The following is a 72,089-nucleotide window of genomic DNA, read 5'->3' as shown; positions in this document are numbered from 1 at the left end:
ATATATTATTTACTTATTAGTATATACAAAATTTATCATTTGATGTTTACGTAATTTTTTTTATTTTGAGGCTTATGCTTCAAAACGCCTTAAGGCTTACGCCTCGCCTCGCAAACGAAAAATGCCTCGATACCCGATTTCGCAATTTTAAACATTGACGGTAAGTACTTGTATTCCTTGTTTGCACAACGTCGGTAGAGGCGATACCATAGCACTAATAGTGTCCATGATATGTTGTGTTGCAATGTCAAACTTCGAAGATTGTTTGCACTTCCAAGGACTATAAATATCAAAGATGTTTTTCTCTCAGATAAAAGGTAAATAAGGAACTTTGGAACACCATGAAGTTTAGTTCGAATTTGCTTAAACATCTCTTCCATTCTGCTAGGAAGTGTGCTTCTCATGGGAGGATTCTGTCCAAGAAATCAATAGGTACTTGTATTCCTTGGTTGAACAATATCTGCAGAAGTGGTACCATAACACTATCAGTGTGCATGGTATATTGTGTTGCAATTTCAAACTTCGAATATCATTTGCACTTCCAAAGCCTATAGATGTCAGAGATGTTTTCTCTCAAACAAAAGGCAAAGAATAAACTTTAGAACACCAGAAAGTTTAGTTCGAGTTTGCTCAAACATCTTTTCCATTCTGCTAGGAAGAAGGGTGCCCTCCTCATACAAGGATTCTCATCGAAGAGTCAACTGATGCTCGTATTTGTCATATGCTCTGGTATACTTTTGAGTCCATAAGGGTCTTCCACAATGCACCCACTGTTGTTATCCACAAATGGATCTTGTTTATTTATAGGGGTCAGTCATATTTAGTACAATCTCTTTGAAATGTTTGTAGAAGAGTTATTGTTCCTGCATCATATCCACCATTCACTAATCCCAAGTGATTATTGATTGTACTTGTTTGCAATGACGGATCTTCCATTATCAATTGCCAGTGTTGTCATCTCAATCTATAGGCACTGTTGGTGGTGTTAGAGATTTCAATAATGCATATAGGAGACACCTATGCATTCTGCAACTATTTTGTTATCCTTGCAAGTACGGTGCATTTGATCTTGTAAGGACTATTGTAAGGGTACACTACATCTGCTATTTGTCAACCAGCATTATTCCATATGTGCTTATGTATTTAGGCATTGATGGTTGTGATGTAGGTAGAGCCGACCTTTTGGTGTTTGCCATGCCGATTTTAATTCTCAAAAGATGCCTTTTCGATTTTTCCTTTATGAGACACTTAATGCTTCGGTTTTCCCCCACTTTTGGGGCTATTTTGATGCTTCGGTTTCTTCCCCAGGTGACTGCCCCTTCGGTCCCTGCTTGCTGTTGTTTTCAAGGGTATTCTATTAACTGATTTTGAGGTGCATTAAATATATGTGCTAATCGTCTTTTTTATTCCTTTTCTTCCCCTATATAAGGCTATTTTGTGGCTGTTTTAGAGTGGTTTTATAAATGATAATTTGTGGAATGTAAAAACATGTGGGTTTACATAGCTTGCGAGCTATAATCTTCTTTCCTCTTCTCCTCTTAAAATTCATTCAATCTTCTAATCCCTTCTTCTCTATCCATAGTTATCCATTCCACTTGTATCTTTCTTCTCAAGTTTTTTATAAGATGTGGTGTCTTTTAAATAATATTATTATCTTGTTTATGTTTGTCTATGTTTTATAGAAGAAAGTGTCTTTATTATGCAATCTTAGTTTGTGTTTTTGTTGTATTATTTTGATTGCATTAGTTGATATTTGCTTTGTATTTTTTACTATTGTTCATTGCTTGTATGCACTAAAGTCTTGTTCGTCACTAGTCCCCTGCTTGTTTGCTTGGATTCACTTGAAAAATTAATTTATTATTTGGAATTTGAATTTTGATCTTGATTGTGCATTTTAGGGTTTAGGATTCAATTTCTTGTAGTTCAGTTCAAGTCATGTTCCATATTGTTCGTATAAATCCTCTACACATTTGGTTCATGTTCTATGCATTTATGTTCAAGTACAGGTCCTCTGCATTGCTTCTCAAGATAAATGTTCTTTATTGTTCCGGTCTTATGTACTTAAGTGTAAATTTCGATAGTATCCTGTCCCCCATTTGGGGAAATGTAGGGAGTCTGGGCCTTCTCACCACGTTAAGAAAAACATGTATGACAGGTGTTCTTAAACACCGCAGCTGTAGTCTTACCGGGTTCCCTCCTACTACGCTAAGAAAAGCGTGTATATGTGGTTGATCGGCTCGTCACACACATTGACGAAATAATTTTGAGTTCGAGAGCTGCTTACTTGCCTCATCACATTCGTTGCACCCGATTTCCACCTACCACGCTAAGTAAAGCATGTATAAGGGGTTGACCAGCTAATCACACGCATCAAGGACATGATTTTAGGTTTGAGAGCTGCTTACCTACCTCGTCGCAGGTGTCGCACTGGGTTTCCTCGTGTATAGATGGTTAATCGGCTTGTCACGCATGTCGAGGTGTAAGCATGCTTAATTTATAATTAATCATAAATTATCTATAATTAATTATACATAATGCATAATTAATTATATTTAATTCATAACTAATTATAAATTAATTGAATTGAATTTCTAATTAATCAAAAATTAATTATAATTAGTTATATTAATGTATAATTAATTATATTTAATTTAAAACTAATTATAAATTAATTGGATTTATTTATCATTAATTAAAAAACTAATTATAATTAATTATATATTTAATCTATAATTAATTATATTAATTTGAAATTAATAATAAATTAGATTAATTTAATTTCTAGTTAATTTCAAACTAATTATAATTAATCATATATAACTTATAATTAATTATATTTAATTTAAAAGCAATTATAAATTAATTATTTTAATGTATAATAAATAAAAAAATAATCATAGTTAATTATATTTAATCTATAATTAACTATATCCAATTAAAAATTAAAACAATTAACTAACTTTAATTGATTTTAATTAATCATAATTAATTACTGTTAACAGTAATTAAATAAAATTAAATAAAATCAATCATAATTACGCTAATAAAACAAAAAATTAAGAAAGATTTGAGCATTATTTAGGTTATGTTCGAAAACAGGATTTGGTCGAAGAAGCTAGCAGCAAGGAGAAAGTTACCCTCACGGCTAGTGAGCTCCTGTTGTTGCCTCCGATCAAAGTATCATAACTTCCTATCCGACAGAAAAGGGACGTCATCGAAAGAGCGAAGTCGACCAACAGGAAAGGAGCCGGAGAAGCGTGCAATAGGGAGAAAGCTCCATCACAGCAAGCGGAGCTCCCGCCCTTGCCTCCGATCAAAGTGTCGTAACTTTCTGTCCGATAGGAAAGGAACATTGTCGAGAACACGGAGTCAATCAGCGACGAAGGAGCAAGGAAGAGTGCGAGAGGGAGCGTGAAACAAGAGAGAGGCCGAAGGCCTCGCTCTCACGACCATTTAAAGACCCGAAGATGAGATTGTGTGAAGCATGATCGGAGTGGTCTTGAAATGCGAACAGCGTGCGAGCGGGATTCGGGACGTGCACTATTCGTGGTCGGACAGGTACAAAGATTTAGCTATTTTTTTGTGTCCTGGCCACAGGTCAACTTTGATTAAGATATTGATTTGAAGGGCTGCTGGAAGGACTTGTCAAATATTTCATATTGTCTGGGTGCATGAGACGGAGCCCTCAAATGAAGGTTCACTTATTTGGCTTTCCTTACGCACCGCATCATGATGAAAAAGGGGGAAAATGGCAAGGATTTTGAACGGCTATTGGATTAAACATTCATAATCCAATTAACCAGCTCTTGTAATATGGTCAAATAGATAAAAATATTAGTCAGCTTAAAGAAAGTCAACGCCTAAATTATGAGTAAATTTCCTGTCATTATGTTCCCCATGCAAGCTCATACTCTTAGCACCATTACCCATCCAGCATATCTAAGATTAGAATGAGGCATTTAAGAATATTAATAAGAAAAAAATTTGAAACTAAGATTTTAGATCTTAAAATTTTGTTTGTGCATAAGAAAGCTAATGTTATACAAAAAAAAGTAGCTAATGATATTAAGAATGTTGCAAAAAAAAGTGCTTGGAGTGTCAAAGGGAAAATTTCATTATAGTAAAAATAGATGGTAGTGGAATCAAAATGAGCAAAATAAAGATAAAAAATAAGAAGATTTATTAAAAAAATTAGTTTAAATATAAAAATTTTGATAATTGGGATAAATATAAAGAGGCCCATAAGGAGTCTAAGAAAGCAATATGCGATGCAAAAATTTTAATTTTTAATGATTTATATAATAGATTAGATATTAAGAAGGGTAAAGACTATATGTATAAGTTAGTCAAACAAAAATAGGAGTAATAAGGATTTAACTCAAGCGAAGTGCATTAAAGATGAAAATCAAAAAGTTTTTTTATTATAAGAGGATATTCAAAAAAATGAGATATTTGCTAAACTTTTCAATGAAGATTGTGCGATCGACTTTCGTGACCCCAGTACCTTAAATGAAACAAATAAAAAGACTTTTGTTTTTATCGGCATAGTAGTAAAACCAAAGTTAGAGAGACTTTGACGAAAATGAAGTGTGAACAAGCTATTAGACCTGATGATATTCCAATAGAGGTGTGAAAATGCTAAAGAGATGAAGGAATTTATTGGCTTATTAAACTTATTAATATTATTTTGAACTAAAAAAATGTCAGATGAGTAGAGAATAAGTGTGTTGATTTTTATTTTTAAGAATAAAAGTGAAGCACAAGATTGTGCGAATTAAAGAGGAATTAAGTTAATGTGCCATACTTTAAAACTATGGGAGAGAATTATAGAGCATAGGTTGCGGCGTGATACTAATGTTTCTCAAAATTAATTTGGATTCATCTTGGGTAGGTCTACTATGGAAGCAATATATTTATTAAGATGTTTGATGAAGAGGAATTAAGTTAATGTTTCATACTTTAAAACTACGGGAAAGAGTTATGGAGCATAGGTTGCGGCGCAATACTATTGTTTCTCATAATCAATTTGGATTCATGCTGGGTAGGTCTACTATGTCAACTATACATTTATTGAGAGGTTTGATAAAGAAGAATAAAGAGAATAAGGAGGATCTTCATATGATATTTATTGATTTAGAGAAAGCATATGATAAAATTCCAATATAATACCTATGATGAGTTTTAGAAAAGAAATGGGTTAATAATGTTTACATTCAAATCATTAAGGATATGTATGCAAGAATTGTGTTCAAACACAAGGTGGTTTGACCAACTATTTTCTTATTTCAGTCGGATTACATCAAGGGTTAGCCTTAAGCCCATATCTATTTTGCTTTAATCATGGTTGTTCACACTAGATATTCACAAGAGGTTGTACCATAGTGTATGCTTTTTGCAGCTGATATTCTTCTTATTCATAAGACTAAAAAGGGAGTTGGAAGTAAACTTGAATTATGGAGGTCAACCTTAGAGTCTAAAGATTTTTGTTTAAGTAGATTTAAAACTTAATATATAGAGTGTAATTTTAGTAGTAATAAATCTAGTGGAGGGATTGTGACTTTAAGTGATCAAATCATTAATAAGAGTACACATTTTAGATATCTTGGGTCTATTGTTCAGAGTGATTGTGAAATAGATGTGGATATTATTAGTAAAATTCAAGTTGGATGGTTGAAGTGAAGGAATGCAACAGGCTTGTTGTGTGATGGAAAAGTACCCCTCAAACTTATGGAAAAATTCTATAAGATAGTGGTGAAACCTACAATGCTTTATGGTATAAAATGCTGCCATTAAAAGAGAAGCATAATATTAAGTTAAGTGTTGTAGAGATGAGGATGATCAGGTGGATGAGTAGCTTTACTCTTAGAGATAGGATACGAAATGAGCATATACGTGAAAAGGTTGGAGTAGCTCCAGTGGAAGATAAGATTAGAGAGATTCGCCTTAAATGGTTTGGTCACATTAAACGGCGGCCTTCCGATGACCCGGTTAAGAAAGTAGATGTATTAAATTTGTCCAATGTTAAGAAAGATAGAGGTAGACCTAAAATGACTTGGTTAGAAAATATTAGAAATGACATGTCTCTATTTAGATTTAAATGCAAATTTAACTCCTAACAAGACACAACGAAGAAAAAGGATTCATGTAGCCGACCCCACATAGTGGGATAAAGGCTTGAAGTTGATGTTGTTGTTGTATCTATTCATTATCCGCAACTAATTGTTAAGGGTGATAAATTAATAATGACATTAGCTCACAAAAAGGTGATGTTATGTTAAGCATATCACTACAATTCATTTTTAAATGATCTCTCATTAGTAAGAACAAGGCAACTGTCATTTAACCAGTAGTTTTGTTGTCAGATGACATCACGGATAAATTGTTATGACCAAAGCTCCTTGATAAATTTAAGGATAGCCTTACCTTACAAAATGGTGATGTTTTGTCGAGCACATCACTACAATTCATTTGCAAAAGATCTCCCACCAATAAATACATGGTATGTGTCCTCTAACCGATGATCTTACTACTGAACGACATCACAAATAAATAATTTTGATTGGGCCCCTTTGACCATATGATATCGCCAAAAAATGACAACATTAAATTACAAGCATAACCATAGCTTGTCAATTCCCTAAAGGCTAAAAACTCTTGAGTAATAGATCATAAGATGCATTTAATAGAGCATAAAGCTTTTTATTAATTAACATTAATTTATATTTATCACCTTAAACAAGCATACACACCAAGTCTATAATATTCCCTAAGTTGAACAAACTCATAACTGTTGACAAGGATCATTCAAGCAGGTTTGAGTCTGTAACTCCCTGACTAAATATACTAAGATTTATAATAACCTGATATGACAAAATTATCGAATCTTAAATAGATTTATTATCATTCTCACCAACATCAACTTTAAATTTAAGGAAAATAAATTTCAGTCATAAATCAAATTGTTGTTGCAATATGCTAAGCATTTATCTTCTAACGACTAGCTTTAGTTGAGAGTTGTCTCTCATCATCGGGAGAGAAAATCAACCATAGGGCCTACGTTTATGAAAAACCTGAAACTAGATCATAAAGTCCTTACGAAATAAAGGCCAAATCTCCAAGCAATGTCTTTTCTTCAACCTAAGCTGCCTTCTAAAAAGTCAAAATGCAAACACACATAAACTCAGACATTAGAGCTGAGAAGTGAATTTTCAAAGCTCATAGCTAAAGCCTGTGGTAACTGCTTATGTAAAAAATGAAATTCACAGTTTATGAATAAGAAAAAAGAGTTGAAGGTGATGATTTCAACATGATGTTGTATGAAGATATTTCCCGTGTTAATATATTGATTCTTGTTATGAAAATTTATAATTTAGAAATTTTAATATATTTTTTCATTAAAGCTTCATAACAAAAAAAGAAGCAAGATGGATCATAGTTAACTAAAAATTTTGTTTTACTTAAAGTATAACAATGACATGCTTTGAATAAACAACTATTGAGACTTTATTGGTATCATCTCCTTAAATAATATAAATGATACTAAAGGGTGGTTAACAGAAAAAATAGATGACAAGCCAAATAAGAATATTAGCTAAATGTATAGAAGATTTGACCTTGAGTACTATTACAATAATCAATGAAATTTATGAGAGATATATAAGATTAAGGCACTCTTAAGGAAATGATAAGGAATCATCATTTAGGCTTAATACTACTGCATTTAAGCATGGAAAAGATGAACGTAATGAAGAAAATTATGATTCGAAGAAAATTATGATTTAGGAGATAATGATGATGTTGATAAAAGAAACAATATTACTTTGATGATGATTTTCAAGATGATTAGTTTAAATAAAAAATAAATACTTTTAAAATAAAATTATAATATTTTGAATTTTGAATAGTTAGGATATTAAGCACTTAAACCTACTTTTCATTAGCATAATGGTTTACATTTCAATTTAATAATATTTTTAAAATAGAAGCATTTTTTGATATTTCTTGTTACATGTGATTTTGACACTATTTTGCCTCAGCTTAGATCTAGGTCTTTCACATTTATTATACTTTATTTCAAAAACTTGGCACACTAAATAAAAGAACATCTATGTAGGTGAGTAAGAGATTGGAGAATTTTATGGTTGTAATAAGCAAAATGAGTAATTACGATTTGTTCAAGAAAAATTCAACAAAATAGGCGCATTCGGGAGGTTTGGGAACCTTAGCCTTCAATCTGAAATTTACCAGCCACAAAATAAAGAGCACAACACCTAGGTGCCCAAACCCTAATACCAGCCACAAAATTCATGTTCTGAAGACCATCTGGCATGCAAAATTGGATTTTTTAAAGCCCGAGAACATGAAAGTGTGAGATGGGGTATTGACCACATTTTTGCCTTGATTCGGAGCTGAAATTTAGTTTTTCATAAGCAGATTCTTCAAGGACATTTTTAAGTTTTGCGGGAGGATTTTTCTAGCAACATTTGGAGAGACTTTTGAAAAGGAGAGAGAACTCTTGTGAGGAGACTTCAACAATGGCATCAACAAGCAAGAAGACGTAGATTTTGATGGAATGGAGAGAGAGCTCCAACCCTCGAGCTTTTCTTTTTTCTTCCTTCTCCTATTCTATGTATGTATTTCATGTTCTTTCAAAATATCATAAGCTAAAAACTCCATCTAGGGGTTGAATGTAATCGATATTATTCCTATGAATTTGATTTATTGCAATCATATTTACTTTTGCATTTCATTCTTATTGTCGAATAATTTATCCTATACTTCATGAATTATAAATGATTGGACACCAATTAGAAGCTTAAGTGGTTCATTCAAAATTGAAAGGTGAAAAATGAACTTGCATTGGATAAAATACTATAATGGATCATAGGATAGAGATATCTACATGAACTTTTGTAACCTAATAAATCACCTATATCATATAATGGAATCTTTATTTACATTAAGTTTACCATTGAGAGATATAAAAGTTGCGTAAAGAAGCAAATAACCCTAGGATTTCAATAGGAAGGTAGATTTATCATCGATCTAAATACAATAAATTTTGTATAACTCATTTATTGTATTGCAACCGAATCAGTAGAAAGAACCTGTTAGACCGATCCATTGGACGGTCCAGCCGGTCTAATGAGATCGGCTAGACGTAAACAAAGGCGGAAATGTCTGCATCCTGTATGCGCCGAACGCACACCCGGGCGTGCGTGAGCTGTTTAGGAAGGATTTTTGAGGGAGTTAGGAGAAAAATTTGAATGTAGCGATTGTTTAGATATTTCCTTTTGATTTGTATGCATTAACTAGATTGTGTTCCTAGGGTTAGGGCATCTTGAATTTGGTTGAAATTTGAGATCTCTTATGTTTAGGTTTCCTTTGGGCTCTAGCGGCGTCAAAAGAATCGGGAGAGATCGATCTTTCTCTCGAATTGAGGATCATTTGTATCTTGTTTGTTTTTCTTTCGTTAGTTGATTTTTCTCAATAAAGTGGGCAGTCTTTCTTTGATCTTTCCTCCATGGTTTAAAATTGCGCAATATGAGGCTCGCCTTAAGGCTCGCCTTTGCGCAATTGCAGTAAAAAACGCCTCGATGCTCACGCCTTGAATTTTTTTTATGAGGCTTGCGACTCAACTTGGTTGAGGCCCGCTTCGCCTCACGCTATATATATTAAAACTTACATAAATCTTGAAGTAAATGGCCGACATTGGACTCTATAGGAGAGGAGGAAAGGGAGAGAGCAGTTCACCATAATGATGATTCAAATGAAGAACCCTTTAGTGATGACAGTGCTAATGACTTATGAGTTCTTATATGATATGTCATTGTTATTTATTTTTGGAAATTGGAATTATATGTTAATGAAAAGAATACAAGGATTTGGGAAAGATAGAATTTTGAGTTGAACTATATTTCATGTTGTCTTATTATTGAGATATTTTGATTTCACTTCATATCTTATGCTTTTTTATGTTTTATATTATTCACTTCATTAGTATATAAAAAATTTATCATTTTATATTTACACAATCTTTTGATTTTGAGGCTTACGCCTTGAGACTTACGCCTCGCCTCACGAATGAAAAACACCTCAGTACCCGAATACGCAATTTTAAACATTATTTTCCTCTACTTGTTGAGTATCCTTATTTTTTTAGTCAAGATTGCTAGGTTTCACTTGAGATCTTCAAGACTTTCCTATCAAATTGGTATTAGAGCAGATTTTGGGGCCATTTGTAGGCTGTTGTTGGATAATTCAGCGGTTGTTTTTGCGGAAGAAGGGATTTTTGTTGTTTTTGGATCAATATTCAGATTTTTTGAACCTACAAAAAATCGGGTATTGATGACAGCCAAGAAGGTAGATGCGTTGGAGGAACGCCTTGAAGGGGAGATGAGCCAAATGAAAGCAACGGTGGAAGATAGAATTTCATTCGTGGAAGACAAAGTTTTTGATCTTCATAAGATGGTGAAGAAGATATTAGAGAATTAAATTCAAACGGCAACAGCAGAGACAAAGGGACGGGCATGAAGAAAGGTAGAAGTATTAGAAGGGGAGATCGAACAAATGAAATCTGAAACTTCAGATCTTCAAACTCAAATTTCATATTTAAAGAAAAATATTTCAATCACACATGGTAAGATCAATTCGAAATTTTTCATGAGATGTTGAAGAAAGTGCTTGAGGGCCAAATCAAAAAAATATCGTCGAAAGTGAGGGAAGTCACCGACAGCGAGGGAAGTGGGGAGAACCCTAAGCCAATCAGACGAAGGGAAGCTCAAGAGATGGAGATTTTGGAAGGAACAAAAAAATGCCTCCCCTAAGGATTATTCCTAGGGAGGAGTCGGGTAGATGGTATGTGGGGAGGCGTGAGGGGGTTGGACATGAGTGGAAGGGTGCTGAATTTGAAAGAGGAAGAGGGAATTTTAACCAAAGGAGGGCTGAATTGGAAAGAGAAGTTTGTGATGATCCAAGGGATGCTGAATTTGAAAGGAGAATGTGTAAATTTGATGAAAGGCTTGGATATGAACGTAGAAGGGATGATTGAGAAATTTGGGGGAACCAAGGGAATGGGAAATTATGGAGGGAATAGAGGAAATGGAGGCGATCCGAGGGTGAAGAAATTAAAGATGTCAATCTTTGAGGGGGAGGTTACGCATGGGTGGATCTACAAGATTGAAAGATATTTCACTGCCAATGGGTTGACAGAGGAGGAGAGACTGACAACAGTAGGCCTATATTTGGAAGTGAAAGCATTGGCTTGGTACCAATGGAGGGACATGCAACAACCCATACATAGTTGGAGAGAGTTTAAGGATTGTTTTATAGAACATTTCTGAAATGGCAGGGGAGGAGACTTCTACGAGCAGTATACGCCTTGATGCAGGATGGTTCAATGATAGAGTATTGGGACAGGTTCGAATATCTTGCTAGTTGATTGGATCGTCTTTCTGAGATAGTGCTAGAGGCGAACTTCATGAAGGGATTAACACTAGAGATCCGGGCAGCGGTTAGAGTAATGAGGCCTCGTGACTTGGGAGAAGCTATGGAGCTAGCTCAATTGGTAAATGATCAAAGGCACCTGGAGAAAAATAGGAGGCAGCAACCCAGGAGGCCCGTACAGAATGACCACCACCTTATTGAAATCCAATGAGCCAACACTATACTCTTCGGGGGACTTCGAAAGAAAAGACACCAAAAAGAAGACCTGGGGACAACTTCAAGAAGCTAACAGAGACCAAATTACAGGAGAAGAGGGAGAAGGGGCATTGTTTCGGATGTAACGAGAGGTATACGTCGGGGCACAGGTGCAAGGACCGAACTCTTCAAGTTCTTACCGTTGGTGATGAATAAGGAATGGAGGAGGGTGTTGTTTTTCTACCTTGTGGACAAGGTGGAGAATTGAGAGGGGAGTATTGTTATACCGATCCATTAGACTGGTCCAGCCGGTACGACAGGTCAAGCTTACGCGAACAAAGGCAGAAATGTTCGCCTTTTGTACATGCCAAACGCATGCCCGGGCGTGCGTGAGCTGTTTAGGAAGGATTTTTGAGGGAGTTAAGAGGAAAATTTGAATGTATGGACTGTTTAGGGATTTCCTTATGATTTGTATGCATTAAATAGTGTGTTTTCCTAGGGTTAGGGCATCTTGAATTTGGTTAAAATTTGAGATCTCTTATGTTTAGGTTTCCTTTGGGCTCTAGCGGCGTTAAGAGAACCGGAAGAGATTGATCTCTCTTGAATTGAGGATCACTTGTATCTTGTTTGTTTTTCTTCCGTTAGTTGATTTTTCTCAATAAAATAAGCTATTTTTCTTTGATTTTTCCTCTACTTGTTGAGTATCCTCGCTGATTTTATCAAGATCGTTAAGTTTCACTTGAGATCTTTAAGTGTTTCCTATCAGAACCTTGATAAAATTTAATCCCTAGAACTCATCTAATTGTCAACCCTAAGTATTCTCCATTTTATTGCAATATTTTTATTTTCTTTTATGATTCGAATAGCATAAAACCAACCTAATTTCAATACTTGTATAATATTTCACAACTCAATATTTTATTACTTGTACGACTACACAATTGGCCATTAAAAGAGAAGCATAATATTAACGTAAGTGTTACAAAGATGGGGATGCTCAGGTGGATGAGTGGCTTTACTCTTAAAGACATGATACGAAATGAGCAAATACGTAAAAAGGTTGGCGTAACTCTAGTTGAAGATGAGATTAGTGAGAGTTTCCTTAGATGGTTTGGTCACATAAAATGACAGCCTTCCGATGACCCAGTTAGGAAAGTAGATGTACTAGATTTGACTTATTTTAAGAAAGGTTGAGGTAGACCTAAAAACTTGATTAGAACTTAGAAAAAAATTAAAAATAACTTTTCTTTATTAGATTTAAATGAGAATTTGACTCTTAAAAGAACACAACGGATAAAAAAGATTCATGTAGTTGACCCCAAATAGTGGGATAAAGGCTTGTTGTTGTTGTTGTACGACTACACAATCTTGGATACACGTTTGGATATGCCATATGGTATGCACTATGACTCCATGGAATACTTTACGTTATATGGCGCTAATCATTCATGACAAGTATGAGATTACTCTAAATACATAATCATTTGTATAAGTTATTCAAGAGAGAGCATACGTCGCCTCTTTGATCTACCTTAATTGTACAAAGGATAAATAATAATCTTGGATGATTGAACTAAGAGCTTTAGATTATATGACAATTGACAGGTTGTGCGCAACAATTTTCTTCATTAACTATCACATGTGGCCAACCTAAAATAAAAAATTTAATAATGGATCTTTATAAAAAATTATAGGGTAAGAGCCATTAGAATTAACTCTCTTTTCTCTTTGAATTAGTCTTACATGTTCCCAATCTATGTTATAATCTACTCTATATAAGCAAATTTCAAACAATTATAACTATAAGGTTATTTTCTCGCAAGATTGTTGTGAATTTCAGGGCAAAAGTTTAGGTAAGAAGATTGACAATGAAAGTAAGCACGGGGAATCCTTCTCTCTTACAAGAAGAGAACAAATAATATTGTCATATTTTAGATTAGAACATCCTAATTTTTCATATCTAAAAAAATTTACTCGTACCCTTGTTTAACAATAATGATATTCTCTAACAACCTACATAAAATAGCCCCAAGATGACGTCTATTAATAATTATTAACCAAAATAACTGTGAGATAAAATGAAAGATATGAAATATTTATGTATCTTACGTCTATTATACACAAGTGCAAGTACATAAATCAAAAAGTAACTTTTAAATTTAAGATTTAGTAACCAAAATGAAAATGCATCACATGCGCAGTGCTCAATAAGTGAATATCAAGGAAAATGAAGGAAAATCCTATAAAACTATAATTAGAAAAGCTACATTGCATGGAACAAAGTCTTGGGAGATAAAGAAGTCATCGATAAATAAGTTGGACATGGGAAAAAGAGAAAAGTATAAGATTGATCTAAGGTAAAACTAGGAAGACTAGATTGACAAGTAATTAACTGCATCAATGGAACGGCAAGAATGTCATCTATTGAAGATAATATAGCTGTAATTAAAGTGGTTTGGGCATGTACAATAAAGGGTAGAATATGGGCCAAAATAACGGTATATAAAATAAATATCAAGTGATTAAGAAAAAAATAGGGTTGATGAACCGTAACACTGATAAAAATGTAAAAAGAATTGCATAAAGCAATATTGAAACTTTAAGAAGAACCTAATTAAGACAAATGGAAAATCAAGTTAATAAAACTTGGCCATATAAAGTTCCAATTAGTAGTTCTAGCAAGAAAGAAAGGGAAAGAAGGGAACCCCTATCAACTTAGACTTCATTTCTCCACTTTTTACCCATCATCTTATCAATTTTCATATAATTATTCTACTCTCTAGTGATTACCCCATTCCCTTTGATCTTAGGAATCATGAGAATCCTTTGTTAGTGGTGTTAATGTTGGCACGTTATTTTTATTTTTGAGCAATGTTTATGTTTGCAATTTTGTTAGGTCATGGACAGCAGTGGAATATTGGGAGTGTGGATGATAGATGCACTCCTACAAATATGAAAACTACACTCTATAGTAAATTCAAATAAAGAAATAAGTAACGCACTCTTGAGACTATCACAGTGTCACACCAGTCACAATATCAATTAGGGGCCTGACCCTTCAAGCAGTGAATATTATATTACAATCAAATAATTTTGTTTTCATATAGTGCATTTATAAGACTCCTTGATAAACAAAGGTACCTGTGATGCCGTTGTCACTTTTTTTATCAATAGATTATTTTCTATCTCATTGAAAGATGGGTTTAGATCTACCTCCTTGCCACTATGAGCAAAAATAGATCTTAGAACTTTGTAGTGTCACATAGAAGTTAAATATACGAAATTAGTTCAATAATTTATTAATTATTGTTAATTGAAATGTTACTGAAGCTAACTATGATCCCATGCAATGAGATTAAATATTTTAATTTCATAATCAATAATTATCATTAAAATCATAACTGACTAACAAACTTAGGGGCTGTTTGGCAACAGGATTTATGCAGGATTTATGCTAAATCCTGCCAAACGGGATTTGAGCGCCCCGTAAATCTCACGGCGGAATAAATCCTCCGTTTCCCTCTTTTTGCCGTAAATCCCGGATTTACTACATCCTCTAGTTCGGCGGATTTACGGGATTTGGCCGAAGAAGCGCGTGAAAGGGAGAAAGTTACCTTAACAGCAAGCGAGCTCCCGTCGTTGCTTCCGATCAAAATGTCGTAACTTCCGATCCGACAGGAATGAAAAGTCGTCGAACGATCGAAGTCAACAGCAACGAAGGAGCCGTAGAAGCGACTCCTGCAATGTCTACACGTCCTGCGAAGCAACGAAGCCGAACAGCAACCGAAAAAGGGAAGATGAACGGCAAACCCTAGACGTTTCTAACTTAAGTTATTGTTGATTAACTTAATTAAAACAATTTAAAATATTAATAATTAATTAAATTAACTAAATAATTAATAGTATAATTAGTGCATAAATTAATTAGCTAATATAATTAAATTGAATAATTAGTAATATAATTAGTAATTAATAATTAATATAATTATCTTAATTAATATATTTTAAATATAAATTATAAATATTTACCTAATATTGTAAATAATAATTAATGAGTAGTAGAATTATGAAATGATTAATGAGATAACTAACAATATAATTAATAATTAAAAATAATTAAATGATATTTTATAATTAATTAAATTATTAGTAAGAGTATTAGTTAAATAATTAGTTATTTAAAAAATTAACTAGTTAATTAGATACTTATCAATATAATTAGAAATCAAATACTTATTATATTAATACATAAACAAGTAATTTAATAAATAATATTATTATTAGTAATTAAATAATTTAATAATCAAGTTTATTTCTAATTAAATTATTTAACATTATAATTTGTTAATTATAATTAAAACTAAAATTAATAAGTAACTTGTACTTAACATGTTATTAAATTTATAGCACATTAAATTTAATTTTTAAATGAATCAACAACAACATCAACATCAAGCCTAAAATCCCACTACCTGGGGTCGGCTACATGAATCCTTTTTCTCCATTATATCCTATTAAAAGTCAAATTCTCGTTTAAATCTAATAAAAAATATCATTTTTAATATTTTCTAACCAAGTCTTTTTATGTCTATCTTTACCTTTCTTAACATAAGTCAAATCTAATACCTCTACTTTCCTAACCGGGTCATCGGAAGGCCGCCATTTAATGTGACCAAACCATCTAAGGCGACTCTTTCTAATATTATCTTCTATTGGAGCTATTCCAACCTTTTCACGTATATGCTCATTTCGTATTCTATATCTAAGGGTAAAGTCACTCATCCACCTGAGCATCCTCATCTATGTCACACTTAACTTAGTATTTATTATGCTTCTCTTTTAATGGCCAACATTTGGCACCATAAAGCATTGCAGGCCTCACCACCATCTTATAGAATTTTCCCTTAAGTTTGAATGGTACTTTTTTATCACTCAACAAGCCTGATGCATTCCTCCACTTCAACCATCTAACTTGAATTCTGCTGATAATATCCCTATCTATTTCACCATCACTCTGAACAATATATCCAAGATATCTAAAACGTATACTCTTATTAATGACTTGATAGCCCAAAGTCACAATCCCCTCATTAGGTCTATTACGACTAAAATTATACTCCATATATTCCGTTTTAGATCTACTCATGCGAAAATCTTTAAACTCTAAGGTTGACCTTCATAATTCAAGTTTACCTTCAACTCCCTCTATAGTCTTATTAATAAGAAGAATATCATTAGCAAAAAGCATACACCAAGGTACATCCTCTTGAAAATGTCTAATGAATCCTAGATTACGTTGGCAAATAGTTTCATGGATTTAAAAAGATTTAACAACTATTTTACCAAAGAGTTTTCATGATTTAACATGCCCAGGATTTATTAAATTCTCGATTTACATGATTTGCGAGATCATACAAAAATTAAATCCTACTTTTGTCAAACAGCCCCTATCTTTGATTCGAAAAGCAAGAAACGCGAATGGGTCCAGAATATCAAACCCTAGAACGCCAAGATATAGGTAAAATGAAATGAATAGATGAAATCAACGAATGGCAGATGAATGCCAAAATATTTATTTGTTTGGACCTAAAGTTTTAATACAAGCTTTTTTCCATAATCATATAACATTATTTGTAAGGAGTATGTTGCCTATAAGTATTGAAGCAATATTTTATATATTCTAATGTTTAGTATTATTTTAATTAAATAAAAGTATTGACAATAATATTTTTTGAATGTCAAAATATTTCGAGCTCTAGAGAAATAAAGGTTTAATGATTAACTTTGCACAATGTAAGAAGTGTAACAAACACCATATTAACTTTACACTGTAAATAATTTTTTTATACAATGCATATTAAGCTTTAAAAACACCTCTACACTCTTCATCTATGTATGAGGGAGCTCTGTTTCAAAGTTTTGCCCATTTGATTGAGTCACTTGGGTTTCCCTGCCCTAATGCCTGGGAAAGAAATGATTCAAACCATTGATATCCCATGTTTTATAAACAAGGGCTTAGATCTTGTGATTTTGTCCATCATTTGATATCATCCGGGCTGTTGATACAAACGACATGGATCCAATGGCTTAAATGTGATTTGATGTTGTTAAATCAGTTTCACCATTGCTCTCGAGTTAATGTTAGTAAAAGTTTATACAAACTTCTTAAAAAAGTAGTCATTAGATTAGTTTAATTGAATAATTAGTAGTATAATTATTATTAAATTAGTTTAGTTAATATTTGTAATGTATTAGTTATTATAGCTATTAATAGTATAATAGTCATTATATTAGTTTGATCTTTAACTAATTAATTAAATCATTAGTATGAGTATTAGTGAAATAATTTATATTTTAAAAAAATAATTACCTAATAAATATTAGTTTGTCATGTGCTCTTTTTTATTTTCTTAGTTATATTATAAAAATTCAAGTTGTATTTTTATATTGTATGCAATTATCTTGAATTTATCATTATATTCTTCATATTTAAATCCCTAACTGTCATAAATCATGAAATATGTTACCAATCAGTTTTTTAGGATTTAATAGGATTCAACATTTGTTATATCAAACAATTTTCAAGATTTAACACTCCTAGGATTTACTAAATCTGAATTTACTGAATTAATTAAATTCCACTTGTTGCTAAACAGCCCTTAGGGGTGTTTGGAAAAAGGATTTATGCAAGATTTATCATAAATCCTATCAATAGATATTTGAGAATCCCATAAATCTCACTGCGAGATAAATCTGTCATTGTCTTATTTTGGCGTAAATCCCAAATTTACTGGGGTTTGGAAGATTTACTGGACTTAGACAAAGAAGTGCATAAAAAGGGAGAAAGATGATTACCTTTACAACGAGCTCCCGTCCTCACTTCCCATAGTAGCAACATCATCGAAGGGGCCAGGAAGCAACAATCCCATTGGAAGGGAACATCGTCGAAGAAGGTAAAGCAGACGACACGTTCACAACTCTATCTCACGCGGAGCAAACGATATCGAACAGCATGAAGAAGTGGAGAGAGGAAAAACAAATAAGTAAATAACATTTAACTATATCACAATATATTTAGTAGTATAATTACTTATTAATAATTCATTGAAATAAAATCTAAATAATTAAATAAACTTTTAATTAATAATTTAATTAGTTTTGTATGTAATATTTAATAATTAATTAGATAATTATTATTTTAATTAATTAAAATATTTGTTGAAATAACACCTAAATAAATAATTAAAGAATTAGTATTATAATTTACAAATAAATCATTAATTATATGATTTGGTGACTAAGTTAATTTCAAATTATATTATTTATCATTTTAATTTATTGATGGTAGTTAAAAATTTATCATTATAATATTATTTACTATTATAATTTATTGATGGTAATTAAAATTAAAAAAAATAAATAACTCGTATTTAAAATACAAATTAAATTAACTTTTAATAAGCTAACCACTTTAAATCCTAAGTAATTTTGTAAAAACGTCAACTAGATAATAATTAAATAATTACCAATTTAATTAGCTAGTAATAAAATTTTTAAATAATTAATTATATACGTAGTAATTAAAAATTATTTAAATAGCACTTAAATAATTTGCAGTATAAAAATTTCAAATAATAAATATATAATTAATTATTTCAAATAATAATTAAATAATTAATTATTCAATAATCAATGTATCTCTTAATTTAATACTTATTAAAATAACATCTACACAAGTAATTAGGTAATTAGTATTGTAATAAGTAATTATTTTTTAAAATGCAAATTAAATTTAAATCGTAAATTAAGTTTGATTTTTTAATAAACTAATTATTTTAAATTCTGGATTATGTTACCAAATAGTTTTATAGGATTCAATAGTTATCTTGCCAAATAGTTTTCAGGATTTAACACACGTAGGGGTTGTTTGGATATAATATTGATGCAGGACTTGAGCAGGATTTATGTTAAATCCTATAAAACGGGATTTAGGAAAATGTTAAATCTTATATTTCCCTCTCTTTTTTTCACAAATCCTGAATTTACTAAAAACGGGAGTTCCACAAGTTTATGGGATTTGGCCAAAGAAGCATGCAAAAGAGGCAAAGGACGGTTACCTTCATAGCGAGCGACTCCCCTCCCATAACTTTCAATCGGGTGTCTTCGAAGGAGACTCTTTCAAAAAATGCTATCTCAACTAACATGCCAAACATTTTTCAGAATTTAATGAGCTAACTATCTTAAATCCTTAATTTCTTTGTCAAACAATATCATAGAATTTAATATAATCTAACAACTAACAAGCCAAACAATTTTCAGAATTTAATTTTAGAAAGATTTATCAAATTTGAATTTACAAAATTTACTAAACACTACTAAATTTAAATCTTACTTGTATCCAAAACGAACCCTTGGAATTGATATCGTTAAATCCTACTTGAGAATCCTATAAATCTCATGATAAGATACATCTGTCGTTACCCTAATATCTTTGATGTAAATCTCAAATTTACTAAATCCTAAGGTTCAACGGATTTATGGGACACAAATAAAGAAGCTCTCACGAAAGGGGAGAAAAGTGGTTACCTTCATCGTGAGGGAGACTGTCGTTACTTTCGATCCAACAAAAAGAATTCCGTCAAAGGAGGCAAAGAGGCCGTTCAAAACTCTCTTTAGCAAAGCAAGTAAAGCCAAACAGTAACATATAGTTGAAGGTCAAACATCAACAAAGAAACTGAGAAGATGAAAAGAAAATCCTAGACAATGTTTTTTATGTCGAGCTCGGTTGCGCGAGCATGTCATCCAAGTGGAGGCATCAGGTGCTTTGAATGATTGTATTTGTTACATAGGTTGGGTCGCATTTGGTCTGTTATACTGGCCCGCCCGATCCAAGATGGGCAGTGATGTTTTTTATCTGCGTGAAAGCTTGGGTTAGAAGCCTCCTAAATTGAAGGGGAAAGCACGAGGTTGGTTTAACAGAGCAGTGATTACCTCTAGCTCTTGTCAGTGGATGGATAATGGGCCAATGGGCCAAGTAACTCATTTAAGCTCTTAGGTTGGCTTTACGATCAGACAAAGCATTTTAAATATAGGCTTTTAACCCTTAGCAACATTTCTTCTCACTTTTAGAGAGAGAAGTTCCCATATTTTAGAGAGAGAAATTCCCAAATTTTTAAATTTTGTCTTGTTCTGCACTTTTGGCAAATTTTTCACTCATGGCTTTTGTGCCGACTGCAGCCTCTTCTGGTCGTCAGATTCCTCTTGGATTGTCATTGTCTTCTTTCTAAAACATAGATGTCTCTAAATTTAGGCAAGGTGGTGGTATCTTTCAGTAGAAATATTAAAGAACCTTTGTCAAACATTTTGAAATCGTCGTCCCCGATTGCTAGTAAAGGCAAGAGTATTGAAATTGATAAGGGTTTGTCATCTTATTCTACTCCTACTTCTTGAGGTAAGATGCCTTTAGACAGACCTAATGATTTTGAAGCTTCTTCTTCTTCGGGCATGAAGCTCTTTGGGAATATATTTGGTAATAAAAGTTATTTTCAAATCTGATATGGTGTCTGATGAGGTTTCGCCTATGAAAGTTGATTGTGATGAGGTTTCAACCAATTGTCTTAATGCTTAGGAGAGCAATATTGATTCTGTTACTGCTATTAAATTGGTGGATAATGGTATAGCTGTGAAAGGAAATGAAGATATGTTTGATATGGTTCCTTTGAAGGCTTGGTCTAAACACCCACATATAAAGATTCATTGTTCTAATATTGAATCTTTTCTTTCAGATGATGGAATATCAGTCAAGTTGCATGAGCCTAGTGTAGCAGCTAATTCTAAAAAAATCAAAATTTTCAGTTGTTGTTAAAGTTTTTGGGAAATTTATCCCAGTTCAGGTGATTGTTGCGGAACTATGTCGACAAAGGTCCCAGTTTGGGATGTTCCACCTTACTATTCTTGGAGGAGGTTGGGTATTATGCTCATTTTTTTCAGTGGAAACTATGGAGAATGCTTTATTAGGTGGTCCTTAATATGCAAATGGCCACATTGTTGGTATTGATAAGTGGACACTAAATTTCTCACCTACATCTTTGAAGGGGTGTTATCTCCAATTTGGGTTAGAATGCCTCATCTCCCTTTGCATTATTGGGATGAGATTAATGTAGCTAGAATTGCTTCTTTGGTAGGAACTCCCCTTTTAATTTATGATAATATGTTTCAATGGGGAAGAAGAGAGTTTGCTAAACTATGTGTTTGGGTCTTATTAGATAAACAACTTAGAAGTTGGGTGGAATGTTCATCGGGACTTTTTTTTTTCAAATATTTGAATATGAGAAGACTTCTAGATTTTGTTTAAAATGTGGAAAAATTGCTCATTTTGATTAATGAATGTAATTTGAAGGACAAAGTTCCGAGTCATAGTGACACAACTAAGTCTAATAAGCTTTGCCAGATGTAATGGAGATTATTTCTACTTATGAACCTTGGATACATGTGAATAATGGGAAAAAAAGAAGACCTTTTGCTGCTATTAACAGAGGAAATCATAGCAAAGTTTGGTGGAGCAAGAGAGAAAATGTTACTAAAGGGATTGCTGATGTATATAGAAATTCACATCATGAATCTGATGTGATCAACAATCAACCATCTTTGGTTGCTAATGTAATGAAGCTTGATAAGCTTGTAATAATGGAAAGTGTTGATTTACATGGAGCTATTCTTAAAGAAGATGTAGCAGATCAAGAAGACCTAGCATACAAGTTCAAGAGTTGCTAGAAATCTGGTGCATCCAATAAATTCTGTGGAATTGAATGATGTTGATCACTATAAAGATGTTGCTGATAAAGTCAACCTGGATCTGAAGAATCCTGTTTCGGTGAGTTTTGGAAGATTAGTTGCTGAGTTGCATCCTGAATATGGATTGAATCATATTCCTTGTTCAAAAAATTTGTTTAATACGCTGAGTGGAAATTCGTGTGATACATTTGAGGAGGGGAAAATTGTAGTTCATAATCTAAAATTGGTGTCTAATTTGGACACTAAGTAGGAGTTACTGACCAATAATTATTCTGCTACTGATGGTTCTCCAATTGGTGGCAAAGTTAAACTTCAGAAGGAGCTGAAATCACTTTGAACTATCAATAATCTTCCTCGTGTTAGGAGGAATAAGTCAATTAAGAAAGTAAGGGGTAGGGGCCCTTCCCCTAACATTTCTTAATGACATCCATTACTTTTTGGAATTGTAGAGGGGCAAATAAGAAGGAAGCCTCTCTATATTTAAAAGAGTTTGTGAAGGATTATGATGTGTTCTTTCTTGGGCCAGTGGAAACAAAAAATGCTTCTATTGATAGGATGGAAATCAATAGGTTCATGGATATGGATTGGGATTATTTTTTATTTCCTTCATATGGCTTGTCTGGTGAAATTATGGTGCTTTGGAGATCTAATTTGGCTTTGTTTCAAGTTAAGATGACTAATACTCAAGTTCTTAGTGGAGAGTTAAATGTAATTAATAAAGGTTCTTGGGTAATTTCTACCATTTATGATAGTAGAGATGTGTATAAGAGGAGAGATTTATGTAATTATTTGGAATCTGCTTGTTCTATTGATCTTCTTTCGGTGATTGGAGCGCACTTCAATTGTTTATTTTCTCAAGCAGATAAAAGGGGTGGTAAGAAGTTTGTTTTTTTCTTAAGGTCCTACGGAGATGAATATGTTTATGAATGACAGTGATTTTCATGAGATTGGCTTTGTGGGTCCTAAATTTATTTACTTGATGTAACAATAAGATTGGATGTGCTCATAGTTTGGAGAGGCTAGACTGGTGTTTGTTCAACTCAAAAGCCTTGGAGGTCTTACAGTTTGTTATTGTTAGGCATCTTCCGAGAGAGGCATCTGACCACTATCCAATTGTGTTGGAGGTGTTCAAATCTTTTTGCTGCTAGAAAAGAAGGCTGCGGTTTGAAGATGTTTAGATTTCCTACCATGCCTCTACTGATATTGTTGCTAAAATATGGAAGAGTTCAATTAAAGGTGATTTTTTCCAGATTCTTAATAAAAAAATTTAGTAGAACTTTAAGAGAGTAATTCATTTGGAGTAATGCTCAGTTACAAAATCTATCTGGTTTGAAAAATGATTTGAAAAGAGAGATTTTGGAACTATAGTTGGAGGAATATGAAGGTTGGTTATTAAAAGAAAGGTTGTGGTTATTAAGGGCAAAGGTTCATGAGTTGAATGTCTCTCTTAGTTGTTTGAATACTTGGAGGAGATAAAGAGCTAAAGCTAAATGGATGAGAGAAGGTGATTCCAACTGAAAGTTTTTTCACTATTATGCTACGACTAGAAGGAATGCTAACAGGATCAAGCAAATTAAAGATGGAAATGAAGTTGTTGTTGAAGATAAGAAGTTAATAAGAGTTTTCTTTGATTTCTTCAAGGACAAGTGGAAGGAGAGGAGGTGTGTGCTTTCAAGGATTGCCGAATGCTATGTATTCTCTTAGAGATATTGATAGATCGGTTTTGGACAGGGACTTATCTCAGGATGAGCTTCAATTGGTAGTGGATCATCTTGGGAGTAGCATTGCTCCTGGGATTGATGGAATAGTTTTCTCATTTATCAAATCCTATTGGATTATCATCAGTATGGATGTTTGGAGAGCTATTAATCATTTTATTCATCCAGCAAAATGTCTCCTACTTGGAAAGAAATTCTTATAGCGCTCATTCCTAAAGTTTCTAATCCAATTTTTCCTTGTAATTATAGACCAATTAGTCTTTGTTTGTCCATTTATAAATTGGTGGCAAAAATATTGCTTAATAGAATAGATTTGGTTATTCATAAAATTGTATCAGAGGAATAAACAGCTTTCATCAAAGGTCGTTCTTTATCCGACCATGTTCTTTTGGCTCAAGAAATGTTCAACAAATTTTGATTTTCTAAAGAGAAGAAGGGTTTTGTGGCTTTCAAGGTAGATATGGAGCAATCTTATGATAGCATGAGGTAGTCTTCTTTAAGACAAGTTCTAGAGTATTTTAATTTTCCTTATAAATTTTCTCAACTTCTTTTAGAATGTGTGGTGGAACTTAGATTCTCTATTTTGGTTAATGTTTAATTCTAATTGGATTGGAGCAAGGAGTGGCTTTAGACAAGGGTGTCCCTTGTCAACTTATTTGTTCATTATTTGCTCTCACATTTTGACAAATGCATTTATCCAAGAAGGAAGTAATATTGGGATTAAAATTTCTCCAAATTTCCCAATACTTTCACACTTATTATATGCAGATGATATTCTGATTTTTTCTTAAGCTAAGTTTTAGAGTGTGAAAAAAATAAAACAAAATATTGCAAATGGTCAGGTCAAACCATTGATATGCAGAAATCTGTCATGTTATTTGACAAATTTGTTGGTAGGAAGAAGAAGAAGGCTATTTCTCTTGCGTGGAGGTTCAAAGTTGTCAATGAATTTAATTACTTAGGAGTGAAGATTGATTTAAGGAGACTTTGGGCTTCAGATTATTAGATTCTCATGGAAAAGGCGTTGAGTAAATTGAATGCTTGGTCGAACAAATTTATTTCTTTACAAGGAAGGTTGGTGCTTATTAAATTAGTGTTTCTTTCTCTTCCCATATTTTCATCTACGCACACTCTAGTTCCTTTGGGAATATTGTATGAATTTGATAAATTATGTAGAAGGTTTTTTTGGCATAAGGATGGAAAATTTGGAATTTATTATATTCCTTTGAATGTTTTATGCAAACTAATAATGTATGGAATACGTGGGATTCACTTTGCAATTTCAAAAGTAGGGCCTATTGAAGCTAAGCTTGCCTAAAATTTTATTGATAAACCCAACTCTCTTCTTAATCGTAATTTTGTTGCTAAGTATGGTAATGACATTTGGAATGCTGAAGCCAAAAGAGTAAGTTCTTCCACGTGGAAAATTATTATGAATGGTGCTCTATTTCTCCGTCTTATTATAAGATGGGAAGTTGCAAATATAAAGTTGATTAATACTCTTAATGACACATTGATCGTTGATAAAAGTTTGTTGAAATGGCCAATGTTCTTTGTTGTTGATTTGGAAGATGGGTATGGTCTTAATAATTTCATTGCCGATGGTTCGTGGAATGCTGCTTTTGGCGAGGAGCTACTCAACATAATTATTCATGTTCCTATTTACACTGCTCTGTCAAGAGATCATATATAACTAAAAATGACAATGTCTGGGAAGACTATTGCCGATTTAATTACTGTAAATCTAGTAATGGATTCAGATGACGAAAATTATTGGAGCTGGATTAAAATACTAAAGCTTATAACTCAAGTGGAGCTCTTTTGGTGGCTTATTTTTTATAATGCAATTCCTTCTATTGTTTTTTTAAAGTATAGAAGGCTTGGAATAGAGCTATTGTCCAAGAGGATGTGAGGCAGAGGAAAATATGGACCATATAGTGGCTGGATGTTCAGTACTTATTCTTGTTATAAATCTTTTGAATAAATGGGGTTTTGACGTTCCAATTTGCTCTTCCTTTTTGAATTGGATTAATAAGTTGAGGATCCTTTAGCATAATAAATTTGTACATGGTGAAAAAGAAGATGGTATGGTTTCTATTGTGGCAAATGCTTTATCTTTTGCTTCAGCTTCGTCAGCTCCTTATATTCATTCAGGATTCTAGGATGTTAATCAGCTATATATGATGTCTTCTTCTTGGCATCCTCCTCCACTTGAATGGTTAAAGGTGAATATCGATGCTTCTCTTTTAAATACTAGTAGAGCTCGTATTGGTGGTGTATTCAGAGATCATGAAGGGAGGTTCTTACTAGCATTTGGGTTCAAGGATTTACATTGGGATTTAACTTAATCGAAATTTATGGTTGTTCATTCGTTGGAGAAGGTTAATCAAGATTGGAAGTTGGAAGCATAAGGCATAATTATTTAAGGTGAAAACCTTTGTATTATGAAATTTCTTCAACGTTCTTATGGAGGCAACAATTTCATCCTTTTCTCTTTCCTTAGAAAGTTTAATCAAGTTATCTTTAATTTTACCAAAACAAATTGTAATAAGTTAGTAGATTTATGTGCTAACTTTACTTTGTTTAGTGATTCTATTTGGGATGATATTAGTAGTGTAGACATTCCTCCTTGATTTTTTTCTTTGTTAAAGGAGGAATGTGATGGAGTAGAGTCTCCTCATTAGGTTATATTTTATTTTGTTTCTTCTTTAATGTAATTTGCATTTTCTTCAAAAAAATGTAACATAGAAGAATAATTATTCTTGATAAAAAGTTAATCTAATTTACTTAATTGATATTATTTGACATATAAATAAAATTAATAAGTAACTCATATTTAAAAATTTATTAAATAATTTTTAATTAAAATCTATTAAAATAAAAATAATTAGTAATTAAAATTTGTAAACCTTAAGAGAAATAAAATACTTAAATTGTATTAAAATAGTTCTAAAAATTTCATTAAATACTTATGAATAAAAGTAGTAATTAAATATTTAATATTACTATATTATGAAATAGATAGTGAAATATTTCGAACAGCTGGAGCAATACAGAGCCAAGGAGCAAAGAAAAGCTAAACCTAGTAACCAAAAGCTCGATCATCTTGTTCTTTATCATACATCTACTTTGAGCAATAGAAAACTTTGTGATTTTTTTTTTTGTTTGCAAAAGCAAAGGCATGTAACGTCTTTCTAAGTAGGAATCTTTTGACAGGATGATTGTTCGGTAAGGAAAGCCATAACTTTGACCGCTGATTGCTATATTGCCTTCTTTTCACATCTTACACGTAACTCTCTTATCACGCAAGACGGGTGGAAGTGCCACCCAATGGACTTAGACTTGGCTAATATGGGAAAGGAACAATGCAAAGTGAGATGTCAATAAAGGCAATAATAAGAACATGAATTGAATGGGATTAATATAATTAAATAATTAATTAGATAATTTCTAGTGTAATTAGTACTGAATACATTTTAAAATGACAACTATATAAGTAATTAAATAAATAGTACTATAATTAGTTATTTAATCATTAGTTTTGTTATTGGATAATTAATCAAAAATCTAATTATATTATTTATAATTTAAACTTATTGATATTAATTAAAATTGGAATTAATAAATAACTCATATTTAAAACACAAATGAAATTTGAGTTTTAAATGAACTATTGCCTTAAATTCTGAGTTGCATGTCAAATAGTTTCACAGGATTTATTAGAAAATAACAATTTGTTTTATCAAAGAACTTTCTTAATTTAACTCCCTCAGGATTTGATAAATTCAAATTTGTAGAATTTACTAAATCTTACTTGAGTTAAATCCTACTTGTTGCTAAAATACCCCTAAATCCTAAAAGAAGTAGCAAAACAATTCATCAAAATTAAACTAAATCTAACATCTATCATGCCAATTTTTTTATGGATTTAAATGCATCAGGAGTTATTAAATCCCCCTTGAATTAAACAATATTTGTTCATGGGGGTTATAGAGTGAACTTTTGAATTGTATAAAAATCCAGGACTTTATCACCCCTAAAGAATACTTAAGTTTTCTTTGACTTAAAATAACAAAATCCCACTTAGTATATGTAAGTATAAGTGTTGAATATACAAATAAAGATATACAATAAAATGTCACCTACAAGAAAGTATGCTTATTTGCAAAAAAACTACTACCGTTTACTCTAATTACATTAGTTATCCTACTGAAATAAAAAGATATTTGTGGAGTTTCTATCATTGAATAAAATAGTAAAAATATTACATATGATATTTAATAAAAACATTTTGGGTTGCTGATTATAAATTTCATATCTTTCTTAATGCCCCTTAATTGTAAATGTTATTCAGGTATATGTATCCCTAGATCTTTGTTGAGCTTGTAGGGGTGAAAATGATATCTACTGACCTTTTACAATTATAGTATCTCCTTAAAAACCAATAATATCTTATATCTTATATCTACGCATGCTAACATTCTATCTCAATATTCATGATTGTTCTTGTATTCCTCCATCAAAGCTATACTTCACATTATATTTTAACTACACATATGACAATTACAGGCATTAAATTAAGAATGAGATAATATAAAAAATATTATTTAATATTTATAGAATAAAAATCTTCATTAGTACTTAACATGCAATTTATATCATTAATGCAAAATAAAAGAATTAGCTAGAAAGAAAATAAATGACAAGCAAACTCATTTTCATTAAACTCATGAAAGAAAACACAAAAGAGTGATATCATTAGAAAAGATCAAAGTATCACATATACCCTCCTTCTCCCTTAACTTATAAAGTTGCTTCAAGAAACACATGCTAAACACTCTAAATGATTATATATTATACATTCTTAGTCACCCTTAGATTTTATTCTAAGAGGGAGCTAGAAAATATTCTAAAAAGAAGTACTGAATTTTACACTAGTGACTGAACTCCCTCATAAATATAATATCACATTTATTTATAAGATAACATAAAAAGCATCTAAGGCTGCGATGCTTAAAGGAGTGGAACTACGGTGCCATTGAAGTGAACTAACACCTCAGCACTAAAACTTTATAGTTAAGAGAATCAATCAATACTTATTACCTATTAAAAAAGCAAATAAACTTATCCAACATTTCAATGATGATGATAGAATTCTAATTGACACTAAATAAACTAGCTATCACAGATTTCCACCAAGTAGGTAACACATAAAAGTAATTACAAAAAATAGAAAATCAAAACAAATACATTAGAATTTTATAGTGGTTCGATCAAACAATGAGCTACGTCTACTTCTTGAAGTCCTCCACTCCGAGTATTGCACTATCACTATACTGTCTCTCTTTTTTGTCCGCATAATAAGGTAGAGAAACCCTTACAAAAATTACTCCCACTAACCCATTGCGGTGGAGAATCGAAAGCTTTATCACCCTCCTAGTGATGTCATTGAACTTTCAATCCTTTTTCTCTCTCTTGGAGAAGGCAAAGAATCTCAATCCTTTTTCTCCCTCCTAAAGAAGATAGAGAACTTGGAATCCTTCTTCACCATCCTGGTAATGTTAGAGAACCACAATCCTTTTTCTCCCTTTTAGAGAAGGCAGAGAACCCTGATGATTCTTGAATAAGTTGTTAAACCTAATATATTATCACAAGGCTAACCAAGAGGGGGGGGGGGGGGAATTGGTAATTAAAAAAACTTTACTCTTGGTTTTTAAATGTGAAAATCATTTAGTCTTATAGCAAGTTAATTAAAGTTTCAAAATAATTTTTTAACCACAGAAAAATAACTTGCAGAAAATAATTGTGAAATTTAAAAATAAAGATTTATAATGGTTCGATCAAACACGACCTACAACCACTCCATGAAGACTCCCTCTTCAGGTATTGCACTATTACCAAAAGGGTCTCTCCTTTTACTCCCACAGTAAGGAAGAGAAGCCTTTACAAAACCTCTCTTCAACCAATCACCGGTGCGGCAGAGAATCGTCTTCCTTTCACACCATCCAAGTGCCGGTAAAGAACCGTCGTCCTTGCACACTCTCCAAGTGTCGGCAGAGAACTGTCGTCTATTCATACTCTCCAAGTGTCGACAAAGAATCGGATTTTCTTCAGAGATCTTCTCACGAACAATCTAAAAATACAATAGGAAGAGTGAAAACAAAAATCACATAGAGATCCTTACCTTTGAGTGACCTTGTGAACCCTTCACACTCCACTTATAAGAAATCTCTCTCAAACACTCTCTCACACTCTCTCTTTCAATTTCCCTTGAAAAATCATGAAGATTATACCTTCTCACGTTAGTTTTAGTGGACATTTTATACTAAAGACACGAAAAACCATCCAGAAAATTGAAATGTTTAATTTTGAGCGTATACGATCATATTGTACGATCGTATTTCATACGTACGAACAGTTCAAAAATTGCTGCATATAAATCTACCGTGAATCGATATTAAACCATTTTATACACGATCATCATTCGGTACGAACCATGTTTGTCTGATACGAATAGTTTGAAAAATTTTCATCTTTGTCGGGAGGAAGATGGACCCCATAATTTTGTACTCTAGTCTGCGTACGTATGATGATGACATCGTACGGTATGATCAATTATGAAATTTTTCAAGTTTGTTTTCGATAAAAAGGGACCCATCCATTTTGTACATTGATGGTGTATGTACGATGACAACATAGTACATTATGAATAGTTCAGAAAATTTTCAAATTTGCATAAACAAAATGTTGGGACAAAATGGGACTTCACAATTTTGTACTCTAGAAGGCATATACAAACTGTGATCGTACATTACGATCCATACTTAGAAAAAATCTTTTTCTATGATCAGTAACTCATCCATTTCTTATTATGGAAGGTATGTACGAAATGTGATCGTACAGTACGATTAATACTTAGAAAAATTTTTATTTATGTTCGTTTGCCTGCTCGAAAGGGAAAAGAACTAAACAAATCTTCCTGTATGAAGTGAATTTGTACAATACGATTAGTTAAAAAAATCAAATTTTAATCTATCCCCCTGTCTGTGTGAGCACAGTTACTCAATTACAATCACACTCTCTCAGACTCAAGAAAATAAAAAATACAGTCTTCAAATATAATAAACTCTAATCTGATCTGATTTGAAGTCTTCAACAATATGGAGTATGATTTATTTGAAATGTTAGTACACACGAACAACAAAAATAATTCATCCAAAATATGTTAGGAGAAATAATAATAAAAATATAAGAATATTTGAAATCATAAAAAACAAACTTGTTGCAAGAATATCAACAATCAAGAACTAAGCTGCAACAATCACAATAAACCCTAGACTCTTAACTTTTAAAGTTTCTCTCCCAAGAGAATCTTCAAGAAATCTTCAAGCCCGTAGGAGGAAGCTGGTTGCAAGCTTGCTTGGAGCAACCGTATGAAACCTTAACACTCCTTTTTCCTTCAGGCACAACTTCACATTCTTCTATCTTCAAACCTAAAGCTCTCAAGAGCTATCTCCCTCAGAGTTTCTTCATTATCCAAAGTCTCTCTTTCAAAAAGATTCTAAGAGATTGCTTAAATATTGGCCTTCAAAAAATCCTAAATTTTTGATTTAGCCATCTCTATTCATACAATACTATCAGTTTAAAATCTAGACTAATCTGATATGATATAGATATTCCTTTAGATGAATTGTTCATATTTTGCAAATATATCATATATTACGATTTTTAGGTCGTACAGTACTATTAATTTAATTTCTCTATATTCTACAGGATAATTTCTGGGATGATTTAAAATCATCTATGTCAATCATCCCATAATGTTCTCATTATACAATACAGTCGGTCTAAATTTAATAATTCGTATTGTATGATATAGGTATCGTACTTTAGATTAGTTCAAAAATTAAGGTTTTTTGTTGTACAATCTCTTGAATGATAAGATTTTACCTCTCTCAATTATATGATACGATCTTCATCATACAGTATGATCTGGATCGTATAATACGATAAACTATATTTATTAAACCATGATTTAATTTTTTAATCATGAGGATAATTTAAGTAAGATTTTAAAATATTGTATAATATGATAAGGATTATCTAATATGATTAGTTCAAAATTCATTTTTTAAAAAAATGTTAATTAATTTATCTGGAAGCTAGGGTTTATAGATCAAACAAATTATTTCATACGATGTAAATCATACAGTATGATTAATTCATTAAAATTAAAGATTCAATTAGCTATTAGATTGATTTTTTAGATAACAGATTGTATAGTACAATCATATTGATTGGTACAATTTGTTAAAAAAAATTATTTCTAATTTTTTTCACTCCCCCAGTATATGCGTGCATGGTTGTCAATTTAGTATATAAACTTAGATGGCCATACTCAAAAGTATGAAATATAAGAAGGTTAAAATTACACACTTTTAATTGACATCCTATTCTACCCAAACTTGAGTCTAGTAGTCTTGAGTAGTGTATATTTTTCCTGAAATATTAGTGTGCACAGACAAAACAAATATCTAATATATATGCTCAAAGAAATAAAAAATTTAAACAATAATATTTTTTATCATCAAAATCACAAGCTAGAGATCCTAGTGTACAACAAATATGCAAATCCTTCAAATGATTGAAATCACCCAAAAATAAAGAAATGTAATAAAATAGGAGTAGTATTCATACACACACACTCTCTCTCTCTATCTCTCTCTCTCAAACTAAAATACATAGAAAATGAAAAACTTTTCATATACATATTTATGATATTTCTTATTCCTTATACTTCTCATCCACAAGGTTTCAATCTGTAACCATTAACCTTGAAGATGTGAAAAGTCTGTTTATTTTTATTTGGGAGAAAACCCACAGAGGCACCAACACGTTAATACATGAAAAAATTTCATGGACCTTAAAATGTGAAAAGTTGGTTTATTTTAAATCTTTATGGAACCATTAGGATATACTCTAATAATAGTAAAAGGGCTAGTCCATCCAAATTTAAACTTTCCATGGTAAGATTTTTTCCTAAGTAAGACATCTTGACTAGGAGAAAATTTGTGATCTTGAACTTTACACCCATGCATCTTCTTCATTTCTGCAGTATTAATTTTTGTATCTTCATAAATTTTATTTTTGAATTCATGAAGTTTATCAACTATTATAAAACTTTGGAAATTTAGAATATAGAAAGAATCTTTATTTTTTAAGTGCTTTTCACCTTTTTTTTTATTTAAAGAAGAATGCGTTCGTTTCTTTCCACTCATTACTTTAAGATTCAAGAAAAAAAAAAAGGATGACACCTAATAACACTTCATTTAAGAAGAACTATCATAGATAGAAAACCAAACTTTCAACTTACCCTTTTTTATAATTTTCATGGGCATGATGGTGCTTAAATTTGAATTTTAAATCACTACAACCCGGCTAAGCGCAACGACGCTAAAAGCAGCACTATGGTTCTCCTTATAGATGGGTTGCCTCTTATATAATGCTAAAATAAAAAGATGGGTTACCTCCCAAACACTATTGACAAGCAAACTCACTAATGATCGCTATTGCTAAATCTAATCTACCAAGCACATAAAAATTAAAAGATGGGTTCCCTTCCATACAACATTAAGTTTATAGTTTTTATCAAGACTTTCTTAGATTTATCAATTTGGCTGGGTACATTGCTACCATTCTTCAAATGATTTTAATTAGGATCTTTATCTTTTTCCTTTGGGTTAACATCAATATTGCTAGGCAATAATCCAAAAGATTTACTACTGATTGAAATTAAAAGCCAAGTTAATTGAGTATCTAAATTTTTAATTTAAGCTACTCGATTTTATAATTGAGTCCCTAACTACATCACTACATTTTCTAATGGTTATTATCTACTTTCAAATTGATTGTTTTGATTATATACAAGTCTAGGATTAACAGTAGGTTATTAAGGATTGTTCAAATTTACTTCTTAATTTTTTGCATTTGAATTCCATTGATTATTACCAGTAATATTATTTGACCAATTAATATTAGGATAGTTCCTCTAACTTGGACTATATGTATTCGAGTTGGGACTATATGTATTCGAGTTGGGATTATTTTATCTTCTAATTAAATAAATATTTTCAATCCCTTGCTTAATACTATTTTCAATGAAATTTTGATTCTCTAATTATATAGATGATTCATTTCCTAATCTAGAATTCACTCCTATTATGCTCAACTTCTTAGAAATTATTATAACTTTTATAGTCAATATTCATAAAGCATCAAATTCATCAATTCCTATTACTCTATAAGAATTTATCCTATCAACAGGTCACTGGAAATTATTATTAGCTATTTCCTCCATTAATTCATATGCTATTAAAAAAGGGGTTTGGGACTGATTTGAATAAAAATCTAAACATCCCCTTAATTAGATAATTTTAAAAATTTTAAAAATACCCTAACTTTGAAAAATCTCTAATAAATCAATTCAACCTAATCAAAATCTAGTTTTCACTTAAAATATCAACATTCCAAAATTAAGTCAAAGTCAAAAAGTTAACTATCCAGTCAATCGTAGTCTAAGACTAGGTTAAAACTTTAAATAATCATAACTTAACATATAAAATTTCAAATGAGGCAAACTTAGAGTTTAATTAGTCATCTTATGGTATAATATTTAAGAAAAATATTAAAAGTTCAAAAATCACTTTTATTTTAAAGTCAAGTTTCAACCCTTTATTGTTGTAACTAGACGGGTTTGTCAGTTAATCTGAAAAAAAAATTTCTATTATTTATGGGAAGTCTGTTAGTAGAGCCAAAAAGAAGATTTATTCTAAATTTCTCAAGTATAAGGAAGTGCAGGAATTGAAATATTTGGGAATAAATCTATGCTTGGGAAGAATGGTTTCATCAGACTATCTATTTATCCTTGAGAAAGCAGCGACCAAAATAAATTCTTGGGGAAAAAAGTTCTTTTCACTATTAGGAAGACTTGTTTTGGTTGAAATATTAATGCTTTCTATTCCTGTTTTTTATGTATCTCATTCAATGGTTCCCCTTAACATTTTGAAGAAATTGGAGATGATGTGTAGAGATTTCATTTGGAAAAAAATCTGATAATGCTAGAGGTATGCATTATATTTCTTGGGGGGAGCTGGAATTCACTCTTCTGCATCTATGGTTGGTCCTCTTAGATCTAAGTTTGCTTGGGAATTCATTAAAGGATCTAATTCCTTATTGTACAAGACTTTAAAAGTAAAATATGGGAATAGCATTTTAATTGAAAACTGGAAAGGAAATCCCTCGTCCACATGGAAAATTTTAATGAAAGGAATGCAATTCCTGCGTCGTTTGGTTAAATGGAAAATCGCTACAGGATCCTCCATTGATACTCTATAAGATGTGTGGCTTCTTAACATGAGTCTATCCAAGTGGCCGACATTTGTTAATGTTATGGTGGAGGAATTTCCAAAACTAGAGTTCTTTATTAAAGGAAGAGAATGGGATTAGATTGAACTTGAAAAGTTCTTTGGAATTGAATTGATGGAAATGATTTTACAAGTACAAATTGAAAAAGAAGATAAAGAGGACTCCAAGGAACTGTTGTAAAAATTTTATGGTAAATCTCTGGCTTCTATGGCAAGGACGGTGAATGTTCCTATTTGTGCTGAAAAAGGTTATTGGAAATGGCTAAAGTTAATCAAACTATCACCAAGAGTTCTTTGTTTCTGGTGGAGGTTATTAAACAATGGCATTCCTGCATTAGATTCTCTAATTTATAGAAGAATTATTCAAAACAATTGCTGACTGAGGGGATGCACAGTAGCTGAAACAAAGGAGCACATTGCGGTAAGCTAGGGAAAGTTAATTCAATTGATTGAATTATTAAGCAGTTGGGGATTCAAGTTACAAATCTATAATTCTTTGACGGATTGTATAAATAATCTAAAGGTTTTGGCAAACTCAAATCCTTTTATGGCTAATCTATATTGTACAATGGTTTGTTTCTCTTGGAAAAGTAGAAATAATGTTACACATGAAGGCCAAGAGCTAGGGACGGGATTCCTATCTGCTAGAGCTATTGATACAGCTACATCTTCATCAAATTGTAATATCTTCTCAGACCACTAGGGTGCTAATCAGCTATCTAAGCTATCTAATTTTTCGTGGCACCCTCCACCCGAGTGGATTAAAGGCAACTTTGATGTAGCTCTCTTAAATTCAAATGAAGTCAGAATTGCTGGAGTTTTTAGAGATCATAAAGGAAGGTTTCTTTTTTCCTTTGGTATTAAATGTGTTCATTGGGACATTGGTTTTTTGGAACTTATGGCTATCCGGGCTTTGAAAAATTTTCATCACAATTGGAATTTTGAAGCTAAAGGGATTATTATTGAAGGAGATAATTAATATGTCATCAAGTATCTTTAAAATTCATTGAATAAAATTCCTAATAATGAGGAAGCGGTCGAAGACTTGTCTTTCTTAGAGGATTTAGGGAATTTTCTTTTTCATTATGTTTATAGGGAATGTAATAAATTGGCCGATTTGTGTGTTAATTTTGCTTTATTATAAGATTTTATTTGGGATGATCTCTATTGCAATAAGATTCCTCCAAGCTTTTTTGTTTTGCTTAAAGAAGAATGTTGATAGTCTTAATATCAGCAGCTAGTTTTTAATAGTTTTCTCTATTCTAATGCTATTGGCAATTAAAAAAAAACTTTCAACCCTTTAATTAATATAATTAAAAACTCTAATAATTCCAAGATTTAATAATTGACCTAAAATTAAAAAAATATCTAATTTAATCATTCAAATCAACAATCAATTAATTGGATTAAAATTCATTAACCATTTATTCTCAACCAATTAAATTAACTTGATCAACCCTTGTTACTGCTAGGTAACTCAAGTCTATGAGACTATTAACTTAGTGCCAAGAAAGGTGAAATAAATTTCACGGCCTCGATGAGCAACAAAGGTAGTAATAATTTAATCATTAAAAATATACCTAAGTTAAGCTTTAATGTATTAATATTAAAATTTAAATATAAAATTTCCCCTTTAACCTTTAACAAACCCGAACATTAGATAACTTCAAAAAATTACCCAGTTTAGGATATACCCAAGCCACTTGGTCAACATCACACACTTTAAATGGTTTATAAGGACAACCAACTGTAGTTTGGGCTAGACTGGTGTTTACTTTTTACAGCTGTGTGCCGAGTTTTCTAAATTTTCATTACATGATATGATTGAAAATTAATTGATGTAAGTGTTTACTTATTTTAGCTGCAGTCTATGAATTGATGAGATGGTCAGTAGTCTACCTTTAGTTTAGGACTTACCTGGTTGCTCACAAGGTTTTCTATAGGTGGCCACACTTGTGTAAGGCAATAAAAGGGGGCTAAATTAATAATAATTTAAACTAATGAATTTTTTTCCAGGTGCTTCTAATGCTTAGCCTTCAAATAAATAAGAGCATGGCCAAGTGTGGCTGATTTTTTAATTTAATACACATATATAATCTACTTAGGATAAATTTTATTTTTAAATGCTTAGAATAACACCGCAGAAGAGTCTATTTTTCATTTTATCATCGATGTAATTTATTTAAAGTTAAGAGTTATGAAAGTTAGACATTTGAGTTGAGATACATAAATCCAAATTTTGATTCTAAAAGAGAAATGACATCCCTCAAGGGAGGGTCCTTTTCCATTTAGAAGCCCAAATTTGGATAATTTAACAATCCAATGTGAAAAGAATAACATACCATTTATGGGAAGAGTTTTCTTTTTCATTTGTATATTCATATACGATGAATCTAAGGAGCTTGAAGAAAAGAAGGATGATGAGTTGAAGATAAAGAGTATCCCACTCAAAGTAAACTTGCATTGATCATAGGATAGTATATGAGTTTGTGGTTAGTGGTGCCTGACCACTTTAATTTATATAAATTATTTGTTCTAATAAAGGGGCATTTTTCCTATGAACATTATTTTATAGAAATAATTTGATTATTTAATATGCTTGGTTTTATTTGATTGTGATTAGTGTTGCCTAATTTTTTTTTAGTTTTTTTTGGTGATTGCACATCATTTTTTTTAGCCTGTATATACGGAGGCTCATGAGGGTACTTTAAAACTATTTATACTCAAATATATATTTTTTAAAAAAAAATTAAAGCTAACATAGAAACTCTAATGATCTAATAAGCAAGCTCGGGACTTTTGTGAGTCAACATAACCATATTATTTACTTTCTCTTCTTTGAGCTCCTCCCCGCCTGTAGGTTCTAGCAGACCACCTAGCCTTTGATGTTGTAGATTTATTAAGAAAATGTTGTGCAATCTCTAGGAAAAAATGATTTCCAAGATTTTTAAAAATGTTATATGTTATTTTATGCATTTAATCGTGTCAATCATTATGTACTGCATTAGACACAAACTTAAAAGTGTATAAAATTTTAATTGTATTTGATTCAAGCATTATCACTCAACATAAGTCAAGGGACAAATTAGGATCTACTCCAAATGTTAGTCCCAATTCTCTAAAACTTTAACAACAACATCCTTACCATTCTTTCATAAAAATGACTGGACTCATGGATTTTAATTGACTAGGGGGTTAACTCACTCCCCAATCCAGGCTAGGGTATATTGAGATTTTGTATTACATTAGCTAGGTTTGAGTCACTATTGTCTAGTGCCTAATTTAGATTTAGGATCCATAGCAAATTTTGAATCATAAGACCCCTACCTATTGGAATATAATCCCAAATTTCTAATGAATTATTCAACTCAAATTAAGATTTTCTCAATCCAAAACTTAAATCCCAATACTTTGCTTATGCTGGGGCACTTCTGTATTATTTTATAATCCCCAAGTGTCTCCTATCCATCCTTAGTTGACTCAAAAATTAAGTGTTCAAAATTTGATCCAATCCCCTATGAAACTAAAAAATTCTCCTACATTAATATCACTCTTTAAAAATCCTTTATATGAAATTTCTGCCATTATTTTAATTAAGAGTTTTTGTATGAAATTTAACTGCCCTATAATGTAATCAACTATGACGGCTTATGCTTGTAGGATATTTAGGACCCCTATAAAGTTTTCAAAAAATAATTTTCAAAACTCAATTAGTCACCTTTGGGAAAATCAAAATCAATGATAATCATTATCATTATATTCGGATGATCGATGATAACTGATATCTTCTTTCATCGGGGAGATATATCATTTATCATAGTACTTTTTAATATGAAAATAATGATGTTTTTCATCCAGGTTATGATAAACAAATATAATTAGAACCTCATCTTGACCATTCGAAGCCATATGTAGTTGTCCCCTGGATTTTACTTTTGTAATTAGGATGAAATTTTCAGTTTCATTATTTAAAACCATTATTGAATGATATGTTTACCTCCCATGGTGATATATTATTTGTGGTGATGTGTTTGATTTTAAGCCTGAAATTGTGACTTAAAATTCATAGAGAAAACTAATCTTTTTTAAAAACCACTTTTCAACCCCAACAAATAATAGCCATTCATATTTCTATCTCATATAAAAATATGGCATTGAAATATAAACCATATGGACTTGTATATTTAACAAAGCTATGCATTAAGGTTCTAACTTTCTCCAACCATCCATATAATCCATATGAATTGAGTTTAGTGATTTCTTTAAACATAACCACTACTTATATGAATAAACATACTATTTACTTTCCCCAAACTTCTAGATGCTTTAGAAATTAGAATAAATGACATACAACTGTGCCAACTCCTCATTTTTTATTTAGTTTAGATATCTAAGCATCACACCAAAGAATGAAGCTTCAACAAAGTGATTTTTTGACAACAGTTAAGCATATACATAAAGAATCTTCATGGAATATCTCAAATTTCAGCATCGTAGTACAAATAACCAAAAAATCATGACTTCAATATTTAAGCATTAAAAATAAAAATAATTTAATCTTCACCAAACAATATAAGTATGTTTTCCTATTCATTTTGCTATAAAAAATTTTAAGAAAGGGAAATGAAGAGGAAGAAATTGTAGAAAAATAAGAAGAAAAAGAAATAAGAAGAAGAAGAAGGGGAAGAAGAAGAAAAGAAGAGGGAGATGATGGAAAGAAGAAGTAGAAAATAAGAGGAAGGAAAATAAAGAATAATATGATGATAAAGAAGAAGAAGAATAAGGAGGAGGAGGAGGAGGAGGAGGAGGAGGAGGGGAAGTGATCACCTGTGGGAGAGAGGTCGGGGGCAAGGGATGGTTGATGGGCTTCGAATCACGGGAGGGAGGAGACAAAGGTGCTTTGGCTCTATCCATCATAAATAGGGAGGTAAGAGAAGAGGAAGTTGGAGGGGATGCTTCGGTCATGCGGCATGCAAATTAGAGGAGCAAAAAAGGGAGTTCATCCATCTTTTCTTCTTATATGAGTCAGAGTTGAAGGGAAAGAGGAGTTTCATCCTATTTTCTTACATGAGAGAGAGAGAGAGAGAGAGAGAGAGAGAGAGAGCAAACCCCAAGAAGTGAGTGAGAGCATTGAATCAAACTAAATGGTTGAATCAATTGCTTGAGTGACTATGTAAAGTACATAAGAATTACATAGGAGAACTGAATTGATGACTTGATGCCATCCCCTATCATGATGATAAGATTGTGTGGGTACATCTGCCAAAATTAGTGTGAAAATTTTGTGATAATGATTAAAAATGAAGGTAGTAATAATGGCAGTTGATCTAAGCCCAAATTGGGCTCAATTTGTCTTGATTTGGGATAGTTTGAGTTTAATTTATTTCAATTAAATTTATTTGGCAAAATCAGACAAAATTTGATGCTATTTTGAGCCAAATTAAGCTTGATGAGGCTCACGAGCATCAATCAAGCTTAATCAAACTTCATCGAGTGTAATTTGACTCAACTAGAGTAACCTCGAACTCAAATTGGGCTTGGTGAAGACCAGTTACTTCAATTGAACATGCTCAAGGGAGAAAGATGTGCACAAAGAAGGTCATCCGCTCTTAGTTGCCTGAGTCACCTCCCGCCAAACATCTCCTCCATTGTATTTATACACTGCTCCGTTGCCACCATTCATCACCTCGGTCACCAAAACCACCATAAGTTTTTCTGCCATCAGCCCATTTCTTTTTTTTCTTTATTCATGGATGTTCTTGGTTGAGATTTTAAAGAGATTATACCTTTTTTTAGCAATAAAATTAAAAAACAAGCACCTAATAGCCTAGATACAAGTTAATGAGGGGCCAACCAACTTTCACTTTCTTCCTTTATAATTTTGACAAAGGAAGAAGGAAGGTTGTTAGGAAGAAAAAAATTCCAATCAAAATCCAAAGATAAAGCTAAGTTAGCACAATAATCCGCTAACTTATTACAATTGCGCCTAACACAATTAAAGATAACATTATTGAAGTTACTAAAGAATAAGAAATCTTCATCTTCCATGTTCTCACTATACATTTGTTGAAGAAATTGGAGAACATTCTTATTATCTCCTTCCACAATGATGCCTTTAACTTCTTGTATCCATCTTTGCCAATTTTCCTTCAATTCTTTGAATGCTAATAGTTCCAATCTTGCATTGTCCAAATGCATTTTCTTTCTTCCAAAAGCAAAGACTAACCTACCTTTATCATCTCTTACTACCCCACCAACACGAGCCATATAATTCTCTTTAAGAGCTGCATCAAGGTTAATCTTTAACCACTCAGGTGGAGGAGAATGCCAATAATCTAAGAGCAGTCCTTTGGACCGATAAGCATTCCAGTGATCTAAGCGATAAATTTCTTATTTTGCTGAGCTAAAGTAGCTTAAAATAGATACAACAATCATAACAATACTATTTCTGGTTTTACCATTTTTAACTTTGCACCTATTATTACAAACCATCCATACTAGTACTGCATATAACCTTGCTGTCATTATGTCTTGCTCGATTAATCTACTGATTTCTAGTAGAAAATCTCTCCAATTAAAGAATTCTGGAACTTTGAATCCCCATCCACTTAATACTTTGCAAACTTTCACAAGTATTAGACAAGTAGCAGTGACATGTACCCGATTTTCAATCTCACTACATCCCATAGGACAAAGATGATTATCGAAAATCTTTCTTCTAAAAAGAAAATCTTCAGTAGGAATAGCATCCCTGTAAAGCCTCCATAAAAAAAGCTCCACCCGAGCATTTATCTTGAGCTTTGAATCCATGTATACAAATCCTCTATCACATTAAATTTTAGACTATCTTCAATAACCAAAGCTGATAAAGTCTTACGAGAAAACTACAGTTTTAATTCCATTTGATCATGAATAGCATTTTTGCTGATCTGCACTCCTGTAATAATCTTTACCAGTTCTTCCCCGAAGCAGATTTCAAGTTTCCTTAAATCCCAATTTCCATCCTCTATGAAATAATCAAGAGTGGTATTCTCATCTTCACAACACCTCACAAAAGTTGGCCAATTAAGTAGATTCTTATCCATAATCCAAACATCATTTAAAACATTAATGTTGGAGCCATCTACTACTTTCCATCTAACAAACTTTTTAAGTACTTTCCATCCACTGGTAATGATTTTCCATGTGTTCGAACCTCCTTTAAACTCTTCTTTACTCCACCATTTTTCTCCATATTTAGCTATCAGATTTCTATTTAACAATGTATTTGGTTTCTCAATGAGATTCCATGCAAACTTTGCTCTAAGTGGACCAATTCTTGTAATTGTTGATTGAAGACCCCATCTGCCATTTTTCTTTGGTGTGCATAGCATATCCCAAGCTACATAATGCAAACCGTGGCTCTTATCCATTTTATTCCAGATGAATTCTCTACAACATTTCTCCAACTCACTTAAAGTTTTCATTGGGACAAGGGAGTGGGAAATTAAGAAAACAGGTAAAGTGAGAATGACAGATTTTACCAAACACAATTTTCCAGCTAATGATATAAATCTATTCCCCTATTCATTAATCTTCTTAATAGATTTATCCAATAACATTTGGAAATCCTCCTTTTTTTAATCTTCTTAAAGCCATTTTGATTCCAAGGTATTCTATTTCTTCCACCACTTTAAAAGCAAACAACTTTGATATTATTCTCTTCCGCCTCCTTAAAATAGATTTACCAAAGATCAAAGATGATTTTTGTTGATTAATACTCTGTCCAGTCCATAGGCAGTAATTATCCACTATGCTTCTCATCTTCTTCAAATTTTTTAGTTTTGTATCTGAAAACAACAACACATCATCTGCATACATAAGATGTGTAATCCTTGGAGCTTTAGAGCAATTTCTGATTCCCAAATCATTTCCTTTGCTATAAAAAACTTGTTAAAAGCTGGGAGCATATAATAAACATAAAAGGAGAGAGTGGGCATCCTTGCCGAAATCCACATCTTCCTTCAATCCAATTTGATCTTGTCCCATTGATCAATATAGAGAATTTGGGTCTGGAAATATAGTCCAAAATAAGTCCAAGAAATCTATTTGGTAATCCCAACTCCATCATCATCTTCTTTAAATTTGTCCAACACATACTATCGTATGCTTGCTCCATATCCAACTTGATGGCTAAATACCCATTGCTAGCCTTTGAATGTCTTAGTTTAGTGAAAATCTCTTGAGCTAATAAAAGATGATCAGAAATAGATCTTCCCTTCACAAAAGCCACTTATTCTTTAGATATGATTCTTGGAATAACCAATAACATTCTATTAGAATAACTTTGGCCACAATTTTATAAATTGAATTACATAAACTTATTGGCCTAAAGTTGGAAGGAGTTAAAGGATTAGTAGACTTTGGTATAAGTACAACCAAATTGTCTTTCCAATCTTTACTCATATTCCCTGTATAGAAGAAATGATTTACTTCTTTATAAACATCTTCACCAATGGTATCCCAAAAGCTTTTGAAGAAAGAATGCGACAAACCATCACATCCTAGAGCTTTGTTGTTCCCTAACCTCATAACAGCCTCCTTAACTTCACCCATTGAAAGCTCCCTTCTCAAAAGAGTCTTATCATCTTCTTCCAAGACCTCCAAGGTTTCGGCCAGTTTTCCAAGCTGCAATCTCTATCTTTCCATTTATCTTCAAAGAATCTGAAAAAAAACATCTTCCACTTCTCTTGGATCTTCGGTGAGCATGCCATCATTCTTCTTCACTTGAGAAATCCAATTAGCATTTCTCCTTGCATTTCCAAAGGCATGAAAGAATTTTGTGTTTGAATCCCCTTCAACCACCCACTTCACTTTTGCTCTTTGCTTCCACCAAGTGTTCAAGCAATTGAGAATAAAATACAACTCTTTTACTTTAGATCTAAGCTGCTATAAGTTTCCTTCATCCAACCATCCATTTCTAGCTTCTTCATCTTGTAGTAATAAAATCTCAGCCTTCAACCTCTCTTTTCACTAGAAAAATCTTTAATTTATTCTTACTCCAATAAAATAGATCATTTAAAGTTCTTTTGCACTTTTTGTTCAGAATTTCCATGTCATCTCCTACATAATTCTTCTTCCACCCTTTGGAAACAATGTGTGCTGTAGTTTTAAAAGATAACCAAACCTCTTCAAACTTGATATACCTTTTCATCTTTATTGAAATTTCAAAAAGTTTCAGCACTATAGGGCAAGGATCTGAAGCCACTATGGCTAAATGTCTAATTATCGCAATTTGAATGTTTTGAAGAGCCAACGAGTTCAACAAACACTTATCCAAGCGTTCCAGAATTCTTCCACTTCCCTCTTTATTATTGCACCAAGTAAATTTTGGGCCAACCACTCCAACCTCATGATAGTCATTATCATTCATGAATTTGAGCATTTCTAGAGGACCTTGAAAAAATACAAACTTCCTACCTCCTTTTTTCCCCTTGAGAGAAAATGCAGTTGAAATCTCCACCAATAACAACTGGAATCTTCCTGTGTGATTGCTCATGAATACAATCCCATACCAATGTCCTCTTCTGAACCTCCTTGCTCCCATAAACAGTAGCTATCATCCATATTCCTTTGTTAAGGACATTAAGCTCTCCTATCACACATTGATCAGAAGTCTTGATTACTGAAAAGGAAGCTATATCAGTTCTCCATAAAGTCATAATGCCACCAGACAATCCTTCTGACGGAAGAATAAAGAAATCCCAATTAGGACCCATGATCCTTTCAAAGTCAACTCTATCGAAAGAGTTGATTTTAGTTTCTACCAACCCCACAGAATATTTTGTAATCCTTGATAAATTCCTTCATATATAGAGAGGCTTCCTTCTTCTTTTCCCCTCTACAATTCCAAAAGGCTATGGATTCCATTAAGCTCTTCTTGGGGAGTAGCCCCCATCTTTCCTCGTACTACCTCCATCTCCCACTCTTCCACGAGCTTTAGATTTGATGGGCCCTAAAGATCTGAGTTCTTTAAACAATTTACACTTTGGCATGTCATTAGAACACATGTCATTCTCACATTTATTCACCAATTCATTTTGAACATTCAATTTTTTCCCTGTTTTCCATCCACTTCCAGCTCTCCTTCTTTTCTATCAACCAAGGTATTCTCTTCATAAGATTTTGCATAACCTTTTTCATTAACATTTTAAAGTACAGTGAACATATTATTCATCTTGTGCACAAGAGGAACTTCCACCAAAGATTTTTTATCTGCTGCCAGATCAGCAGATTTGCTGACAACAAGCACATGTTCCTGCTGTTCCAATTCTTGTGTATTTATTTTTTTCTGAAGCTTGAAGTCAGTATCATGATAGGGAATACTTGAGTTCGCAGGTAATCCCTTAGGACTTACCTGAGTTCGCAAGCAACCCTTCCCATTTATGTTGTTTGATACAACCTGAGAAAGATCTATATCATATATGATATTATTTTTGTTGCACATCAATTCCTGTTCCATAACAGCACTATTTTGTTCCAACTGTTCCCCTTTATCTCCTTCCAAATTAATCTCCCCATCTTCTAGATGATCAGGTTCATTACAAAATCTTCCTGGGATCTCCTGAATAGAAGCTTTACTGTTGCCTTCTACCATTTCATTCCGAGCTTCATGTATAACTGCCATTGGGACTACATATTTTTTTATAAATCTGGCAGTGGTTGGATTAATAGACTTGTTGTTCTGTTTAGAATTCTTCCTTCTTTTGTTGTTGACCAATATCCATGGCCCATAAGAAGGTTCTAAATTTCCCTCTTGTCTCCTTTCCACACCATTTCCACCATTACTCTTATCATCAACCTCAATGTCCTTATGATTTTTTTCATTAAGAACACAATTTTTATCCACATGCCCAATCTTCCCACAAACAAAGCAAAAGTTTGATACCTTCTCATACTCAACATTTTGGAAGAATCTACCAGCCATGCTATCTACCCATACACCTAATGGAAGAGGTTGATCAAGTCTAACTCTTACACAAACTCTAGCAAATTCTCTTCTTCCCCAATGAAACATATTGCCATCCAACATAAGTGGTTTTCCAATTCTTGAAGCAATGCAAGCTACATTCTTCTCATCCCAACATTGCAAAGGTAGTTGGGGCATTCTAATCCAAATTGGAGAATAAAGTCCATTTATAGAAGAAGTAGTAAATTCTGGCGTCCACTTCTCCATACCAACTATATGTCCGTTAACAAACCAAGGACCTCCTGAAAGAGCTGCTTCTAACATTTCTATCGATGAGAATGAGCATAATAACCATCCTCTTCCCAACATAGTAAAATGAAATTGTCCGAATTGACTCCATTGTTTCCTTAACTCCCAAGCCACCATATGGGACGGTAAATCTTTTCCAAATACTTTAATTACCAATGACTTGGACAATTTTTTTGAGTTCATCTCCTCCATTTCTCCAATAAGCCTTACTGCTTTTCCATCTTCAGATAAAACCACATCATTATCATTAAAATCCAATTTTATATATGGTTTGTTACTCCAAGGATTCACTTGTCCTGCCTACATGGTTTTTAGGCATTCCATCATTCATCTTAGCTCCATCCGATTCATTCCTCTTTTCCAGAGCAGAATGAAAATTGTTGTTTACCAAATTCTGAGAATTTTCATTTATCACACTGCGACATAGGCCAGGTATTGCATTTGAATTCCCAAACCGGTTAACAAATATTTTCATTCCTGAAGTCGATGCATTAATTTCAGAAGGAATTCCAGATGATTTTGAACTATTTGGAGTAAACAAATCTACTGTTTCAACTACAGCCTTGCCTTTACCTTCCACATGTCTGATCACCTTAGGTGATCATTATGATACCTCCTTTATCACCAAAGGTCCTTGTCATTTTATTAAAGGAATTTGAATTTCCTGCTTAGAATTCAAAAACGTCAAGTCATTACCATGTACATTTAGAATTAAATTACCTGCAACCTAAGGAGATGTCGAAGACGATGATTGCTGTTGTTCTTCACCTCCCTTAATCACTGTCTGACCATGCCGGCGTTTGTCCACCTCCATCATCACCTTAAGCTCCTCAGATGAATATCTGCTATCATCCTTAGAATAATCGCTGGCCGAATGCCGGCGATCATCCGCCGCCATCAGTGGCTGCGACCGTTACTGCCAAACAAAATTTTAAAAATTTATTTCTCTCTCTAAAAACCCGGACCTTCTCGCTCTTACTATGTTGACAAGTCACCCCCCCAAATTTTAATTAATAATAATATATATTTTATTATAAACATTTATCTCCAAACCATCATGAAGCATTTCACATGGAGTGGTGGTACCATGTGAGCTCTTAAGAGATTATACCTTAGTGTATACATATTGTTGATGATAATCTTATTATTTATAAGGCTATTATTGGAACTCAAGTTGGATGGTTAAAGTGGAGGAATGCGTTGGGCTTATTATGTGATGAAAAATTCCCCTTAAACTTAGGAGAAAATTATGTAAGATGGTGGTGAAACCTTCAATGCTTTATGGTGTAAAATGTTGGTCTTTAAAAGAGAAGCATAACATTAATTAGTTAAGTGTTTGTAGAGATGAGAATGCTCATGAGTGGCTTTACTCTTAGAGACAATATATAAAATTAGCATATACATGAAAAGGTTAGAGAAGCCCCTATCTAAGGTTAGATTAGAGTGAGTGCTAGAGTCACCTTAGATGGTTTGGCTACATAGAACAGCAGCCTTCCGATGACACATTTAGGAATGTAGAGGTATTTTATTTGGCTTATGTGCCTTCAACTGGTAATTTTTTGATGGTTTATTTTTCAGAAACCCCACCAGTTACACCATCGCTATTATCGATAAACATAATACCACTAGAAAGTTCATCGGTAATGTTATTTTTTCCTATAGTGCATATAGTTGACCTTACGTACTAGGATAAAGGCTTTAGTTTTATTATTAATTTATCGACCTTCCAATTAGATTTGAATGAGAATTAACACCATCTAATTTATAAATAAATTTTCTTTTAATAGATGTTACTCTAATCTCTAATATCTTTATATTATGTATAAGATAAATTCTTCATATTATGGATATTAGAAATCAAAGAACTTGGATGTATTATCGATTAGCGTAAGGGTGAAAGACATTAGCATATGAGTTTATTAATGGGGTTAATTTTTTCATCCTGATAGCCTGTCAACTACCTAGCTTCATCTGATATGGAAAGTTTTGATGTATATATTGTAAACATAAAAATCAAGTACACAACCCCCCGAGATAATGTAATTGTTAAACTATATCTTAGAGGGTTTATGATAGAATATTGGTATTGGTCCTCTCATGTTGAGTATGACTCGTATTTAAATTCTTGATGCAGACTGTCTATATGTTCTAATATAGTTGAAGAAGAAAATATACAACCTTTTATGGGCTTTGTTTATTATGCAACTATGACACAATTTGAATAATATATAGAAGACTCACTAATTAAGATGGCACATAATTTTTATGATTTATTAAATGTTGTCCAATAATTAATTTAGAAGGGGTGCACCACTCTCTTAGAGTTATCTATTGCTATGAAGATGTTAAGTATCAAAATAGAATATAATGGCCCCCGTGAATGCTTTAATCAATTTTTTGGACAGCTTAAGAAAACTAATATGACAAATAATATAATTCCTACAAATTTATATCAAACAAAGAAGTTTGTTTCCAAACATGATTTGACATATACAATAAATAGACTCCTGTGTCAATAAATGCATATTATACTATAAAAATGACTTATCAATAATTATATACCGTCATTGCAACGCACCAAGATTTAAACCAAAGTTTATGATGAAATGAAAGTTGAAGGATGTACTAATTAGTATGATATTTTAATTACACATAATTTTTAGACTACAACGGTTATATGCTTCCATGAGTTCTGCTGCACATATGAAATGACAAAATGAATATATCTGACAAGAAGGCGTTATTACACATCCATCAAAAGCAAAAGCCTGGAAACAGATTGATCATACATATACTATCTTCACCATAGAATTAAGAAATGTAAGATTAGGTTTATGTGCAAATTGTTTTACTCCATTTAGCTAATTTGCTTCACAATACTCATGCTGGACCATAATACTCACCCCTTACAATCTTCCTCTATAGTTGTGTATGCCTATACCTTACATGTTTTTGATACTGATCATTTTAGGGTAACATAATCCAAAAGTAAAGATCGATATATTCTTGCAACCTTTAATCAATGATTTAAATTTATCATGGGAAGGAGTATGTACATATGATATCTCCACCAAACAAAACTTTATAATGAGAGTAGGATTACATTGGATAAATGATTATTTTCTTTTGTACAATATGCTTTTAGGTTGGAACACTTCCTGCAAGTTATCTTGTCCATATTGTATGGAATTTATAAAGTTATTTACTTTAAAGTGTTGAGGGAAGAATACTTTGTTCGACTATGACCACATTAATACCAATAGCATAATTAAGAAGAGCTTATGTCAATTAAAAGATCTTACTAAAGATGGGGATGATCAAATTGCAACTAATAAGAGTGATTTGTAGCTAGAGGAAGTAGATTTAAATATAGAGGAAAGACATGAGGAATCTGATTGTGGTAAAGATGTATATCTTATGGAAGTGAATCAGCAAATGATTAATAAATAGAATTTAAATGTATTTAATGATTTTTTAAAATTAATTAAGAATCAACAATTTATATTAATAATATGATTTATTTTTTAACATCATAGCAATAGTTACCTAGTTATTTTGTTATTGTTCTACTATGTTTTAATAATATAGTAGTACTTATAATTTATATTAAATATTAATTATAATTTATGTTGCTAATATTTTTTTAATATTCTTTCATAAATGGCTTCTGGTGATGAGTCTCATTAAGGATTAATCAAGTAGATTTTTGGTAGGCGTAAGAAGATGACTAGTGGCTCAACCAGTAAACTCATACGTATTGAGGGGAGCTCTTCTTCTATGCCTACTATTTAGAGTCAATCTAGCCCACCTTTACCTTCTCCTCTAACTAGTAGTAAGTAATTTTACTCACTCGACCCCTACTTTCCTTTGCTAGACACCACGCATAATACTCCCTTCTACCCTCAATACCCCCACCTTCTCATGGAGGCCCTCCCACTTATCCATATCCACCAAATATCCCATCATTATATCCTGCACCACCCCCTCATCCCTCTACAAGTGGACCTTCCACCCCAGTTGCAACAAAGCAGTTATCAGACTGGCGCATGTTAATTACACATGAGGGTGACATGTACTAATTTATAATATTCTTAACATGATTTTAAAATTTGATAAATATTTTTTCAACTAACATATTTTATGCAGGTTTCATCAGTTAAAGAAATAAACCCATAAAATATAAGATATCATGTTGAGCAAGTATGATGCTCCTTATATTTCATGGAAGAAAATATCAAAAGAAGTGTACAACATGTGGTTCAGAGAGTTTGACGTTAGTTATTATAAAAATATTCTATATTATATAATTTTTAATTAAGCTAAAAATATTCTATATTGCATGTTTTTTTATGTAGAAAGGTTTTTATTGGTTGCCCAAGCATAATGATGAAATTAGAAAAAATTTTGAGAAGCGTTAGTCATCTCGCATACGAGACATACTTACAAACATTAGGAAGTCACAAAATATTCTTACAAACATTGTATTAGTAAGAGTGCATGGGCTGAGCTAACTAGTGCTTAGGTAAGCTTATATTATACTAGGAGGGATAAGAATAGACATAATCAAGCTTCTAAAGTTGAGGGAATGGGTAGTTCTCTCCATACTAGGGGTTCAATTCCACATGCTAAGCATAAGCAATGTTTGATAAGAAATTTTAAATGATTTTAACAATTTACTATATTATGAATACTAATGTAAGTGTATTATAAAGAGAGTTATTGGGTAGAGAGCCGACCGCTATTGAGTTACATTATCATACCCAAAAGTGACAGAAGGACTAGCAATGGGTTGATGAGTGAGCAAGGAAAGCCTACGTGAGTATATAAGTTTAAAATTTTAAGTTTGAGTGTAAATTGATTAATAGTATGTTAGCTTTTATAGGAAGAGTATACACGACTTTGAGATAGCTAGGCTAGAGTAGGTGAGGAATTATCTAGAGGATCAACTAATTATTTTGACTATTGCATCTGGTCGAAAGCGATAGGTAGAATATAGAAAGGATAGGTATATGTTTTAGGCTTGCAAGCTTATGCATATGAGCTACAAACATCTGGTGGCTCTAGCTTTTAACAAGCATCCATGAGTCATTGTATGACCAACAGGTAGTTTCCCTTACAACAGAGCTAGACCATGTAAAAAATAATAAGCTAAAATGCAGATGTAGATGCACATGCAACAAAGTCAAATGTTGGATGAATTGCAGAAATTAAGGGAGTAGTTCAGTGGAAAGTAGCCAACATCAACAAGGGGAGGAGGATGATGAGATAGATTTTGATTAGATTTTTTTGTTACTAATGAACATTTCCTTTCTATGTTAGACATTTACTTTCTATGCTTCTATATTTTATTGTCTATTTTTTATTGTGCAATGAATTATGATTATTTATAAACTATTTGTTGAAACTATTTGTTGAGTGTTCAAAAATAGTTTGTAATCAAATATGTTTTTACATGCATATAACATTGGTTTATGTTCAATGTTTGAATGTGAATATGATATGTGTATAGTTTTTATGCAGGATTATTGTGTTATAGAAAACATGTGAGTGTTATTTTTTATTTATTATTCAGGTTTTTGGTGGATTTATGGCAGATTATCTGCAAAAAAATGGAGATATGATGAAATGGTATTGTATTTCTAAAAGAACAATTCTATTAGAAGTACTAACATATAAAATGCAAGAAAAAAATATAGGTTAGTTCTCGGTTAAACTTTTTGATGGTATATTTCATCCAAATATTTTGGCGAATAAATCATCGGGAATGCTAATTCGTAAATGATGAATATTTGTGCAAATATTTTTTTTACAATTTGATCAATAAATCAGCCGAAATATCTCTGGCAAAAAATTTCTGCCAAAAAAAGTTTCTTACACTCATTTTATCGTCTACTAGATTTTAGTCAATAATCTGCCAGAAATGCAAAATTTCGACAGAATTCCTCATTTTTTTACTGATTTAAGCAATTGGTGATAATAGGTTTTCTTGGAGTGCACAATGTCTAACACTCTTAGCTTAGTTTTGAGCAAACTAAACCTTAAATAATTAAGTTCCATAAATAATATTTACCTATAATTTTTTTTAGTATCAATTTATTTAATGCCTATAACATATTTTAACATATGGTCTCTAACAAAATGATGCGTAATATAATGTAGTTTTTTTAAAAAATTCTAAGTTAGATTTTTAGGAACATAAATGGCATTGAAATTATAACAAATAATAGATATGACATCCATTTGAAGACCAAAATATAGAAATTTTTGCTTCAACCCTAAGACTTAGGAAACATAGCTTTATAAGGTAATGTATTTTGCTTATATCGTGGATGGGCAATAGAATTTATTTTTTACTTGAATAAGAAATTATTGAATGTCCCAATGAATTAAAAGGGTCTTAATGTGCATTTTTTTATTAACTTTACATCTTACAAAATGTTGTTCTTAATATCCTACTAGATTAAATTTTATAATGATCCTAGTTTACCAAAACCCAAGTTTAATTACTTGTATGAGATGCTAGAAAAATATTTTTAATTGCAACTAAATGTGATTTTATGGTCTCCTTGAAAATATGCTCATAGGTATACACTTAAAGTTGACTAGTAGTAACATATAATTAGGATCCTATCATACCTTTTATACCTTTTTGCATGTATGTAGTTTCCACTGAGGTCTTTATCAAACCATGTAGAAGGTTTTGTTGGGTGTTTGATCTTTCGTATCCATCCATGTTAACAATTTGAATTATTTATTTAGCATGCTTTGTTTGACTCTAAAAGTTGGACACATAGACCACACACTATTATTATTTTAGTATTTGCTTGTTATGTTGTGATGTAAATCTTTTTCTATGAAAGTATATGTGTTGTATCATTTAATAAAGTGATGACAAAAGTATCATTTCCATGTTGATTGGAATTACCCTAAGGGTACTCAAGTACTTCCTATATGAACTGCTTAATTTTTCTTATCAATAGAATAAAACAGTTATTCAATTGAAAGTTAAAATCTATAGATTCAAGAAAAAAATTAATATTTAAAATACTTTGGACCTATGATATTTAAAAACGATTATTGATAATATTTAGAATTTTCATAATATTAGTGTGACTCAAAGTATAATTAATTCTCATCTCAGTCATGTTTATTGGAGCATTAGCTAAGATTTCTCAAAAGTTTAGTTTTAATATTCTTTAAGAACCCATAAGCCTAACCATAATATGCATGTGCATGGAAAAACTACATTTTAAATCCCCTAATTTCTCTTCTACACATCTGTGTAGGTTTTAGATTACACTATATTTTAAGTTTATGTAAGGCCTCTACACAAACTAAATTAAGTTGGTTGAACTATCATTAATTGATGCATGATATTATTATTATTATTTCTAGGGGAAACCAACAAAGGGGCCTATGCGTTGATTAAAAACAAGATTACAGGGTCCTTAAAGGGACCTCGAGCTTACTACTGCTTGCAAGAGCTACAAAGCAAAAAACCAAAAACCTATGAGCTCAAGATCCCTACTACACAGGAGTACAAAATAACCTAAGTACAATCTATGGTGCCCAAGAAAGGGCACCCAAAAAAGGAGACCAGCAAAGAAATGTCGATCAACATGAGCTCCTTGTCCAAAAAAGTATGAAATACATGGACCTGCACAAAAAAGAAATATGCAAAATAGAAAGCAGAGCACCAAATATATCCAAACAAATAATAAGCCCAAAAGGAGGTAGGAGAGCCACCTGTAAATCATATACCAACCAAAGGACTGCCAATAAATAGGAACCACCAAAGCCCACCACCCATAAGTACTGGCCATAGAACAAAAAACCAAATGGAAATAGACAATACCAACACAATAGGAAATAGAATAGCCCAACAATCTAAAAATAACCCAATAGAAAGTATCCAGGTAGAAGCAACTTCTGAGAAGAACAACAACAATAATACAAAGCCAAGAACCTAGCACATTAATAATAAAGGAGGTGGAGGACCAAACATTAATCCACAAGCTAAAGGATAGGCAGCTCAAGCAATGAGGGGACGGGCATATAGAGCTCAGGTTATAAGGAATATCACAAGAATCACAAGGCAGAACCTTATGCCGCTCCATCACACCAAAGAGCCCCAGCCAGCACCACCTCCCCTCCAAACTCCAGCGCAAACTAAACCGAAAGCTGCCAGGAAAAAAACACCCAAAAGCCAACACCAAATCCAACCCATCCAGAAGAACAACAAATCTAGTAGAGATAATCTAATACAATAAGCTTAGCTGGCTAGCAACAAGCCCGAACAGGAACAAACTCCTCATCTAGAACCCCACCAACCTAACCATCCAGCAACCAGAAGACCTCAACACCCCAACAACCAAAAGGCCAAACAACTATCCCCTCCAGAAAACCAACAACCCGAAGGCCCCACAAGTAACCAAAACTAGCACTGTCCGATTCAGAGGAAAGAGAGAAACAAAAAGGTTAAGCTTCAAAAGAAAATTATAATCAATGCTCAACCTAGTACACCCAGTAAGGCTCCAGCACGAGCACTCCCCACCAAAGTGAACTAGGATGAAAACATAACAAAAATTAAGGAAACCACAGCCAAGATAGTAGCCAGAAAATGCAAAAAAAAAACACCCCAACAAACGGCCAGGGAGTAACCCACAAGGAGAAAGAGCACCCATGCCACAGCAAGGTAGGGAAAAATAAGCCCCCATAAATCTGAATAGGAGACAACCGAAAAGAACACCCTCAACACCATAAGAACCAATAAAAAAATAAAGCCAGTGAAGGACCGAGAAGGATACAAAAGTCCCATGGCACCGAACCAAAAAACATGATAGCAACAAAATAGAAGTAAGAAAAGCAATAAGGTTAAAAATAAAAGGCAGCACCAAAAACACCACCACTAGAACACGAAGCAGCTATTTCTTAACATAAGATAATCCAATTTGGTCTAGATTAAATAGGTCTTTTGACACAAATAGGCAACTGAGAAAAAGCCAGCACAGTCATACCATTTAAATCATAACTTAAAGTGGCAATAGACTGAGAACACACATTCCCATCCTCCACAATGATAGAAAAAGAGCAGTTTAGGGTATTCAAGATATCCTTAATGTCCCTCCGAATGTAAAACAAAGAAGAAGGGAAAATCCTATCCTCCTTATGATTAATAAAATTGTAATCAAAGTAAGAGCCCACCTCTAACACCACATTACTGATATGAAGATTAGCATAGAGGATTAAGCCATGAAGTATGGCATAATAAAAAGCATAATTAACATCACCATTAGCAATCAGCCCTATAAAACCCAACAAGTAGATGCCATTATGATCTCTAAAGACACCACCACAACCAACAGTAGTGCCCAAACCACCACAAGCCACATTTAACTTAAAAGAATTAGTGTTAGGCTTCACCCAAGTAATACTCCTAGAAACCCTTTGACAGTAATTCACCTCCAAGTTAATGCCAAAACTGGAGGAAGCAAAAAAGAAATTCTTAAAATTATAAAAAAAATAATAAATTAGCAAAGAAAAGGGTAACCACCTCATCCTTAACTTTCTGGATAATTCTTTCATAATTCATATTAACCAAAAGATAAGTGCAGGAATAACATTTCTGACATGGCCTTTAGACTTGATAAACTAACAATCAAGCAAATTATAAATAGAAATCCTAGCAGAAAAGAAATTGAAATGAAAGATATCTTCAAAATAAGACCACACTTTAACAACAACGGGACCATAGATGAAAACATGATGCATATTGTCACAATGGTAACAACATTGGCAGTTAGAGGGTAAGATAAAACATCTACGCCTCAAGTTCTCATCCATGGTAATAAATTTATGTTATATTCTCTAAATAAACACAGAAACCGTAGAGGGGACGCTTTTATGCTAAATCATTTTAAAAAGCTTAGAAGACTCATTTTTAGCTCTAAAGGAATGCCAAGCATCTTTAACACTAAATAAACCATCTTTAGTGAAAGAAAAAAAAATAAAACATCCATGGAAGTAATGTTTAGAAGAATCTTTAAAATGAGCTGAATAATAAAGTCAGGGAGAACAACAGAAAGTTTTTATAGATTCCACCAATAATTAGAGAAGAAATTATTAACCTTCACATTATCAATGTAAAAAGAATTTAATAAAGAATCAATCAATTGGCCATTCAACCAACGATCTTGCCAAAAGAAAATATTTCCATTACCCAGGCCCCACATAAGAGCCTGCTCAACCTTCCATTTAACAGAATAGAGCCTTTGCCAAACTTTAGAGTGGCCAGTACTAGAACTACACAAGGTGGGGTGTTTACCACCACAATACTTGGCCATCATATAATTAGGCCAAATACTCACATTGGCCCTAAAGTTGTACCAAAGCTTGAAAGAAAAAGTGGAAGCCAAATCAAACATAGTTTTGCACCCTAAAGCCCCTTCTTGCAAAGTCCCAAACCATTTACCCCAAGACGACTAATGAATCTTAGCATTATTCCTAGAACATTTCCAAAAGAATTTATTAACAATTCTATCAATTCTATAACACACAATATTAGTAGGGAGGAGAGTTTGAAAACTATAAATCGAAATAGAGAAAAGAACACTTTTAATAAGAGTAAGATGACCACCTAAGCTAAGGAAATTAGAATCCTAAGAAGATAATTTGTTCTGAATCACAACAATTAAGTCATCAAAGAAAAAAGACTTCTTTCTCTCCTTATAAAGAGGAATACCCAGGTATTTTAAAGGAAAAAACTTTGATTAAAGCTAGTAACATTCTTAATAGCCACAATATGATCAGAAGGAATATTTTTAGATGATATAAAACTGCACTTCTGCTTATTAAAAGCCAGATCACTAACCGAATCAAAATGGTCAAAGAAACTAATAATCTTATTAATCATGTTCAATGAAGCATATGAAAACACAATGAAATTATCAGTAAAACATAAATGAGTGATTTTAATACGGCCAACAGTTTTGAAATAGAGACTAGGACTTTTATCAAAAAGATCCACAAGACCCCTAGAAAGGTAATCAACAACAATAATAAAAAGTGCAAGTGAAATGGGATCCCCTTGTCTAAGCCCATGAGAAGCCTTAAAGAAACCATGGCTCTTGCCATTCATAATAATGGAATAAAAAGGGCTTTCAGCACAAGTATTAATGAGGGAGATGAAATTATAATCAAAATCAAATAAGCTCATGATGTTATAAATAAAAGTCCGATTAACATTGTCATAAGCCTTAGCAATATCCAATTTCATGATCATATTACCACCTCTAACATTGACATCCAAGTCCTGACAAAATTCTTATGCCAAAAGAAAACTGTCAGTAATGGCACGACCTTTGACAAAACCCATTTGAAAAGGAGAAATAAGCTTAGGAAAAAACACATTTAACCTATGCATCAAAATTTTAGAAAGCAATTTATAAAAAATAGTACACAAACTAATAGGTCTAAAATCATTCCAAGAATTCATAGTATTATTCTTAGGAATAAGCACAATAGTAGTAGAAGAAAAAAACTTCAGAAAAGGATCACCTTTAAAAAAATTAGTGACAATAGAGAAAATTGATGCATGAAATTATAAATCTACTATAAAGCTAAAAAATGATTTGTAAATTTCATTAGTTTAGAGTAACAATTTTAGTTATATATGGATTTAAGGTTAAACAAAATAAGCCTCATTGAAATATACAAAATAAAAGTATTAGAGACAAGTAAGGATAAAAATTACCCAGAAATTTGATAATGTATTTATAAAATCTTAACTCTCCTTCTCCTCTGTGTAGGCTCATATTGGAATAACACAACATGAACATATAATTAGTCCCCCCCCCCCCCCCTTCCCCCCCCCCGGGCACCAAAAATAGCCTCACATACACACACACACACACACACACACACTATCCCATACTCCACTCCAACTAGCCAACCCCTGAAAGTTCATTAGGGATGTTAAGCCTTATAGAATTGGCCCAAGGCTAAATAAAAAGAGTAGTGAATTAGTAAAAAAGAACTTTAATAAAGTTACAAACCAAAAATCACACAAATAAAACAATGCGGAAGCAAATAATAAGAAAGAACACACCAGATTATATAGTGGTTCGGTCAACCTTGACCTACGGTCCACTCCTCGGAGGGACCCTCCAAGTATTGCACTAAAACAAGTGTCTCTCCTTTAGCCCCCATAGCTAGGCGGAGAAGCCCTTACAAAATCACTTCCACCTTCCCCGGTGCGGCGGAGTCGTTGGGTCCTTTGACAACAAAGAGATCTTCTTCTTTGGTGAACTTCCCTCGAGACAAGCCTTGAATCCGACGGTATTAAGGTGCAAGCCTGCCGGAGCAACCATGTGGAATCCCCCTCTACACCCCTTGAGTCCCCTCACAGGATCTTCTCCCTCTCTCAGACTTCCCCCGTTCTCACTCCCTTTTAAGCTTTCTTCTTTCAGAGTTTTCCCCCACAAAACGAAGCTACAATGGCTGTTAAAGACACTTACAAAGTGCCTTGTCATAGCTTAAATAGAAGAGCTAAAAACGAGCTCATTAATACAAGTTGCCAACTTTATCATCCAGGATGATAGACATATCGTCCTGGCCGATTAGTTCAAATATAAGGAAAATCGTCCTAAATATTACCCTGAAATGAAGCTGGCCGATGTCTAATCGGCCCGGACGATCTTGCAATTGGCCCGGACGAAATCACCATTAATTGCTTTCCTTAATTGCCAGAGAAATTTTAGAAAAATTGTCCTGGATCGTCCTGACCGATATTTTATAGTCTAGGCCGATCCACCAGGCTGATGTCCAAAAATAAGTAATTCCTAAATAAATCTGGCAGCAGTAACTTTTTGAATTTAGCCTATTGTGGCCGATACAATATCGTCCAAGACGATGTGTTTTGCATAATGACGGCTGCTTTAATGAGGATGCCCTAATTAGGATTTCTGCTTTTGAACAGATCGTCCCGGCCGATATAAATATCGTCCAGGACGATGTTATCAAAAAACAGTAAATTCTAGGGAACAGTCAGAAACTCTTATACATTACAAAGCATCAGGAGCCACAACAAATACAATAGACTCAAGAAAGGAAAAAGTGTACAAACTAACTCAGACCTAGTCTACCCAATCTTGAGCTGGTTCCAAATAGCAGTCCGATCGTGTGAACCTGAAATGTCAGTACATAAGGCAGTCGTAGAGAAATAAGAATGTTTGCAATCATCAAAATCATAAACCATAGATCCACAACAACCCCTTTGATGAGATAGAAGCTCACTTTTTATACATTTTTCAGATAGTTGAACTAATACCCTGAAGCTAATCTAGAAGTGCTACTATGCTGCAAAATCAACATGTCAATTCACCATTCATCACATCAATTCATTGATTCAACCATTTATAACTTACTTTCATGACTTTGTTGATTTTGCTCTACAATGCTTGATCTGGGGTTGAAGTGCTCCATATATACCAACTTGCTATTAAGATCTCCAATGAAATTTACTCCTTATACCACTGCAGTATTGATCACTTAGCATAATGATATTATGGGAAATATAGCAATGTGGCACTCTATTTATATTGGTGTGATGCTCCTTCAATTTGAGAATTTTTATCTTATTTCCTACATTAAAAAGATAAAATTAAAGAACCTTTTTTTAAATAGATGCAATTTATAAAATGCAAATTTCATTTAAAAAATCCCCCGATCAAGAAGTAGGAAATATGGAAAAAAGAAGAAAAAACAAACAAAATTTTAGTTTTAGTTTGGTCAACTTGACCTATGAGCACTCTCAAAGTCCTCTTCTTTGGGTATTGCACTAAAAAGTTAGTTTGGTCAATTTACTTACTATACCTATGTTCATTCCATACATAAATTTTTTAATTACAACCTCGCCATGTGAAACAGACCATATCTTTGCATCCAAATCTTTGCATCCATCTCATAAAGACAAATCAAATGTGTCCATTCAAGCTTGAATCAAATATCTTTTGATGCTTGTGGAGTAGAGAGAATATTAGGTCCTTTTCCTTATTAAATATAATAAGAATAATAAATTTAAAAGTCAAATAAAAAATCTAAAAATAATTGCATTTAACAAATCAAAAAATAAAATTTTAATAATTATAACTAATAAATTAAAATAATATATTTACATATTAGTATAAATATATTAAAAAGTTCATGCAAATCTAAATTCAAGCACAAATAATTTTAGTTCTTAATATAATAAAATATTGGCCATCCATTTCAAATTAATAAGGGCTTGATGGGTATTCTTTCCCATATAAACTTTACGGTTAATTTGGTGTCAACATGATGAAAAAAGTTGTATCTTTTCCTCCTTACAATAGCTTTCGTCATGGCCATCTAAATTTAAATCCATTGATAGAAATTTGTCTAGGAAATTAGTTAGGATATATTTTTAAGAGCTTCCAAGAGATGTGATATCAGCTCTTGAGTTATGGGCATCAAGGATCATATTTTCATTTCTTATTTTTTTTCTAAATCAAGTTTTACTCAAAGGGGAAGTGAGTACTGGTTCAAGAGGGCGGCTTAGTCAAGATTCACTCCCTCGTATTCTTTTTTTTATAAAGCAATAATTGCATTAAAGATAAAAAAGAGCAAGAAAACCAACTACAAACCGTCACCTACCGATTCCTCCTTCAATAGTTTAATAAATGAAGGAGGAACCTTATTGAGTACTAGATCATCCCAACAAAAAGAACCAAAGATGGCATAGTTAGCACATAAGTCTGCTAACTTATTCCCACTCCTATCTATACAATCAAAGATTACATAACTAAAATCTTTAATAAAAAAAAAATCTTCAATCTTATTCCCATCTTTTTTGTAAGAATTTTGAATGAACTTGATAACATTTGTATTATCTCCTTCTATTATCTCCTTCTATCATGATGCCTTTATATTCCATCATCCAATCTTTTATCATCTCTTTAATAGTCTTCATAGCAAGAAGCTCCAAATAAGCACTATCCCAATGCTCAAATGTTTTACCAAAAGCAAAAAGGAACCTCCCTTTGTAATATCTGAATACACCACCAACCCCACCTTTGTAGGAAGATAACAATGCTGCATCAACATTCACATTAATCCAATCGGGTGGAGGAGGATGCTAAGCTTTATCTAACAGCAAATGTGATTGGCATTCAACCGTCCCCAAGTGTTCCATTCGAAAGCTTTGTGAATAGCTGCATAATTGATAGATTCGAAAGCTATGAAAACTGCAGATCTATCAGTTTTCACATGGATAAGCTCATTCCTCCCTTTCCATGTAAAATAAACAATGTTGCATAAGATGTTTAACATAAAAGGATTTATACTCCTCATCCAGGTCCAGCGATCTTCAAAGCAGGAAGCAATTGGTATTATAAACCCCCATTGATTTAGAAGCAGAATAACCTCATTCAGTTTCTTACAGCTCACCGTCAAATGCTTTGTATCTTCTACTTTATTGCATCCCCTTGGACACCACTTGTTTGGTTGCAATCTTCTGTATGATAAGAAACTAAAAGTAGGTAAAGAGTTATTTAATAACCTCCACCATAATGTTTCCACCCTTGCATTCAGTTTTGCTTTCTTCAAACACCTCCAATACTTGTATTCTTCAAAATTCTATTTTGTTGTCAAACTAGCCATTACTGAAATACCCTTTCCCGAACCTCCTTGAATGAGCTCCAGCTCGTCTTCCTGACGATGTGAAAAAATTTGAACTTTACAAACCCTCTCTATTAGCTCATCTCCAAAATATTTCTTCATCTCAGCAACATTCCATCTTGCTTCCATAATAAAATCATTTACAGTTTCCACATGTTAAGGCTCTTGTCCATGATCCATATATCATTAAAGATATCAATTGACTCCCCATTTGCTATCTCCCATCTTACTATCTTCTTAAGACACCTACCTCAATCCTTGATTAATTTCCAAGTTGGTGAATAAGATTTCCTTCCAGCAGTTTGATCGCAGATTTTGCCATATTTTGGATAAAGACATTTATGCAACATAGAGTCTTTATCTTGAACTCCCTCATATTCATGTACACTAACTCCTCATACCTTTTTCCCATAGAATTATGCAAGCAGCCATGCCTCTCTCTCTATTTTTCATGTAAAGAGGTTGAATCCCTCAGCCTTCTCTCGACTCCAAAGGCCACATAAAGTTCCCATCAAGATCAAACTCCAAGCCTTACTTTCCCTAGTTCTCTCTCAATCTCATGAGAAGCCATCTAATTCCCTATTATTTGTAGATCTGAATGATCATACCATCTACTCCAGCCCTCTTGCTCGACAACCTAACAGGCTAAGCTGGAGATCTCATCAAGTTGATCAGCTCAGTTCTAATTATCATACCACCATCCTAAGCCATCTCTAACTAACTAGATCAACCAATGTGCATCCTTAATGCCGTTGATTATTATTACCAGTATCTCAATTATATCTCTCCCTCGTAATCATGATAGTTCAAGCAAGAAGGGGATGGTTACTGGTTTCTCTTGGCTAGCCTTCCATATCTCTCACCTACAACACTCTAAGAATGGTTGCTTATGAATGCAACCAATATATGATGATATCTATATATGAAAAATTATTCTTAGAAGATAGTAATGAATACTAATGTCATGAAATGTGATTTATTCAAAGTGATGCATGATTCTACTTTCGTATCCTAATATTCAAGCATTGCAGCTATTGTGGTTAATATGTTTTAGCTCTTCCTATGTTCATTTCAGTACTTTGTTCTTATTAGTTTGTACAAATATAAAAATATATGTTTGAGATTAATTGCCCGTAAAATGAAAGCTCTTCTTTAGAAAATAAATGCCATTTTTTATTTTAATTTGTGTGAAAATCTATAAATCATCTTTATTTAATCTTTATAATTTAATAAAAAAATCAAATCTAGATTGCCTTGTGTATATAAAAAGGCCTTAGAAATGGAACCACTTAAAGTTGTTTATTTTTTATGTGATTGAATTTTGATAGAAATTTGAAGATAATAGAAAAAGGAATGAAATATTCAGTTCTATTTTATGTTTCTTGTTAATTACATATAAGAGATTAAGTTATAACTTTAAAAACATTAAAAGCTTTAAAATTTGTATTTATATTTCCTTCACATTAAATTGATTCAATGAAATAGAAGTAACACCTTATATCTTCTAATTTTGACATACATAATAATATACCTTGATTGATGGAATGATGATTTAAAACTATCAAATTAACTAGTTGAATCAATGATTAGATTGAAGTAGATATATCTTCTCTCATAATAATTATACTTTATAGCTAGTTAACTCAATGAAATAGAAATAACTTCTCTTACAATGACTTATGCTATTAGAAATGAGAAAACAAACAGTAATCCTGACACATATCAACATCTATAAAATACCTTTTTAGGGAATACAACTCCTGACGATGGTCCAGGAATGTGTTTTTGAGCATTTGGAAGTTTGTATATTGCACAACTGAGCAAAACCAAAATCATAAATATACTTCTCATTGCAGCGAGATGTTGGATAAGTGTTTGTAAGCTACTTACATGACTTGTTTGTCCAATATATCTTCCAAACCTTTAAGGGAGACCTGAAGACTGGTGGACATAGATCCCCATTATAAAGAGATAGATATCCATTCACCCACCACTGCTAATGAAAATGAAGAAAATTGAATACAAATTTGAATACAGAAACTGCCACACAAAAGTAGCCCAATAGTTATATTTAGGGAGCTATCTTGAATCTGATTTTGTTTATCCATTTCCATCCCAACATCAATATTAGGTTCATCATTTTGAGGAAATAAAATTTTGGCTCCATCTTTGGTAATTTTAATAATTTTATGTTGCGGATGAGCCACAAAACATTCATTGATTAAATGTCCATGAACCTTATAATGAGAGAAAAATTTCAAAACATTTTCAAAAACAACCTTTGCAAGTACCATGATTTTTGGGATCCAAGCCAAATTTCTTTAGGATGTTTCTTAGAAATATTTAATTCAACCATATATGGGCTACACATGGATGTGATTGAGAGGCAGTGGCTTGGTTTGATTGTAAAGGCCTCCTAAAAAATGGAACCCAAAGTATGTAAATTATGAGAATTAAAAAAAATGTAAATGAAGATTTGGGAACAAAATCCAAATCAAAACTATCGGTGATTCCTCTTGAATGTTGAAGTAAAGAGTCTTTTTCAAAACACGCATCTAACAATTGTTAATATAATAAGATCTTCTAGAAAACACATGTCTTTAATCAAGATCAATAGATAACTATATAGAAATATTTCTAAGATCAAGCAAGCCGATAGAAAAAAAACACTAAAAAGTTTTCAGTTCCCAATGAAAATATGAATCATGTTAAGATTATGTCGTCATATGGAAAACTTCCCAACTAAAGTAAATTGATAAGGAGAAGCTAGTTTCATAATATCATGCTAGAAAACCTTTAACATAACCTTTCGTAAAGGAGAAAGTCTGATTTGTAGAGGAAGACGAGCTAGAAAGAACATTGCAAAAGGACCATTTTTTAGGTTTAGCAAATTTACCATCCTCATCTAATAAACCTGATTTGGATACAACTGGAGATGTAGGAGGATTACACCATGGATTTGGTGGAGAAGACGATGTTCAGGAGCCAGTTGTCCTAGCAAATAAATATAACTGTGTGCAGCTAGTTGTATTGTTTGAATATATCTTAGGTTTATTATTAGTGTAAGTTATCTACATTATTGGATTTAATTTATTGAAATGTCAAGAGAATTTTATGTTCAAATTAAAGTTTTAGTACCTTTAATTTTTGGAAGTTCATTTTAAGTTGAATTTTAATTATTAAGGTTGATTGTTAAGAATATTTATTTAGGATATTTTAATTAATCATTTTTAGTCCTCAGATTTTTTTAATTTAATGATTTATTAAATTTTTGATGATTTATTAATTTTAAATTATTTATTGAATGTTTAATTAAATTATTTATTTTAATTGATATATCATTTGACCTTTTTCAATTTCATTTGGGATTTATACATTTAGATTTTTATGAATTTTTATCAATCTTTCCAATATTTTGCTTAGTCGTCTACATTTATTATTATGTATTTATAGCTTTAATATTTATGTTAATTTTTGTTGTATGTTATTATTTTTTATGTAATAAGAAAACTATGATTTCTATAGAGCCCTATGGTTGAGAGGTTGCAAAAGATAATAAGTGTTTTGGACCTTAAGGCTATCTATGTTTTAAGAATACTCACATATACTGGAGTCAATGTCTGGTGATACCCGACCATAGCACCTCTACCTGGTTTGATAGAGGCGACTGACTTATTTCATTTCATTTTGTTCACTTGATCGGAACCATTCCTCGCAGTTCATGCAAACAAAGAAAATAAAGCAGAGATTAGAAGCACATTTAACAATTAGAATTAAAATAATTGAAAAATATTATTTAAAACCAAACATACCTTTTTTTGAACTTACACACAGATTCAGTTGATTGCCTTTTGACTTTTTCACTTTTGAAAGAATATTGTATATCTTTTCAAAATTCACCCCAAGACACAAGAAAGAGGAAGAAGGAGAAGGAGAAAGAGAAAGAGAGAGATTAAGAGAAATAGAGCTTTCGCTTCTAAATAATCACCAAAATCCATCACTCTTTAGCACAAACATTTTTACTTTTCAACATACACATTCACTTCTGCTCATTTATACATTACGCTTTCACAATTCATACACTTACAAAAAAATATACTTTTCACAAACGCTTCAATTTTCAACAATCATATATTTTAAAATATCATTCAACCTACACACCTCACTTTCAACACAAGCACTTTAACTTTCAACAATTTTATACTTTAGAACATTATTTAACATACCCACACTTCATTTCTCACAATCCAAACTTTCTTTTCATTCTTCTCACATTTTACTTTTCAACACATACATTTTATTTTTCTCAAATACACATGTTTCTCTACCAAAATCCACACATTTCAACATTCGAAAGTTCACACACTTTACCCCACAAAACATTTCACATTTCATCTTTCTCACACAATACCTTTTCAAAATCCACATAATTTACTTTTACCACATTTACATATTTCACTTTTACAATTCATACATTTGCCAACACACACTTACACGCTTCACCTTTCCAAAATTACTATATTCAAAGTTCATACATTTCACACACATGTCACTTCCATAATCAAGATTGACTAAATGTACACATACACTTTTTACCTTCCATATCAACACTTATATCAAAATGTAATCATGAAAAATAGTATTTGATGACGTTTCATTCTTCCCAAAGAATCATGCATCTCTTTAATATAAAGCGTACAACCTTCACATAGAATTGCATGTCCATGATTGTGACCTATTGAACTTGCATTTGCATCTAACATTAAAGCTCAACAAAAAATAAGAATTTATCCAATCATCAAGATACCTTTAATACCATCAAAAATGCATGAAATCAAGCCGATTATTAGTGAATGAAAATATTTCATAGGATGAAACATACAACAATAACGCTTACTTTTAACAAACAAAATTCTCCATAAGCAAAACTATTGACTTGAATTTTTTAGAATACCTTGTAGCATCTTTCAAAATCTCTCATAAATATAATTCTTTCAAAGACAAATAAACTTTTGAACGTCACATATTACTTTAAAATATTCAATACATGAATGCATACAATGAATTTTAAAACTCTATTTGCAGTAACTTGAAACCTATATTGATTTCAATTTGTAGCCACCAAAAATAAACTATAAAGCTTTTATCAATAACAAGAATGCTTATCTAATGATAATTTCCACTCAATGCATATGTGTCGAATGCTAAATAAGCAATGAAAATAGACACAAATATTACTTCTTTCAAGCATCCATATCCTTTCAACGTGACTATAAACTCTAGCATGGCATGTAGTGATTTTATAATTCAATTACGTATATAATCCCTCGAATAATTTCTCAAACCCTTGACCATCGCAAATATGCAAACTATTGAATCATGTTTGTGCATACAACCACTTCGATATAACCATTGCTATCATTAAAAAAATAAAAAGAAATATGGTTTTCTTACATCATAAATTTTCATTTAAATATCTAGATTTTAAAATATGCATCCCATCACATCTCCTATTTTCAATTAAAACACAAGATGGATTTCATTCCTTCTTTCTCTTTCAATTCCAAACAGAACTCTACAATAGAGTTATATCAAAATAAAAAATTAGATGCAACCATTGGCGAGAAGAATAAAAAAGAAAATATCTCCTCGATCACAAGAATAAAACTACAACTCCTCATTTATCATTTTTTTATAACATAAACCAATCGAAGATTTATTCATTCAAATAAAATGCCAACACCAATGTGCTTCTAGATATTATTTTCATATGCAGATTATAAAAACTTATCAAGAAACCTCTCAGATTTTTTTTTTTTTCTTCTATTTGTTTTTTAATCTGAAACCTAGATCCTCAAGCATTAAATATTTAAGGAAAGAGGCAACGAAGACTAACCTTGCCATTTTAAGCATAGGAAATCATTGCAATAACCCACTTATTGTTGTCTTTGGCCAACCAAATCGCAGCAGAGAGGGAGACGGCTTCGCCTAAGGGTTCCGCCTCGGGCTTCTTCGGGCAAGAGAGACGAGAGAAGAGGAGGGGGATTTCGCCTCTGGGGTGTCATGCGAAGCAGAGAGGACGGGAGAGGGGGCGAGGGGGTGATAGGGCAAGGGATTGCGAATAGAGAGCCGAGAGTCTTTCGCGAATGGGGGAGGAGACGGGTGGGTTTTCGCAAATTAGAGAGGAGATCGGGGGGGCAGGGGGGGGTTGAACCGGCCTGAACCGAATCCTATCCCTCTCTCAATTCAAATCGACGGCTAAGATTGATTCATGCCTTAAAAGAGGGATTTAAGGGCTAATTTCTTTTGAAAGGGAATCTTAATTGAGAAATAATTTGGAATAAACTTAATTATTTAAATAATTATTGTGTTGAAGTTTAAAATTAAGATGGCTTTAAATGAGTAATTTTATCTTTTTTTGCTGATTTTATTTTAATTGAGTCAAGAATAACTGATTTAGTCTGAATTGTGTTAAAATTAGGTAACTTTTAATTTATGTGATGTCGATCAGACCGAAACGAGTTCAAATGGTGTCTGATTTTATTCTGATTAAATATAAATTCGGTGTAAATTATCTCGTGACAATTTAGGTTGAATTAGAAGGTTGAATTAACACTACGTCAATGATATCCGCCTAAGAAAAATTCTGAAGATGACGTCTACATTAGATTACAAAGACCTAGTCACTAAGAATGAGCACATGAAACATTGACCTCGAATAATGAGGTCAACATCAAACTTTATTCTTTTCCTAATTGGTAGTTGAAATTTCAAATCCTTGATCATAGATTTTTAAATCAAAAGAGGTCTTGCTACATGTGATAACCCCCAAGGATCTAACTTGGAAGAATTATTCAGTCAATCCTTTAAATCAATCTTCTATCAGAGCTATCTATATTCATCAATCAGTATTAAACAGTCTAACAAAAATTCTATAATTTAAATCATCATGTAAACATTTCTATTCATTCCCAAAAGTCATTTACAATACTCAGGAACTTCAACAAAATCATAATCCATCCAGTCCTGAGTACAAAAGAATAACTATAACAAAAGGACATAAATCTGAACAATCTTGATCAGCCTCACACTTCTGCTCCCTTGCCTTGACCTGAAATCATTAACCACATATAATGAGATTAAAAAGCTCAGCAGGTCACTAAATACCTACAATTGAAATCAAAACACGGTACGAAAGCAATATGCATGTCAATCAATCAAATCAATATCAGTCACTTACACATGATCATTAAGTCAATGTAAAAATAGGAATAGTACAGAAATAGTAATCAATACAGAAACATATGAATCCATAATCATCAGTAAAAGAATCAATAAACAGTATAAAAGTTTGTAAAGCTAAATAAATCACTACGTGTGTCAAATATCTACAGTAGTCGTCGTATCTATAACACCAATCATTTTAGTAGACTAATCATCGTATATAAAATCTCAGTCAAATCATTAAAGAAATCTTCGTATCGATAATATCAATCAAATCAGTCAATAAATCATCGTGTCAATAATATTAATCGTATAAAGAGAATTTATCGGTTCAATAATATCAGTCGGTATAAAACGTCAAATTAATACTATCATTCGTGACTGTTGAAATCAAACAAATGCAGTAAAACTGTATCAAAACGTACACTTATAATTCAAGTTATTCAATATCACGTGCTCAGTAAATCACATACAATCCAGTAATTATATCAAGTGTTTAGTGAATCACATGTCACTTGCTCAGTATATCACATGCATAATGTCAGCACAGTGAATCAATAGTATCAATGCTTGTATCAGTATCAATAACAATCCAGTGACATGAACAGTAATGCTATAATCATGAAATCGTGTAGTAACAGTAAATCCGTACAATATCAATAAAACCGTACAGTAACGTTAAATCCATTTAGTATTAATAAATGCGTCAGTATAAGTAAACTCATACAGTAGTAGTAACAATACTGCCAAACATGCAATTAAGTATAGTAGTCATACAGTGCAAGTAGAAGCACTAGCTATTAAGGTGTTTTTTAGTCTTGTATCAGTATCAATATCTTGTATCTGTTGGCTTAGTAAAAAGAGTCATCACTCTTTACCCGTCTGCACAGTAATCATCTCCTTATAACTCTCATTAGTAATCACGCGATCAGTAGAGAATAACACCAAATCGTATTTAAAGGAAAGGTCGTCGGCCCACCATCCTTTATAGGTCAATCAGTCTCCAACCAACGGTTCAACCAGTCTTTACTTATCTTTACATACACAGTCGTATCATAGTAATATAACAGTAACTTCAATCATATAGTCACAATCATTATCATATCATCAATGTCTTGCAACCGTAAAACATAGTTTAGCTCAATTTAGAAAACCCTTAAAATATCGTATAGTAGATAGAAGTCGTTATAAAATGCACAGTTTCAGAAAATTACCAAATTACTAGAAATCGTATAAAACATCATTTCAAAATTTTACTTGTACTGAAGTAATATTTTTCAACATCCGGATAATTTTCTATTCGATAAAAATCCCACAGAACTCAAAATACCCGGTGAAAACTTTCCAGAAAGTACTTAAATCATACAAAATCATCATCTCTAAAATATATCAAATGTTACGCAGTAAAATTTTTGTCAATACAGAGATATGCATGTTTTTTTGGTAAAAGAAACACAAATCTGAGCAGCAAAATATCAAAACACGAAATCTTCGAAATCAGAAATAGGATTTGGATTCCTTACTGTGAGTCGAACAATTCTTCCAACTGCGACGACGGACGAAAATCACTCCGCGACCTCCGAAACCAAGCTTTTCCTTTCTCTTTCCTTCTCTTTCTCTCTCCTTCTCTTTCTCTCTCCATCTTTCTCTCTCTTCAAAATATCTCAAAAATATCTCAAATCATCTATTTAATGAACTCGATCGTCCCGACGATATTTTCCACTCATCCTGGGACGAAGCTCTCTGGACACGATCATACAAACGATAATTATTTTCATCCCTAGACGATGTTCTCGGGCAAAAATTTTGTTCTGTTTGTCCCGGACGAACACAGGTTCGTAGGGACGAACCTGCACATTACTCAGTTCGTACAGGCAGTTTGTACAGGCAGTTCGTACAGACTAACTAAAGAAATTTTCACTGTTCGTCCATACTAAAGTCAGTTCGTACAGACTAACTACGCCAAAAAAAATGAAATTCTGAGGGGTTTTACAATCTACCAACCTTAAGAAAAATATCATCCCCGACATTTCCCTTAAGGGTTCAAATGAGAAATCGATATAAAACAAATCCGTCAAATCAAAACTTAAATCAAGTCAAATCAAAATTAAAACTCGTCGAAAATCATACAGTCATACAGTTCATTTAATCACATGTCATTCAACTATACATGAAAAATGATGCACTTGAAACTACCAAATCTTTCCAACTCTCAATCAAATCCTACAGCTCTGGTAACAATTAATTCTTCCAATAACACTGCTCTGATACCAATTTGTGATAACCCCAAAGGATCTAACTTGGAAGAATTATTCAGTCAATCCTTTAAATCAATCT

The 72,089-nt window shown here is 32.4% G+C and overlaps 2 protein-coding genes across 13 annotated transcripts in view; both read right to left on the bottom strand.

The window, feature by feature from the left end:
- LOC110096853 (vacuolar protein sorting-associated protein 25) overlaps nucleotides 1–15,455 on the bottom strand; it is a 90,088-nt gene extending 74,633 nt beyond the window's left edge. Inside the window, exons 1-2 of one of the 2 annotated variants that reach the window (XM_020822981.2) lie at nucleotides 15,255–15,455; nucleotides 14,782–14,863 (exon numbers count right to left, since the gene is read on the bottom strand). The gene's annotated coding sequence lies outside the window, so the exon portion shown is untranslated. The remainder of the gene's footprint in view (nucleotides 1–14,781; nucleotides 14,864–15,254) is intronic. The other variant, XM_020822980.2, reaches the window with a different exon arrangement.
- Nucleotides 15,456–27,184: 11,729 nt separating this feature from the next.
- On the bottom strand, nucleotides 27,185–68,717 carry LOC114580818. 11 transcript variants are annotated; one of them, XR_003702400.1, is made up of 4 exons: nucleotides 66,131–68,717; nucleotides 64,419–64,521; nucleotides 64,269–64,344; nucleotides 27,185–27,498 (listed from the first exon to the last, which is right to left on the bottom strand). XR_003702400.1 is itself a non-coding variant. In XM_028699498.1 (4 exons), exons 1-4 carry the CDS (start codon nucleotides 66,164–66,166, stop codon nucleotides 55,794–55,796), a joined length of 738 nt encoding a protein of 245 aa, XP_028555331.1. In that variant the 5' UTR covers nucleotides 66,167–68,717; the 3' UTR covers nucleotides 54,227–55,793. The 11 variants fall into 11 exon arrangements, 2 of the variants coding, with proteins under 2 accessions (XP_028555331.1, XP_028555334.1); XM_028699498.1 differs by lacking the exon at nucleotides 27,185–27,498 and adding an exon at nucleotides 54,227–56,313 and having other exon boundaries at nucleotides 64,419–64,524; XM_028699501.1 differs by lacking the exon at nucleotides 27,185–27,498 and adding an exon at nucleotides 54,227–56,313.
- Nucleotides 68,718–72,089: the final 3,372 nt, after the last annotated feature.

Source organism: Dendrobium catenatum, unplaced genomic scaffold (genome assembly GCF_001605985.2).
Source record: "Dendrobium catenatum unplaced genomic scaffold, ASM160598v2 fragScaff_scaffold_133, whole genome shotgun sequence".
Classification (NCBI taxonomy): Eukaryota; Viridiplantae; Streptophyta; class Magnoliopsida; order Asparagales; family Orchidaceae; genus Dendrobium; species Dendrobium catenatum.
This window is presented reverse-complemented; position numbering and strand designations above follow the sequence as displayed.

Coding starts and splice junctions, on each gene's coding strand:
- LOC114580818 (XM_028699498.1), bottom strand. CDS start 66,166: ATGGTCGGGTATCACCAGACATTGACTCCAGTATAT. Junction 64,345..64,418: donor ATATTGGACAAACAAGTCAT/GTAAGTAGCTTA, acceptor GGTTTTGCTCAG/TTGTGCAATATACAAACTTC. Junction 56,314..64,268: donor GAGTTGTATTCCCTAAAAAG/GTATTTTATAGA, acceptor TGCTTCCTCCAG/TTTTGGCATTAACTTGGAGG.